This window comes from Lottia gigantea, assembly GCF_000327385.1.
Source record: "Lottia gigantea unplaced genomic scaffold LOTGIsca_39, whole genome shotgun sequence".
Taxonomy (NCBI): Eukaryota; Metazoa; Mollusca; class Gastropoda; family Lottiidae; genus Lottia; species Lottia gigantea.
The window spans coordinates 1,725,744-1,797,832 of NW_008709333.1; the positions used below are offsets into that span (position 1 = coordinate 1,725,744).

General features: G+C 33.5%; 3 protein-coding genes across 3 annotated transcripts; 1 reads left to right on the forward strand and 2 right to left on the reverse strand.

Moving 5' to 3' along the window:
• Positions 1 to 2,588: 2,588 nt before the first annotated feature.
• On the reverse strand, positions 2,589 to 18,579 carry LOTGIDRAFT_163407 (hypothetical protein; the record flags this gene model as incomplete). The annotated part of the gene is made up of 18 exons (XM_009059484.1): positions 2,589 to 2,642; positions 4,251 to 4,316; positions 4,780 to 4,877; positions 5,134 to 5,323; positions 5,665 to 5,845; positions 6,117 to 6,276; positions 6,680 to 6,824; positions 7,088 to 7,174; positions 7,573 to 7,762; positions 8,024 to 8,158; positions 8,405 to 8,546; positions 9,452 to 9,596; positions 9,921 to 10,082; positions 10,435 to 10,577; positions 10,882 to 11,092; positions 11,421 to 11,597; positions 12,000 to 12,197; positions 16,903 to 18,579. 18 exons carry the CDS (start codon positions 18,577 to 18,579, stop codon positions 2,589 to 2,591), a joined length of 4,161 nt encoding a protein of 1,386 aa, XP_009057732.1.
• A 24,996-nt stretch (positions 18,580 to 43,575) lies between these two features.
• On the reverse strand, positions 43,576 to 45,395 carry LOTGIDRAFT_163408 (hypothetical protein; the record flags this gene model as incomplete). The annotated part of the gene is made up of 2 exons (XM_009059485.1): positions 43,576 to 43,626; positions 44,289 to 45,395. 2 exons carry the CDS (start codon positions 45,393 to 45,395, stop codon positions 43,576 to 43,578), a joined length of 1,158 nt encoding a protein of 385 aa, XP_009057733.1.
• An 11,382-nt stretch (positions 45,396 to 56,777) lies between these two features.
• LOTGIDRAFT_67930 (hypothetical protein) lies at positions 56,778 to 57,443 on the forward strand (the record flags this gene model as incomplete). The annotated part of the gene is made up of 2 exons (XM_009059352.1): positions 56,778 to 57,083; positions 57,237 to 57,443. Coding segments are annotated over 2 exons (513 nt in total), but the record flags the coding sequence as incomplete, so codon positions are not given.
• Between the last annotated feature and the right edge of the window lie 14,646 nt (positions 57,444 to 72,089).

Here is a 72,089-nt window from a genome sequence, read left to right on the forward strand (position 1 = left end):
AGATAGCTGAAATTGAGCTCTATCAACTGGTAAAGTAAATATTTAGATTACTATATAGATAGCTGAAATTGAGATCTATCAACTGGTAAAGTAAATATTTAGATGACTATACAGATAGCTGAAATTGAGCTCTATCAGCTGGTAAAGTAAATATTTAGAAGACTATACAGATAGCTGACATTGAGCTCTATCAGCTGGTAAAGTAAACATTTAGATGACTATACAGATAGCTGAAATTGAGCTCTATCAGCTGGTAAAGTAAATATTTAGAAGACTATACAGATAGCTGAAATTGAGCTCTATCAGCTGGTAAAGTAAATATTTAGATGACTATATAGATAGCTGAAATTGAGCTCTATCAGCTGGTAAAGTAAATATTTAGATGACTATACAGATCGCTGAAATTGAGCTCTATCAACTGGTAAAGTAAATATTTAGATGACTATATAGATAGCTGAAATTGAGCTCTATCAACTGGTAAAGTAAATATTTAGATGACTATAAAGATAGCTGAAATTGAGTTCTATCAGCTGGTAAAGTAAATATTTAGATAACTATACAGATAGCTGATATTGAGTTCTATCAACTGGTAAAGTAAATATTTAGATGACTATATAAATAGCTGAAATTGAGCTCTATCAACTGGTAAAGTAAATATTGAGATGACTATACAGATAGCTGAAATTGAGTTCTATCAACTGGTAAAGTAAATATTTAGAAGACCATACAGATAGCTGAAATTGAGCTCTATCAGCTGGTAAAGTAAATATTTAGAAGACTATAAAGATAGCTGAAATTGAGCTCTATCAGTTGGTAAAGTAAATATTTAGATGACTATACAGATAGCTGAAATTGAGCTCTATCAGCTGGTAAAGCAAATATTTGATTTAAGCATTATGGACACAAATTGAAAGGTTTGTATCAAAAACACCATACATAAATGACAAACCTGTGAAAGCTTGGATAATCCAAACGAATTTAAAACAAAAGTCATGAGGACGAAATAACAGTCACGAAAACTTGAGAAAATAAATGAAATGTTAAAGTTAAGAGTAAAATGATGAAAGTAAAGAAGAGAGAAATTGTGAGTCTTAAAAATACATTAACTGTAGATTCTGCATATTTACACTACAACAAAAACTTTACATCAGTTAGCTTAAAGAGGCAAGCTAAGGTGTCAATTTCCACCCATTTATCAAAATTCTAAGAGTTGTAGCCATGAATCACTGATTAATGAGAAACTTGGTGTAAAGAGACAAACTCGGGCGTCAATTTTCTACAATGTGTCATCATTTTATACAGATTTAAAGATTTCTAGTTTAGAACAGACCAAAAACTCCAGCAGGAAATGCTTTTTAGAGGCGAGCTAAGGTGTTAATTTTCATCCAATTATCAGGTTTTGAAAACATTCAAAGATGGTTGGCTGGTTGGTAGATGACAAGTAAACGTTCGCTTCCAGCAGATGCTGATACCGCAAACTAAGTAGTTGTTGGTAGATGACAAGTTAACGTTCTCTTCCAGTGGATGCTGATATCGCAGACTAGGTAGTTGTTGGTAGATGACAAGTTAACGTTCACTTCCAGCTAACTGATATAACAGACTAGGTAGTTGTTGGTAGATGACAAGTTAACGTCTGCTTCCAGCTAACTGATATAACAGACTAGGTAGTTGTTGGTAGATGACAAGTTAACGTCTGCTTCCAGCTAACTGATATCACAGACTAGGTAGTTGTTGGTAGATGACAAGTTAACGTCTGCTTCCAGCTAACTGATATAACAGACTAGGTAGTTGTTGGTAGATGACAAGTTAACGTCTGCTTCCAGCTAACTGATATCACAGACTAGGTAGTTGTTGGTAGATGACAAGTTAACGTTCACTTCCAGCTAACTGATATCGCAGACTAGGTAGTTGTTGGTAGATGACAAGTAAACGTTCGCTTCCAGCAGATGCTGATATCACAGACTAGGTAGTTGTTGGTAGATGACAAGTTAACGTTCTCTTCCAGTGGATGCTGATATCGCAGACTAGGTAGTTGTTGGTAGTCAAATTCAAAGAGCAATGAATTTGGCATTTTCTGATAATTTTCAAAACTTTTAAAAAGTGGCTTAAAGAGGACTATTTATCAAAATTCTAAGAGTTGTAGCCATGAATCTGAATGATGAAAAACTTGGTTTAAAGAGGCAAGCTAAGGTGTTAATTACAACTATCTATCATCAATTGAAAGGTACTGGACGTCAGGTTTGAATGGAATATTTAACTAAAACATTGGCTCCTTAGTTACTAATACTATTTGATACTTTGTATAACAGTAAACTAAAGTTTTGGATACTTCAAGTCAGTCATGACAATATCAATTATTTTCCAAGAAAACAGAAACTAAGAATGCAGAATCAAAGATCAATGCCTCAACCAATCAATCATGTTCTCTTTTCTGTGAACATCTTTGACTTTAACTGTTTATTATTTATTGTTAAATGTAGTAGAGATAGATGATAAGATAGTATGCTACTTTAAATCTATAATTATGCACATATTTTTCAGTAATTAGAAAATAATCAGGTAATCAGATTTTCTGGTCTAATTAGATTCTAGTGTTCTTCTTTACAACTTAAACAATTCATTTTGAAACAAGATCCACAAAACTAAAAAGATAAAATTTGTGATCATGGCCTAAAAATCAGTTTTATATCCTTTGCAAAATAATTTCAATAAATCTTCAGACAATAATCTAGCCTACCTTAGAAAGTATTATAATCTATTAAACACTGTACTAGATTGTTTACAAATAATGGTTCATCAAAAATTAACGGAAATCCAAATAAATTGCACCAGCTTACCTCAGTTAAGTCCCAAGTAGTAAATTATTCTGAACCTGTGTTAGCATTATTTATTATTTACCAGTAAAAGTTAATTAAAAATTAACGAAGGAGTGATGGTGAATATATTAATTAGACATTACTTAATTACAAACTGCAGGTGTTAGAAAGTGAGAAAGGAGTAAAATTTGCATAAAGATCATTTACCTTGATAGTAAGAAACTAAAATAAAGCTTAGCAACTGTGAGACAAGAGACAAGTTCTAAATGAATCATGTGAAGTGAAACAGACTGCAAGGAACAACAACTCTGTATGACAGATTGGCCTTGATCATGAAGTAGGTAAGTAGCAAAATATAAGCCTGTATAGAAATATACATGTAGATTTTCCATCACTAGCTATAGACTGCCATAGTAAATGGATGTTGTTTATCCCAAGACAGAAGTAGGGAATGAGCCTGTTGCATGTATAGTTTAGATCTAACTTATTGGCAAGACAGACAGAACTGACTGACAAAACTAAAATTATTCATCATGATGTCTATACGAGCTATTAAATCTTAAAACCCTAGTTCCCTGGTGTGTTTTCACCCCCTGGGGGTGTGGGACTAGTGTGTCAGGGGTGTGGCCAACTGGTGTAGGAGAAGAATTTATTTTGAATTGAGAGAGAACCTCACATCATCACATGCTGGAGTGTGGATGAAACAAATTTTTGGGGGTGTGAAAGGGCCAGGTGATTGCTCCAGGGGTGTGAAGGCTAAGAAAGGTTGGAACCACTGGTTTAAGACAAGTCAATCTGAAAGCATTTTTTATAAATCCACCAGAAAAAACCTTGAAGAACCCTAGATTTACAAAGCAATGAAAAGATGGAATGTGAAATTTTTCAGAATTTTTGTCCAAGATTAAGAATATTTTCTTGACCTAGTGCCAAATTTGAAACTTGAAAGAAATAATTCCCATCATAATTTCATTCACAGAACAGCTGAAGACAACAGGTAGATACCAACATTGTTTATAGTTCCAGGAACTAGGTCAAGTCTGGAGAGTAAGTAGGTCAACTGATAAATAAACACAATAATGACCAGAAATAACCAACTTATTTCTAATAATAACAAAACTTTTATAGACACAATATATTCATTGATAACTTACAGATCAGAAGTGGAAAGAAATGAAATGGAGTTTTATGTCCTACTTTTCAGCACTTATTGGGCTAATGAAGAAGGGCAATGCCATGCAGTGTGCAATAAGGGAAATTTTGCTAGAATAGCAGTCTTAGTCTACTGACTTTTTTTTCTTCGAGGGATCTTTCATGAGTACAAGCCGGAGCACACAAGACTTCGATTTAATCAATTATGGTATGATGGATGAAGAAAATGATAAAGATAACAATACGAAAGATTAGGATTAAAGTTAGAATAAAACATGGTCTTACCTGACTGAGTCCAATTCTATAATTAAGTTTATCAATATCTAGATGATCCATTAACATCATTACACTCTGTAATACAATATATAATCCACAGTTATTTCATGTCCCTACCTACGTTCACCTGTCTGTTTTCATTAAACAGTTTTCATAACACATTTAAATAAGGTTAAAATATTCAATATATAGAAGATATCAAATGAAGTTTCAGACTATTTTATTAAAATTTATTTTCAACTTATGAGGGATCTTTAACGTGCACAGACTGTAGCACACTGGGCCTCAGTTTATTGTCTCATCTGAACAACTAGACGCTTTTTCCATGTCAGCCCCTTTGATCTGCATCAGTGACATGGGGAAACTGAGTTAAAAAAAATCCGAAGGTATTATTTCAACCTATACCACACTGAACCCTGGAACTTAACAAACAAGCGCCTAACTCACTGAGATTCCTTCTCAGAGGACAAGGCTGGTAAAACTGACTTTCTGGTGAAATCAATAAAATCTGACCGATTCCAATCTATAAATAACTCACCTTCTGTTCATCTGTTGTCTTACCAGGACGTTTATCAGGCTGCAGTAAAACTTCAAATTTCTGTCGAAATTCAGAAAACTGCATATGATCTGGGAATCCTGAATATAAAATGGAAAAATACTTTTCAACTGTCGAGGAATCTTAAGCGTACAAACTCTTTCACAAACTGAGCCTTGATTTATTGTCCCATCAAGTGATAAGTGGCTTTCTCCATTATAGCCACTCTGGCCTTCATCACAGTCAAACAGAAACTGAACTCATATGCAAATTAACCCATTTTCAGACAAATTGCCATGATGATGGACAGTATATCAAAAACATATCAATAGTACCAGATGAACTGAATGAACCTACCTTGTCTGAAGACTCTGACAGCATCCAATAATTCAAAACCACGTAATTGAGATCGAACAAGAGGTACGTTCATTATCTGTTCATCTTTATCACCGTTCTGACGTAATTCACACAGCCCTGCGTTATTCTGAGCTATCATACAATGTAGGAAATGACATTTAGTTTTACGAATTGTTTCTATAATAGAATCCTGAAAAGAAAGGAAGTAAATATTTCATAAGCTACAACAAAACAGGCCAAATTGGTTCTTAAATCTAACGCTTTAAGCTGACTGATTTTGCTATGACGTTCTCTGTTGAAAGTTCAAATAACCTTTTCCCAAGTATATAAACCTAAGGCGGAAAAGTCTCTTTGAGGTTGTAATAACCTCCCAACTTTAGGCAGGTTCTTTATTCTGAGGTTTAAGTCTTACATTTGAGGGACAGGTTTTACTTTAGATATTAGTCAAAACCCATAATAATTCAGTATATACACAGCCAAGTTAAAAATATGCATAATAAAAACTTTTGTTCAAAAAATGTACAGACTTACCACTTGGAATTTGATCTGTAGACAGATGGATTTTTTCTTCAGACCAGCAGTTCCAGACATAAATGTTCGTCTCATACTGCCAACACGACGTAATGAGGCCGACCCGTCCATACCAGCTACTGACCCACTGACCACACCCCCACTTCCTTTTATAGTCGTAAATAACTGACTGATATTATACCTACAAATATACAATATGTACGGACATTGTGAAACGTTCACTATCAATTTAGAGCATGCTGATACAATACGGGGCGTGAGAGCCCTGGGGTTTGAACGAGGGGCCATGACCCTGCCCCAAGATACGAGGCTGGCTTAGGCTTTAGGGAAAGAATTGTCAGTGAGCCCTCTTGTCAATTCTGTTATCCCACTTCGCCCTCTTATTTAATGATTCATTGAACCGCCACAAGTCAATGTGAACATCACAATAGTTAAAAATATAAAAATCTTACTTTTTGGAGTCTTGTAATAAAACGAGTGAATTTCTGGAAACAGGGTTTTCACGACATGATTTTAACCAGCCGGTCGTATCGTACTGTATTGGGCACGTTCCTTGATAATGATTTAATATAAACATAGGACCTTGGGAACCTTTTCGTAATAAACTTTCTCCTGAAATAAAATTAGATGGAGTTTTACATCTTTCTTTTCTGTTCTCATCTGTTTAACACCAATCAGTTTGCAATGAGGGAAATTTTGCCTTCACAACGGCATAAGCCTACTCTCTTTTGATTTCCAAATGTCGAGAGATCTTTAACATGTACAGACTAAAGCATACATATAGTCCCATCCAATTGACTAAACCCTTTCTCTAATGTCGCTGATTTGAGAAAATTGACTTCAAAATTAATGAGGAAATAATTATCTTTTTAAAAATAAATTACAGGAAAACATGACATTAGGTTTTTATTCAGAAATGGTTTATGTATAGAGCTGAAACTAACAAACTCTATAATAAAATGGTAAAGCAAATACTTAGACAACCAAATCTCTTTAATGATTAAAAAAAACTCACGTCTGACTGGATGTTCTCCGTGATGTGAGAAAAATCTCTCCATAAAACTGTCTTCTGTAGCACCAGGAAATATAGCTTCTTCATCTAGTATCCATAGCAACCCTTTCTTCTCAGCATCACGTAGGTCTTGATTAGATGATCGAAGCTAAAATATATATAATATGACTGTACATCAAGATGTCAAAATTTAAAATAATTTTTTGCATTTCAATTTTGGAATTTGAAATCTGAACCCTGAGATGTTGCTGATGAATTATTCCTACTATCTAACCTTAACTCCATATCTTGTGTATAATTTTATCTAGACCAAATGAACTAAGTCCAAGATTTATCAGATTTATAAACTGTCTTTCACATGAGATATAAATAACAAATAACTCAAACATTCATTTATAAAATAAAACATACCAATGATTGTTGTGGTGATTTATCAAACAGTGAAACCATGGCAGCAGGACTGGTTGTTACAAAATCAAAATCACAATCGATATTCTCCTATAAATCATAAAACATTCAATACAAAAACAATATATTAACAAAAAATAGGAAATTACTATATTTATTAGAATCTTCAGAATATCCAACCATACCTGATATTATTTTTAACTTAATAATCTGAATGATTGACAGACAAGAGTATATATTAAAGATCTTGTTATTGTAATCAGGAAATAAACGCCGGGGCCTTCTGTAGCTTTCCAAATGAAAAAGGTTTTTTTTTTGTATTTTTTTTACCAAAACGAAAACAAGAATCAAGTTCTTCCTGAATTATTGAGTTTCTCATTATTCCAAAACAAGAAGACTAACGTTAGCCTCTGACGCCCAGAATTCTCCTGTCTATGTCATTACACAACTTTGAGCAAAAGGGGCTGGATGTTAGAGGCTAGACTGACCTGAGCATAGCGATCTTGTTGTAGTGTAAACGTTAAATCATGGAAGAACAGCTGTAATCTTTCCTGAGTATAATTCTGACATAGATCTTCAAAACTGGCACCAGACCGCCCACACGAGGCAGGATTCTGGAAGCCAGGCGAATCTAACAATATGATGGAATTGGCAGCACGGATGTTAGAAGATAAGGACCTGGAATAGAATGGATGGTGAATTCAATTCAGTCTTTACAGAACCAATTGAGGTGCCAAAAATCAATTTTTCAGAATTTCAGAACCAATTGAGGTGCCAAAAATCAATTTTTCAGAATTTCAAAACCAATTGAGGTGCCAAAAATCAATTTTTCAGAATTGACCAATCACTGACAACTCGAAGGATAGGCATAAAATTTCAAAAAGAAAGATCATGCTCTATGACAATACTTTAGAAGGGAGGTAACTTAAATTAACTTACCTATTAATGATAGAAACCACTGCGTTAAATACGTCAGAATAAAGGCCAATCACAAAGCCCTCTAGAGTTTCGATGGCAGGGGAGACAACTTCACCATTTACCATCGGACTACCTCGATCTACACCGTTAGATAATCTAAAATAAAAATAGGAATTTATGATTTATTTAAGAAAACATGTGTCGATATTTAATCAATTATTCTCAAAATAATGACGTCTCTTTGCTGTGATAGGTCAGCATGAATTTTGTACAAAAAACCTCAGGGGTCTGCAAATCACATTTACACCATATCAATCCAGAGAGCAGTGTGTGGCACAAAGACAGTTGTCAGTAGCCTGATGTTTCTGACTAACAATCACAAATCAAATTCAAATGGTATACCTCATAGATGTACTTCTGGAGAGAGTCGAGTTGCTAGGTGGGTTGAAGATAGATCTAGCTAGGTCTTCTGCTGTAGTTCCTAGTAACGAAGCTGCTTTCTGGGCTGCTGCCGGGCGGGTAAACTGAGCCTTATTATTATTACCTGAAAATATTTCAAAATCATTAAAACAGAACCTTTGTTGTTACTGTTTCATGCTGTGCAATCTTCAGACACCTGGCCACGTATTCTCAAAACGAGCTTAGCGCTAGGATGTCCTAGGTTCTTATCTTCTAACATTGATTCTAGGATATCCTAGGTTCTTATATTCTAACATTGATTCTAGGATATCCTAGGTTCTTATCTTCTAACATTGATTCTAGGATGTCCTAGGTTCTTATCTTCTAACATTGTTTCTAGGATATCCTAGGTTCTTATCTTCTAACATTGATTCTAGGATGTCCTAGGTTCTTATCTTCTAACATTGTTTCTAGGATATCCTAGGTTCTTATCTTCTAACATTGATTCTAGGATGTCCTAGGTTCTTATCTTCTAACATTGATTCTAGGATATCCTAGGTTCTTATCTTCTAACATTGATTCTAGGATATCCTAGGTTCTTATCTTCTAACATTGATTCTAGGACATCCTAGGTTCTTATCTTCTAACATTGATTCTAGGATATCCTAGGTTCTTATCTTCTAACATTGATTCTAGGATATCCTAGGTTCTTATCTTCTAACATTGATTCTAGGAAATCCTAGCGCTAAGATCGTTTCAAGAATACATGCCCCGACCTATTCAGTCTGTGTTCCTACTTCTAGTTTAAAAGTCTATATTTTGATGCAAGTTCAGATTGCTTGTTAGAAGTGTTTTTTTGTAGCATCAATAATTTCAAACAAACAAATTGAAATTGTATTTCATCTTCACATGTCATTCTTGATTATCCTTTCATTACTTTAATCTAAAATAGGGAATCTATACCCCTCTTCCATCCCCCCCTCCTCCTTTTTGTCCCCTAATTCAAAACCAGCTGTCATATGTATCTGTAAGTAATATGTCTATAATTACCTTTACTAGCCCCAGCCACACCGAGATGATAAATAGCAGCTAGAACACTGAATAACGCCTTGATTTCATCTTCCTTCCCACCAACTACAGTTAACGCATTTAACACCTTCGCCCAGTTAGTCGTGGCTTTCTGTCTGTCTTCATTCTAATAATAGAAATAAAACAAGGATGTTAGGGCATTAAAAATCATAACACAGGCAAATCTGCGTATGCTGAATTGTGCCTATATCACTTGGTTAGTGGTCACTATGTTGTATAAATGTCTCTTTAAACGCACTCTTTATGTAATAATTTCAATTGAGGCTATTTCATACAAAAAAATCTAAAAATATCTTAATGGCATTTAAGACCAGAGTGCGTCTATATTTCATATACTTAAACTTTCAAACGTCTTTTTAACATCTTATAGCATTTAATTGTTTGTTAGTTAATTTACTCATTTCCAAATCAATTTTTAATTTGTTCTAACCTTTTGTAATGGAGTCATAAATAGGTTAGGTTCTGTTAAAACTTGAAGTTGAAGTTCATTTCTAAGTTGTGAATCTAACCCAGCTAACATCTCATAGAAAATATTAAACGTTGGTTCTCCTTCTGGTCTACGTACAACTCTCGTTTTCTCCAACATTAATACCTAGAAAACACATATAATAAATAATTTATTAATTATATAGAAACCAGTCGATCAGGAAAATGATTCTATGCATATTATTAGTCAGGTTTTATGCCTATCATTTACTTTGTAAGAGTATGGACAAGCCAAATTTCTCAACAATTTGAAGCTTGTACTATTTCAGCCTCTCTGACCTGTATCACTGACAAGGGGGAAAAAGGCTAAAATCAAGGTTTTTTCTCGATCAAAGTCAGGATTCAACATTGGAATTTTCAGGATAGTGAGGGGTGTGGCTTCCTATTGATGAACAGAGAGAGAGGATTGACAAAACATGCCCTTGTTGTTCATCAGCCAATTAAAAATTGTCTCTTACCTGAAGTGATGCTGATGCTATTTGTCCAGAATGATCGAAATCAATCGTGAACAGACGGGTAAATCTACTGGCACTGGTGTTTAATAATGTTCGACAGTTTCCAAACGCTTCCGTCAAAACTGATATAGCGTTTATCTTATCACCTGTAAAATAATTCCTTATGGTTTTAACGCAAAATAAAGACTTTATTATTATTAATATTTTCACACGGACAACATAAAATGTAAAGGTGGGATAAAAATTAGTTTGTAAGGAGAACCTATTATCTTCATAAAAAAAATGTTCCTGACCCACTTTCTCTTAGCTTCAAAATTTAGTTTTTCATCTTAAAATGTGTTAACGATTTCAATTCAAGTTGAACCTCTAACTTCTGCATTTAACTAAGATCCTTGGTTGATAAGGATATCAAGTTACCTCTAAAGGATTCAAACCTACAGTGCTACTTACCATTCAGTATATTATTGATACTATTAGCTGATATTGTAAGGTATGATAGTATATGATTACAGTTAGCTGTTTTCCCGCTTCCTGATCGACCCATCATGATTATACTTTGATCCCGTCTGGTGGCTAACATTTCCCGGTGAGCTATCTGGGCCATGGAGAAAACATGGGGTGGCATATCTTCCTGTTTACAACCCTTCAACATTTGAATTAACTGAAATTAAAAATATTGAAAATAGAAGATTTGTAATAATTTTAAATCATCTAAAATACAAAACAGTGCTTTTTCTAGTGAATTTTAACATCCAGGCATTATCACTGTAAAATATGTTCCAAAAGACAGTCACAAATTTATACATTTCAAACACTTTCTAAAATCCTCCATAATATGTGATATATAGGGCACTTCTGCCCAACCCCCTCCCCTAAAATCTGTGATTAATATAGCAGTACTTCTGCCCCTTCCCTCCCCCAAAATCTGTGATTAATATAGCAGTACTTCTGCCCCCTCCCTCCCCTAAAATCTGTGATCAAGCTCCTACCTTTTCAGAATATAAAGGTAAACCTTTCATAGGGTTGATAACAATTAACGAAGGTCCAGCGTAGGTGTGAATTAAACTACCAGCAAACCTCTGACGTAACGTATGTAAGGAACTAGATTCATTTAAATATCGTAACGAGGCTAGGTCTTCTGCTCTATCAAACTGTGGAGGGTTCGCCTGAAATAGACCCACAAAGTAAAATTATATGCCATTGGTCATTTTTTTAACAATATGCATTAGGCTATCATGTGTCAAATTGTTGGTTGTTTCAGAGATTTTGAAAACAACAGTGAACAGTGAAAAAACAAAACAACCCTATTTTATGTATATTATATAATATTAAACTGTGCTTTCCTAAAACTGTAATACTAAACATTTGATTTTCATTCTAAAAAGTTCTATAAAAAACTTGAATTAAGCTTTATCAGCTGGGCAAGATGTCATTAAGACAACTATACAGATAGCTGAAATTAAGATCAGCTAGGAAACTATATACTTTTAGAAACATCCATTGACAAACCCAACCTATTCTCTTAAAATTATATCACTTGTATATTTCCTGTTTTTAGTTAACTCTACCTTTTCAATATCATCTTCTTCCACTTCCAAAATATCTCCAGAACTTTCCAAACGGATTCGGACCTTCCCCTCCGGTAAGGGACTGGCAGGGTCGGCTTTAAGTAGAAATGCCCCAGCAAACCCCCCTTTATGTACCAACCAAACTTTCTCAGCGTTGAGCCAGTCTTTTTCATTCTTAAATTCATCTTCTGATTTGGCCTGAAAATATAAATTACAGAAATTTAGATTTGGAAATAAATGTCAATAATCTTTGGTTAGTTTAAACAAAATACAACAACATTTACACCTTGTATCATAAGAAAAATAGTTCAGCTTTTTTTTTTACAAAATATGGTTTTAGATTGGGTATGATTTGAAAAAAAAGGGTTTTAAAACAGTGTAAAATGTTATAGAATGCCTTGTTTTGGTGCAATTGCAAAAACCAAAGACATCTGACTGAAAATAAGAATGGTGCAACTACTAGGAGTGTCCTTCATATACAGTTAATAAAAAAAACTCTTTACAATCCCTTAGTCTTCAGATAGGTCTCACTGTCAGTAAGCACTTGGTGTTGTTACATGATTTTAGTATTCTCCTATAGAAGCACTGGCCAAGTTCTAATAGTGTATTGTTTGAAATATGTTTAATAGGGTGTATAAACTGTCACTTCCTGCCGTGACAGTGACAGTATGACACCTGACATAAACAGTCTGATGATATATATCTAGTTTGTAATAATAATGTTGTTGTGTTTTTGTATTAGATAGTTGTACATTGTTTTATCATCAAGCCTTATATTTCTTTTAAAAATATTACCATCAATTCTTGTCATAAATTTGTTTTTTTCTTAGTTTTAAATACCACAAATTTCTATCACCAGTTTTTTTGGGACTTGTGTTGTATTAGATATTAAGAATTTGTCTTTAATATGTTAATTTCTTTAGCACACAACATCATAAAATCATTAAATGTCTGTCCTTGTGGAATTTTATAGATAAATTATGTGCACATTTTACACATGCATACAAGGGGCATATCTAGAAAAAGCCTGAGGAGGGGGCCAAGGAGGGGGGGAGGGGGCGAGGAAGGGGCTGAGAAAGGAGCCAAGAATGAGACGTAAATTTTCCTGCAGAGCCTATAGCATCTCATCTATTGCCTAATCCTAAGACAAGATATTCTCAATGACATATAAGTGTGTACTGTCAAGTTCATGTATTAATTGTAATATATCTGAGTTGGATGTTGATGGATCTTGTTATTTTGATCCTCAATCTAAACTTTTTCTCCATTTTCTATGATGGGGAGTGTGCACCAGCGTTATAAAAACAGCAATTATTACTTTTTTTTTTTTGAAGTTTTAAATTATAAAGTTTTGTTTTTCTCAATAGCCAATAATATATCAATCAATTTTAGTATTATTAAGTAATTATTGCTTAAAGATCTTCATTTAGTTTCAACTCTAAAACATTATTCTGATTTTAAAACTCTTGTCACCATCAGGTTTCATTTTAATTCTGTTTTATGATTGCTATATATAGATATTTCACAATATACCAAATAATCAGTCTGTACTTTCACTTTAAACCACTATAGTGTCATGTTTACCTACACTCTATATATAATTATTAGGGTTTATCATCCCCTTTCATCTTTTATTGACTGGTCAACATTAACTAGGTCATCTTAACATCTAAATAGGTCAAACTCATCTTATCTTCATCTTGGCAGTCTTTGAAGCAATTTAAACTAAACATGACTAAACCTACAGCCTCCAGGATGTGTCACACTTTGTTATTTAATGCCACTTTTTGAATAGGAGTTTTATAATGTTATTCAGCAAGGCTTAAGGTGACATAAATAAGCAACATTATAAAACCAGATGTACAAGACATATAATTCAGTTTACAAGTTTGAAGTATGGAAAGTCAGCAATATATATCTTATTTCCAATCATACAAGTGAAGAACTATAACATACAATAAAGAGAGATATTAGAATGTTTTTATTACTAATGACAAGTCTAGAAGAGAAACCTATCCTATACCAATTATAGCTATTAAATACTTAACAAAATACTTAATGAAATATAAACAAGTCTGACCAGATATTAAAATAATCTAAATTCTAACTACTACTAAACAATCCCTCAACAATCAGTCAACAATAGTTAAGGAAAGGGTTTCTTGAAATAGTTTCCCTCCCTTCTGGGTCAGACCTTGAAGGCTCATCAGTGAGTGACTTGCAACCCCAACCCTCACTGATCTTCACAGACTCAAACCTAACATACTTCCAATGTCAAAACGTGGCTTCAAATTGAAATTTAGAAGTATTTCTGGTAGCCCTTTTAAATAGTAGGGTTTACTCCACTCTTACTGAGCTTAAGGATCAGGGTGGGGCTCAGCAGCAACTTGACAATCAAATGGTGTGATTAAATCCCTTTCTCCGAGCTGGTAAAATTCTGACATAGTTTTACAAGAGTCAGCAAAATATGAACCCAGTTAGACAATCAGATGAGCTGCTGAATCATTTTTCAATCTTCTTTGGAAAGAGCAAGGAAAAGCCATCCACAAAAGCTCATTTCAGAAAAAAACTTCAACTATTATTTGAAATAATACAGAGCTGAGCTTTAACAGTGAAAATATAAATCAGTGAGTCCTATAATCTCTTTAAATTTTAAAGTTTGAAATGTGGACAAGTGAGTTGTTAGGCTGGAGGGTAAATCAACATCAATTATCATTGTTTGTATTCTACATTGTTCTACATTGTAATACAGTTATAGTGTCACAATATATTATATCATCTTATATTACATTATATAACTTATAATACATCTCTCATTAGATTATAGATTTAGAGTTATTGCCCTTGACTAGGTTAAACTGTTGACACTCGTGTCAGACATGACAGAGGCTATTAGAGCTTTGTTACAAATTTTCACATTTGCTCTTGGCCAGGTAAAACTGTTGACACTTGTGTCAGACATGACAAAGGCTATTGAAGTTTTGGACACTTTTGACCACTTTCCTATCATTTTGATATTTGATAAGTGTAATAGTAGTATATTAGTATTATTAATATGATAGGTTAGAGTTATGGCTCTTGATCAGGTTAAAGATGTTGACATTTGTGTCAAGCATTAAAAAAGATACAGTCTTTGGCAACTTATTTGTTAATTTTTTGTAACATATTCAAATATTGGACAGGCTTTACCAAAGTAGCATTGACAATGAGTTGTTGCTCTTGACAAAGTATAAAATGTCAATTCTTGTGTCAAACATAACAGAGGTACAGACAACTACCAACACCAACATCCTCAATACCAGGGAATGTCAAATGCAGCATTATATTACCACCAAATTTTGAATAAATAGCTAGACATTACTGGCAAATACAGCTATTAAAAACAACAACCCTGACATACAAAATGATTTTTAAACACTGCATTATGTATGTCTAGATCTAACAGTGTAAAAATGTGACATTTAAAATAAAAGTGTATCTGTAGTGAGAAAATGTTAAATAAGAGTTAAGATATGACAGGTAGTTGATAAACATTACAATAACTTGACAACTAATACTTTCTCTTATATTCCCAGAGTATATCAATACACCTCAAATCTTAATATTGACTGATGTCCAAATTCATCGTCCCTTCAACATGTCTGAAGTTATTTCATATTTCTCTCCTTTTTCACCTTATTAGGTAGAGGTTTTATCACCCAATAACTTGACAACTAATACTGTCTCTTATATTCACTGAGTAAATCAATACACCTCAAATCTTAATATTAATATGATAATCAGATAAGCTGAATTGAAAGAATCCAGTTGATTGTAATCTCCTTCCCCCTTCCCCTTACAATCCAGGCCACATATTCTTGAAATGACCATAGTGCTAGGACAGTGGTTCCCAATCTATTTCAGCCTTCACACCCCTGGAGCAATCACCCGGATCTTTCACACCCCCAAAAATTATTTCATCCACATTTCCAGCATGTGATGATGTGAGTTGCTCTCTCACTTCAAAATAAATTCTTCTCCTACACCAGTTGGCCACACCCCTGACACCCTAGTCCTACACCCCCAGGGGGTGAAAACACTCTAGGTTGGGAACCAGGGTGCTACTGCTAGGATGTTCCAGTGTCTGAACTTCTAACACTGTCTTTAAGATATCCTAGCGCTTTAATTGTTACGAAACTGTGTGGCCAGGATAGGCTTGCTTAAAAAATTTCTAGTTACACCCAGAGGTAAAAGTCAAATCGTAAAGTATGTTAATTTAGACTGAGATGTAAGTTTACCTAAAAAATTGACATTTAAACCAGTAAAGATAGCGAGAAGTTGCCGTTACAAACTTACTGATAAGTTGAAGGTTAAGAATCAAAATAAATAGACTGACATTAATTAGTTTGATTTAATTAGAATTTAGTACACAGTCATCTATTTCTTCACAAACTCAACATCTTAAAGGCCATGATTCGCTACTATCGGGAGGTGATTTGAGTCTTGAATATATGTAAATAGTCTTCAGAAGTACTAGAAATGCAAGAAAACTGCCTAATCACATCAAATGTACCTCAAACCTATTTCTACAAGTCATGTATATAGCGGAGTCTCAAGAAAAGATGAGTCGTCATTTTTTACTTTCAAACTTTTACAGACACATATGGATTTGAAGGCTCAAATTCCAGTTTCAAAGACTAAGTATGATTGGTCAAACAGATCCTGAACCTGTTTAAAATAAATGTATGACCAAAATTTATGGGCTAGATTGAAATAGGTAACAAATATAGAACTAGCCTTGTTTTACAATCCACAATGAAGTATTTCTGTAAGCTAACAATGACAGCAGACAATTCCACTACTATCAGGATATTAAAAGACCAAATTCTAAAATGTTTGACCCAAACAAAAAATGGAAACTTACCAAATTTCGTCTGCGAATTGTATCATCACCATCTTGATCTGATTGTTTTAAATTATCCAGTAGATTGTCTAAATCCAGCTCCGTTTCTGGCTGATCAAATTGATAGTGCTCTAGACTAAAACCAGTAGAGTGAGCATCACAGAGCCGAGCAGCTTTCATTTCTGCCCGTCGTAAACACGCGGCACATCCTATACGCAGTTGATCTGGGTGACGTTCAACACTTTCTTTCCGTTTGCGTCCTTTACTATGACGACGCACCTTAACTTCACTGTTCGGAGAATTAATATCACGTTTTTCAACACTTTGTTTCCTAGCAACGGGTTTTTGAGGTAACCATGGTTTATCATAAGATTCACGTTTATGTAAATCCGGAGTGTAAGGTTGTGATGGAATCGGAGACTCCATACTTTTTCGTTTATCTTCCAAACTTGTTTTCCTCGACACTGCTTGTTTAGGTGGCGACACTGTAACAATCCACGGTTTGTCGTAGCTCTCACGTTTATGAAAAGTTGGAACGTAAGGATCTGGCGTTATCCTGCCAGAACTTGATCTCTTCAATCGTCCACCCTTTTCTGAATTAATGCTATCTGAACTTCCACGGAATGTTGTACGAGGGGTTCCATTTCCCATCAAGCTATCACAGCTCCCCCTGTAGGATTGTTTCTGTGATTCGTTACTAAATTGATGATTAAAATCACGTTGTGTTGGCGTCTGACGACCCATGAGGCTTTCATGGCTGGCTTTACGGCTTAACATTTGTTTCTGGTTACTTGACGAATGATCAATATTTTGAAACTCACGTTGAGTTGGTGTTTGTCGTCCTGACAAGTTTTCTTGACTTGTCCGTCTGCTTAATCTATCCCAGAATGCATCAGTAGGAGTTTGACGGCCACCACTTAAATTCTCATGACTAGTTTTACGAGTTAGTCTTTGTTTCATGTCGGAAGGTGAATTAAAACTATCTCGTTTACGAACTCGTTGTTTCTGAGTTTCTTTCACATCCTCATCAACATTCTGTTTAGTTTGACCTAGTTTAGTACTTGTGTCTATTTTCGGCTGATCATCGTGAGAACCTTCAGTTTTAATCTCAGAAGCTGGAGGCTGTTTAGATTCATGTTTTATTGTCACATTATGTTGAGGTAGAATTGTGTTTTGAATAGATAAATTATCTTCAGATCGAGCGATACCGTTTCGAATATTTTCTGCATGTTTATAAAATTCTTGAAGTGCGTCAGAGTTTCTGTCCTTGCGACGTCGTCTTCTCGTTAAGGATGGCGACACTGCATCATTATTTGACGTATCCATGACAGGTGACACAGATTTTAAATTCTCCATTTCTGGTGAAATTGTTTTTACTTCATTATTACTATCCACAAACTGTCGTCTGCTAAATCCACTCACAAAATCTCTACTTTCACTTTCTAATCTGTTGCCATGAGAAACTTTATCACTGTTGCCGCTCCTGGATTCAAAATTTCTGATCTTTTCTCTAGCGCTGGTGGAACTTTTATCACTTTCTCTACCATTTGTGAAATTCATGTCAGAGTTTAAGTTGGAGCCATTTTGAAAATGTCCACCTGGTCCTGACCTCATGTCATTATGATCCAATTGACCCCTAGGGGTCACTCTAACTCCTTTTCTACGCTGGAGTGGTTTGATCTTATCAGTCGACTCCATTAAATTCTCATTCACAGTTTCACGTAGTTAATAATCAGACCAATGATGACAAGCAATGACAGTGAATTGACGTCTGTGACCTGGATGTAAACCTTGGTTACACTTCAGGTATTCATTATCCGTCTGTCAACAACCAACAAATTCTCTTCTTTCATCTTTCTCTCAATTTCTTACTCTAAATCCACTCTTCAATTTCACTGAATAAATTTTCTGACCACTTTAAAAACTTTGTCCAAATTTTCTACAACCACAAAAAAAAACTTTTCCTAAAAAATTTAAAAAATTTCACAGGTGTCACATTAATGAGAATCAAAATACTTTTTTTTTTTCATGCCTTACAAAAAGATTAAACAATCCCATGAATAAAACCACTTCAAAACTGTTTCGTTATTTCAAAGATTTTTACATAAACAAATTAACTTGACAAATTTATTGTCAGAAAAGTCAATCACATAAAAAATTGAACATAATTTGGATATCATACACAAATTTTACAAAATTATCCATCCTTAAAAATTAATCAAAAAAAATTTCAAAATAGGAAAATGACTTAGCACATCGTCTTATTTTTTTATTTTTTACCACAATTATTGTCAACCACAAAATGCCTATCATAATAAATCAACAAATTTACAAAAATCTTGACAAAACCTTCAGGTTCATAAATCAAACACACCTAGAACTGATATAAATGAGATACCATCGAATCAAACTCAAGGTGAGAAAAATTCTAATGCCTGTGCTTACCAAAGTCGGCCCAGTGTCTGCATTCACCACCTAATATACCTTAACAAGTCACTAAATTGCATATTTGACACATGATTGCTATTTTGAAGTAAAGGAAGTACCAGTGAAATAGCTATAATATCTCAACTGGTTCACTGCTCAATATTCACTTTGTTTTTCAATCACTCAGTAATCTAAATTTAAAATATCTCACATAGAATCATCTTCCAATGATGTGAAATTCCAACTATTCCTTCACAGGTGTGTAGAAACCAGCGAAATACGTATCTAAAGAAGATAGCTGTTGTATCATATAACTCTACTGTGGGGCTAAAAAACACCCCAGTTAATCCAGTAATTTGTCTAACTAAATCACCGGCAGAGATAACAACACTGGTTGATGGTTTGTTAGTACAAAATAAAATACAAGTAGAAATATTTAGTCTTTATAGCATGTCCGAGAGTGAGTCAGAATTTTACTCAAAATGACAAATATAAAGTCAAACTTTTTGAATTAAGACTCAGGTTTAAGTGATACTAAGTCACACAAATAAAATATTAGTAGAAATAGTAAAGATATTTGTTTAGTCCAAGGGTGATTCAAATCATGAGCGTTTACTCAAAGTGCCAAAGCAAGTCAAAATTCTGAACAAAATTAAAATTCAAGTCAACTCAACTCACTAAAATTCATTATCCATTGAAAAACATCAAGTCCAATAAGCTCACTTGCTTAATTAATCAGACCTCAAAGCTGAATACATTTCACAATCCATTAACAGACAACTGTTCGTTCACTCCTTTTTACATTCTCAAAACTCCTCAAGCTGAGAAAAATGTCACACCTCAAAAATTTCACAATTGCCTCAAACAGTTATAAGTGTCACAATTTTTTTTTGTAAATAAAAATTTGTAAATTTGATATGTGTGACAAAACACACAGGTAGCGTAAACTCTCGACAGTGAATATCTATAATAAAATATTACTTAATATTAGACACATAATACAGATATCTTACTGAAGATCAAAAGTAAACAACAATGCAATTTACCAAACTTATCAAGGCAAACTGGAGGGTGTAAAATAAAAATCGCACACTTCCTCAAGAATACAAGTTTGTGAGATAAGAAATCGTCAACCATACCTTGTCAATCTCGGTGTCCCACTGACAGTATTGTCTTATTCTACCCTTGGGGCTATACTCTGTGATTTATTACCTTAGTAAACACACCAACCAGTACGCTAGATCTTGATAACATTAAACAATTCAAAATCACTGATTTTCATTTTGATTTTTATCTTAGATAGGTTTTTTCACATAATTTTTATCCTAAATAATTTCTGGAGATTAATTGGTAAATTATGGTCCCTTCAGTGATTTGCAGTTTATACATCACATGGAGAAATCAACATTTACCTGTCCAAATCACAATCAACAAGTGACAACATATCAAAGAGTAGTTATTAACCTTTCAAAATTACAATACATAGGTCAAACAAAATCAACCAGGTAGACATGAAACAAGTCCAATAGCCATCCTGGATCATTCAAGATGACAAAATCAATGAGATAGACCTGAAACAAGTCCAATAGCCATCCTGGATCATTCAAGATGCAAATTCATATTTTCAGAGTTGTTTTGATTGGTCAATTATAATCCGGTAATAATTCTAACCAATGAAATCTATTGAAATGTTTCAGATATGATTATCATAAGCCAGTGTTATTGAAATGCCAGATTAGTCTGAATTAATCCAAAGATTTTCCTAAATCAAGCTGATTTCCGAATCAACCTATTCTTAACCAATCCAGATTATTTCTACGTAAAGATTAAATAGATTGTAATTCAGTAGAACCTTTCCTAAATGATAGTTGATAGTTTGTTAATCCTTTATCTATTAAATCTTAAACTAAATCCTAGCTGATCTATTAAATCTAAAACATATATCCTTAATCCATATGAATTCACAAATAAGGCTTATATTTTATAATTTCCCAAACTTCTTTCTGTCTCCTGTTCAAACAAAAATTTCCTCAATAAATGCCCTCAATATATAAATGAATGCAAAGTTAACATCTAATAGCAAATTACCAAACTTCATCCATCTTTTTCTACCGTGTCACTGCTGTATTAAAATCTCCTAACGATAAAAACAAATAGTCCCCAGTACTTAACCACAGCCACAAAAATACATTGCAAAATCAATGCACAAATTAACAATAACAGATAATAAACCTACAAAATTGTCTGTCTTCATCAACTAAAACTGTCTAAATGTTAAAAATAAAACTGTCTCCAGTCTCCAGTACATGATTACTATAACAATAGGAGTAAACTGACACCTCCATACCAATTGTTAGCTTAACAGATTTAAACTCAAAATAACCCACCAAATATCTCAAATAACCCCCAAAATAACTGAAATATACTTCGGCTTACTAGATTCCTCAAAACTAGGGGAAAGTTGGGTTAGAGATCAACTTCATTGAAAATAACACACAACAGCAAACCTAATTTTAATTTAAAAATATTGCAATTTCAATGCAAGGATCAGATTTGAAGAAAGTCAAAAAACCATCCTGGATCATTGAAGATGACTTTCAAAAATTTTTTATAAACAGATTTTAATGTTCTATAAAATGAAATATTTCCTTGCAGCTGAATGAAGATATGAGCTGTCATACTGTAGACATTTTTAACTTGTCACAAACTACATTCTTTCTGTTGTTTTATTCTTATATTCTATTTTATAACTTTACGATTATTCTCCGACATGTTTTTATTCTTTTAAAACCTAGAAAACTTCCTATTATATCATATTTTCTTTGAATATTATACAAACAATATGACATTTTTCACATAATCTTTAGTTTTTCTTCAGAAACGCCTTAACTTTTTTTCGTCTAAAATTTTTATATCTTATAAATTACAATGTATGTGTGTGACAAATTTTCAGAAATTTCCTCAACATCAACACATAAATATGGTTAACAAAAGTTTTAAAAATTCACAAAAAATTTGCTTATTGTACTCACAAATAATACAATAATTCTTCCACATATGTAAATTTTCAAAATATTTCTTGTTAATCTAAACGTGAACGTGCACATGCATGATAAAGATTATTCTGAGCCTAATTATACATTCCGTGGGTATAAAAAATACATAGTTAAAGGAACACTACCTCTTAGAATGAAAATAAAATTCTCAAACTAACCTGACCAGTGTCATACCTGGTATACAACAGAATCCCTGTATATTAAAAAATATCCATTAAAATAAAATCTTTGAAAAGGCTGAAAAATATCAATAAGTTTTTCAATAATTACCTGTAGTTTTAAGGATAATTACTTAGTTTTATAGATAATTACTTAGTTTTATAGATAATTACTTAGTTTTATAGATAATTACTTAGTTTTATAGATAATTACTTAGTTTTAAGGATAATTACTTAGTTTTATAGATAATTACTTAGTTTTAAGGATAATTACTTAGTTTTATAGATAATTACTTAGTTTTATAGATAATTACTTAGTTTTATAGATAATTACTTAGTTTTAAGGATAATTACTTAGTTTTATAGATAATTACTTAGTTTTAAGGATAATTACTTAGTTTTAAGGATAATTACTTAGTTTTATAGATAATTACTTAGTTTTATAGATAATTACTTAGTTTTATGGATAATTACTTAGTTTTATAGATAATTACTTTGTTTTAAGGATAATTACTATAATTACTTAAATAAGACAATTATATGGATATATACTTCTAGAATATTTATTATTTCAAAATTTCAATGTGGTTCTCACATCATCATCAGGAATATAATAATACTTCTAGAATATTATTACTTCAACATTTCAATGTGGTTCTCACACCGTCATCAGGAATATAATAATACTTCTAGAATATTTATTACTTCAACATTTCAATATGGTTCTCACACCATCATCAGGAATATAATAATACTTCTAGAATATTTATTACTTCAACATTTCAATGTGGTTCTCACACCATCATCAGGAATATAATAATACTTCTAGAATATTATTACTTCAACATTTCAATATGGTTCTCACATCATCATCAGGAATATAATAATACTTCTAGAATATTATTACTTCAACATTTCAATATGGTTCTCACACATCATCTGGAATATAATAATACTTCTAGAATATTTATTACTTCAACATTTCAATATGGTTCTCACACCATCATCAGGAATATAATAATACTTCTAGAATATTTATTACTTCAACATTTCAATATGGTTCTCACACCATCATCAGGAATATAATAATACTTCTAGAATATTATTACTTCAACATTTCAATATGGTTCTCACACCGTCATCAGGAATATATATATCAATATAATTGTCTTATTTATCTATAATTTGTGCTTCTAATATGCCATTGAAGGATTATAATTACTTGTTTTTAAGGATTTATCAGATTATAGAGGGATTCTGTTTTATAGTTATACACCAGGTAAGTCCACTGATGAATATAGAATCATTTTGGCCATGTTAAAAAATTTCAATTTTTGGTCATCCTAAGAGGTAGTATACCTTTAATATTACAGGTGAATACAACAATAGAATAAGTTTTAATCCCTACAATCTCATTATTCATCCTCATGACTTATCTACATATAATATACATTACTGTTTTATTATATATCTATATTGTCTACACTTAATGAATTAATTAATAAAAACTACACTTCATAATTTCTAATGAAATTAAATGCAAGAGAGTTTACAGCCAATTGGGCGTATGAAATGAAATGAATGTAGTTTTATTTCCTACTTTTTTGCACTAACTTGGGCTAATGAAAATGGATGGTGAAAGGCAGGGCGATATGAGTGATATTTCGAGGGATCTTTAACATGCACAGCCAGTAGAACACGAGGTCTCAGTTTATTTCCCCATATGATATCTGAACGACTAGACATTTATTCCATGTCCCTTCGACCTTCATCAATTACAGAGGCAATCCTGTTTGAAACTATGCCAGGATTAGAGCCAACGTCCAAGTCACATAGCCAGTTCCGCTCTCAAATTTCATTCATGTTTTTCTATTCCATTATAGGGGAAATGTTTAGTAATTTGTAAACAATAATCTATTTTTCACTTAGAAACTATAAAATGGTAGTTACTAGTGTCTGACTATCAACTAAACTGATTTGAAGAACATAATAAACTACTTAATATCAAGAGGGTAGGATTTAAACATTGTAAATAAACACTGTTCTCACAACAATAAATATTTCATCTGGTTTGATAACAGTAATATATCTTTAATACTGGTTGATTATACTTCAAATTGTAACAAATATTTTAAATAAAACTACACTTGTCACAAGCTAAATCTTACAAATTTCAAATATGTCTGCCAAGCTAAAACATTTTGGCACAAATATATCATAAAAATGTCTAGATGAAACACTGCTAGAGAAATCATGATTATGTTGTATTGTTTTTCCCTTAAAATCCTTTAAATATACCATATTATACCTAGACTCAAAACTCAAAATACTGAAAACATTAATACACCAAACCAATCTATACTTCATCTGATAACAACTTCTCATATTTAACACTAAGCAGCACTAGGAAAGTTTTCAGTGTTAAAGTCACTTCAAATACCAGACAAAACACTAGTTATTATTAAGCCCCAAAATATTGCTTTTGACTAATCAATATCAATAAAAAATGGATCTGATGGAACAGTACACAGTAATTTCAACTTTTGGTTACCAAATTCACATAATATTCCAAATTAACCAACTGAGATATAATATTCAACAATTAAATAACAAACTGTTCACCTGAATAATTCAATCTTATTCCAACTCTAAGTTTTATTAAAATCACAAGAAATAGAATTAATAAACTACTGATTTCCTTAATATTCCTCTATTAGCAAACTATATATTCTCTTAGAGATTAGGGTGATTGAAGAGTAACCAGTTACTATTCAATATAAGGCACTGGCACAGGGTTAAAGTTATGTTTACAATAATATGAGTAAATATTCACCCACTATAAATCACAATCAAATTCTGTAGTCTTTCTCTACTTAGCACTGCAATCTCATTACAAATTCCTTGGTCTTATAATATATTCCAAATTAACCACAACACCTGTCACCAACTGAGGTATATAATATTCAACAATTAAACAAAAAATAATTCAGTTTAATACATCAATAAACCAGAATAAATTACTGTTACTACTGATATAACACCTGTTATTTCAACCTAGTACTGTCATGTCATTTCACAGGCACCAAATTTCTTAGAATTGCCACCGAAAACATTTTAGTCAGGATGTAAATTAGTCAATGACAAATCTTGGGACCCAAAAATACTAGTATCTTGCCTGTTATCTTCCAGACCCTTGTCTTAAAACATATCTCCTTACTATAAACAATTATTTAATTTATTTCAACTTTTTTCACCTTTTATCAACAATTGTTACAAACTTTTCTCAAAAATTCACAATAATTTGAGTCCATTAATTCTCTATCAGATGTTATAAACCAATGATTATTCTCAAAGTTTCAAATCCAACTTTTTTCCTAAAAATTCACAGAAGCTTAGTCCATTAATTTTGTATAAATACAAACCACACACCACAATTTTCATGAAATGAACAAACATAAACTGTGAAATAAAATGTTAAACAAGTTTTAAACTAACAAAATATAATCCTGTTCAGTTCTGCCCTGATTGTTTTTTATTATTATATATATTATCAAGGGGTAATTAATATTCTAAATACAGATCTCAGATTTATAGGGATTTAAAGGTATACTGTAGTCTAATTTTACAGCTAAGATGTTTTCTCACTCCTGTCAGGTGAGTAGACAATTTTACTCTTACATATTAATCCTACGGTATATTGGAAATCAAACCTTTATTTTCTAAAATTAACTGTCCTGGGCCACCCCTTCCTTAAATATCGTACTATCCATTTCATTGTGAGCATTGTATTTCTCAAAAAAAATTCACATTATTCTAAGATTTTTTGTGGCTCATGGCTCTGGTGAGATGAGCTCTACTCGTTTTATAACTTGACATTTCAAGATCTTCTGTCCTGTAATCAGTGAACAAAAACCATAAACAAGAGTTGAATATTCAGTAATTTTTAGTCTCATCTGAACAAGTATGTTTAAAAAAAAGTACTTGAAATGCCACCAGGAAAACAATATTATGAGACAGTATAACTTGAAGTATTTATTATGTTATAATTTAACTATCAGTTATGATTTATTAGGGGCCTGCCCCTACTGGTCTATTTTCATACTTTCTTATCAACATATTTCATCTAGTATACCATTTTATTGTGAGAAATTTTAAAACAGATCACAGCCTGGACAAAATACATTTATTAAAGTAAAAATTAAAAAAAAGAGATTTTTTCTACAAGAAATAACTTAATTACACAGGATGACACAGTTCGTGTCTACCAGCTGGTCCCAGGCAAAACTCTTGGCATTGATCTTTCCTAGATTATCTGTATCTGTAATCATTTATAGCTTGGTCCACTATAAACTCTCAAATTAAATTAGGTTATAGGTCATTTAACAATTTATTACAAAGTATTACAAGATAGAAGATAAAAAAAAGGTCCAGTTTCATAATCCCATTCAAGACGAGAAAATTTCTAATGTCTGAGCCAGTGTTTCTGAGAGTTACCTCAGTGAAAAGGTTAAACTGGGTTATAGATTTAAAACAATGTATTACATATTGTTACAAGATATAAGATAAAATACTAGAGAGTGTCCAGTTTAATGATCAGTTGTCACCTGTCACTACAGACCACTTCTTACTGGACAATAAATACTGGACATTGTCATCAATATCTGATTGATTGATTTTTTGATTTCTTGATTGATTACACATTGGATTGACACCTCAGATAAATCATTCAGTTGTATTTTATACATTCTTTAAGAGTTTGGTCAAATTGGTGGGAGATTTTTCTGTCCTCACTGCAAAAGTTTATCTTTTCAATATTTTCAAAATAAAAATGGCAAAACTATTTTAAAATCATTTTGACTGTAGAGCTGAGAAAAGTTTTTAAAATTTAATTTTAATCTGAATATCTAATAACTTTTCATACTTGAAATAAATTTTCAGTATGAAATTTGCCATGGACAAAATATGGTACACAAGTAAAATTGACTGCAATATATTTTGAGAAATCTTGTCCCAGGGGGATTATTATGATGAGTATATAACAGTAAAAGATTACAGGTATAATTACAGGTGAGTCTATATTACCTATTAACACCTGAGATATAATATCACTACCTATTGTTACCTGAACAATAGTTTACATGTTAAATATTCTGTATTAGGAATTACACCTTTTCTTATTAATCTTCCTTTAATTAGGGTCTATCAAGAACTATCTTTAAGACATAACCAATAATTAGAGTTCAATAGAAAACCCTGGATCTGTATAATTTACCTTCAGTCTGTATTAGGAATTACTCCACTTTCTTATTAATCTACCTTTCATTAAGGACACCCAGGTCTCCATAGCCACTATTTGGAGCTTCATCTAGACATGACCGGTTAATACAGTTCAATAGAAAGCCCTGATTATATGCTTATTATTACCTATATCGGGTTGGCAATGAAAATGACAACACCTTTTCATGTCTAGATTCTAAAGTATCAAAACTAAGACCATAATATTTTAACCTCATATTTACATAGATATTAAACCAGTGATACAGCCAGGAATCTTTTTCAGAAGGGGGTAATACATAAGCACCAAAGGAGCAATATTATGAGAGGGGCTAGTAGCCATTCCTTGGGAATTTTTTTGGATAATAAGCCTTTAAAACAGTGGCATTTCTGTGGGAGGACCAGGGTAGGCCAGAGATCAGAAAAGATGCTGGGCGACTTTGGCCCCCAACTCGCAATTTTTTTTACCATTTTGTGAAAGAATGACCTGTGACCCCCCTGGAAAATTTTGTGGCCCCTGCTCGTCCCCCTCACCTGATATTACCTAAAAACATCACTGCTCTAAACCTTATTTTCAGCAATCTGAGACAAGACATTTTCTTATGGTACAACTGCACTACTATATTAGATCTTAAGATATCAACAAGAAAGCCTCAGAAACACTGTTTTATTCACTACCTTGACATGTTTCTTGTTTTTACCAGAATATAACAAAACGTTGATTTTGTACTGAAAGGTCGTCAAGGTCAAACCCCTTACATTCCTTTCCCGTGTCAAACAATAGGGAGAAGTGTGTCAAAAATACTTCAAATAATATCCCACTGTTTTTATATTCATATCTACAAGGGTTTTCTGAAAGAAATATTTATGAATGAAAAGGTTTTATATAAGAGAAAATTCCAGCTGATATACAACTGGGTTTGAAAAATAATTTTCATTGATCAAATATGTACATTAATTTCGAATTAATAATTTTGTAAAAGTTAAAAAGAAGTAAGTGGACAATTTGGAGAATATACCAGCATGTAAACCTTCTATATTTAAGGTACACGTTCGCCATCTGTTTGACCAATCATATACCTTAGTCTCAGAAACTAAAATTTATGTGGCATTTGGCTTTAAACTTGATTTTAATTCTCAAAAACTAGCGACTTAAAATAAATCAGAGCCAACTCTCATAAAAAATGAATTTTTTTGTCTGCCCTGAAACTTGCAAATATCCGATCTGTATATCACGTCAGAGGAACAGGCAGAGTCAGATTTGTCAAGCTACATCCTGGTATTTTTTGATTTCTGGTTCTGTTAAGTATATGTATGTTTTCTCATTGTGTTGAAATTCTATGTTTAAAATTTATCTTTGATTATTTAAAGAATATATTAAATGTATTTAAAATAAAATGTTATTGACCAGCCCCTATTTAAGATGATGAGATAAAACAGATTATTTGAGATATTTTAAGTCTTTATATCATTTAGATTATTATCATTTTATTAAGAAAATACCTCAACCATGTACTGTGTTGAATGTTATTGAGTTTCCTTTGAATGATAAAGCTGTATGGTGGCTCATTGCTGCAAAATAACATAGTATATGGTGGCCAATACCATCGTACATTAGTGAATTTCTTGAACACGTTTCAAGTTTCTGTTGAAAAGTATGGTTGCTCATTGCTGCCAAATAAGAAGATGTTTGGTGGCTTAATGCTTCAAAATATAACAGAATTTCTTTAACACGACTAAGTTACCATTAAAAGATACAGGTGTATGGTGGCTCATTGCTGCCAAATAAAAAGATGTATGGTGGCTCATTGCTGCCAAATAACATACATGAATTTCTTGAACACAATTGAGTTTCCATTCAAAGATACAGTTTTATGGTGGCTCATTGCTGCAAAATAACATGGTAATTGGCTAATAGTGGCTTATAACATGGATAAATATTTTTGAATATAATAGAGTTTCCATTGAGAGATTAAAATTATGCTAGATTAAAGCTGAAAAAAAACACAAACACATGTGTATAGTCTGCCATAAACGACTCCATGCTTTACTAAAAATGAAATGGAATTTTACATTCTACAAAATATCATGAGCACCATCACAATTTATTGCATCTTATAATACTATAAAGTCTACCAATTTTTTCAGAATGCCATCCTTTTTCTCAAAAATGTTTCCACCTGTTTATCACAATAAGCCGAGTATATTCTAACCAAACCACCAGTGAGATATTATTATTAAAGTATATGTTTAGGATGAGATTATGTTTCTATATAAATTACTTCTGTATTCATACTAGTTTCTACAATTACATACCCTAGTGTGTTTATTCATACATATCATAAAAATACAAATATATTCATTTCAATCACAGCTGGTTTTCATTTTACTCAATTATTTAGAAATTGTGTTTTTGGTTTAAACAATATTGTATTTATCTTCATAATGTCAAGTTATTACAAACTTCGTACTTATACCTTGACTGCGAGAGCCACCTTTCTTGTATCACATACAATCTTGTATCACATCTTCACAAAGTCAAGATATTACAGACTTCATCTTATAACTTGACTGCGAGAGCCACCTTTCTTGTATCAAGGAAAGCAATGATTTGATTGGATTGTATTATATTAATGGGCTGACAAACACCAACAATAATAGTTCTCACAGGGGTATAAAAGATGGTAAAATCTACATGGTAAAAGCAGAAGTAGATCCATAAAAAGAATGTACCCTAGGGTTTTTTGAGAAAAAGGGATTGCAATATCATTCCAAAAATATTTGAATGATTGTATTACTGTAAGTGAATGATTTGGTTTTGTACCAAAGTTGAAATCTCACATTATGAAGAATGGACAGAAGGGAGATAACACCACTATTTGACCTGAGATTAACTAGACTACAGACCACAGTAATTGACTTACCTTCAGCCAAGTAGGTTTAACAGGTAAAATTGGTTTAAATCCTATAATAGTTGACATTATGTCAGTCTTTAATCCTTAATCCACATAATTCATTAGTACTTCAAATCTAATTCAAACGTCATTTTCTTATCACCTTTTGCAAAAATTTAATCCATTTTGATAAGCAATTTCAAATTTAGACAGAATGAACCAATTTGAGGTACTTCACATTCACATTTCAGGAATCTTCATCCATAAAATTAATCCATTTTGAAAGAAAACTTCGGATTTATTCCATCATAAAAAAGATCCAATAACATTGAAAAAGAGAAATAGAGGAGAAAATCTACACATATCTATCCAAATCACATCCAGAAGTCAAAATCCACAAGACAACACAGGCAAAGAGGTAGATCTAAAACAAGTCAATTTCATTATTGACTTAGCACTCAAAAACTTACTGAAAGAAAACTGTCAGGCACAAAAACCATCAATGTTAGAAAGATTTCTATCAATAAGCTCTTAACCTTATAAAAGGTATTTCCCCTCAGGTTTATAAAATCCTCACATATTGTAGAAATTATATTTTTAGCAGGAATGTTAATAATAACCTTTCAGCATGGAATCAATGTAGACCATCTCTACTGTAAATATATATCAATAACTTTTCTTTCTAAATCTTCTATATATTTTACTACTAGATCTTTCCATTCAACAATAAGGTGCCATGGGTTCAAATCTTCCTCAACAAATTCTGATGCCTGTGTCCGTGCTTTCAAGATTTGGCCCAGAGTCACCATATCTACACCCGAAATATCTACAACTACAAGATAAGTTTGAACCTGATCACAATAATACGTTTCTCAAATTTAAACATAGCCAATGAAATTATCAGAATTCAAACTCTTTCTCCTACTAGACAAGAAAACCAGTTTATATTAGCTGTGATGATAACCCTAATGAGAAATAATGGTGGTCTGGTCCAGTAAATATTCGATAATTTTGTACCTGATAAAGATAATGAAATAATTATTCAATCTATTAGACTGTACTGGCATGGAAATATATAACAATGAACGAACATTTATTAGAAAATATTTTTTATAATTCATTACATGACAGGTTACAGTTCTAGTTATTGGATAAAATCTATCAAGTATTTTATTAGTGATATATTCAGAGAGAAATGATCCATTCATCTGAAAAAATCAATTTTCCTGCCCCATTAATCTTAGTGGAAAAGAAACTAGGAATATTTCTGGTCTTTATCAATGGTAAGGTTTTCTTACGATCATTATATAGCCATTGTTAGTCAAAATTAGAAAGTTCATTGATGAAAGAGATATATATCTATTAATATTTAGTTTATTATTTGATAAGCACATTTTCAGCTATTCCTATAACAAATTAACTAAAGTTTAGCAGAATAATTCAGACTGTCAGTAAGAAAACCAGGTTTAATGTTAGGATATAATGTGTTTCCCACTGCTACAGTAGTCATGTTTCAGGCCAACATGGATAAAACCGAGTGGGTGCAAAAAGTGATATCAATCACTGAAATTGAGCTCTGTCATATTAAAATTTAGATGACATAATCCCTTTAAATTCACTTTCAACTTATGAAAATAAAGTTACAATGTAAACAGTGAATATTTGTTAGATATAAAGTAAGAAAAATATAGTATCAACAGGAATGAATGAAAACTATTCATTAACTTTCTGTTAAAACAGTCATATCACAGCTTGAATACAAGTCCTATCTGATTTTATACAGATAGAGAAAAATAAAACACAACTATTCACATCACCATTCAAATTAAAAAATAGTGAAATCCGAGTATTAGTTTAGCTTATTACAGATAATTCTGTTTCAGCCAGAATCACAGCATGGGTCTAGTAGCTTAATGGTTACTCTCTCATTTGATTGATATAAATGCAAGGCAATATAACCCCCAAAAACATCAGAAGAGGTAAACAAAATCCAAACATGACATCTCACAAATCAGGAGTAAAAAAAGCATCATCACATATTGAACAAAGACCAAAATAACAGACAATTCCTCCTTAAACATCACAAAAAAACAAATCTAAAAGCAGCAAAAAATTGTATAACCTGTTTCTTTCTTCACACCTGTGACTATCACCATAGTAAAACAATGACTGAAATTTCTTTTTAAAGTACAGATGACTCATAAAAGATAGTGAGAAACAGCACAAGAAAGTTAAATTTTATCCATTGTATTTACCACAAAACTTGATATGACTTCACAAGAAAAATAAATGAAACATAATCCATATTTTATAAAAGAAAACTCAGAAAAAGATAACAAAGAACCTTAAAAACTTGAGAATCAGAGAGTTTATCCAAATAATTTTGCCATCTTTAAATCTATGTCTACACATAATATAAATTCTATAATATTGGTCCAATATCAATATAAATTCTATAATATTGGTCCAATATCAATATAAATTCTATAATATTGGTCCAATATCAATATAAATTCTATAATACTGGTCCGATATCAATATAAATTCTATAATACTGGTCCGATATCAATATAAATTCTATAATACTGGTCCAATATCAATATAAATTCTATAATACTGGTCCAATATCAATATAAATTCTATAATACTGGTCTGATATCAATATAAATTCTATAATACTGGTCAGATATCAGTCTAAACCTTCTGGTGGAATCCAGGTATCAGACTAATCTAAATTCTCTCAGAATTGCAGGTAGATTCCAGATGTACTGAGTTCTAAAGGTGGTCATAAGACAAGAGATAAACCAGAGTTTTAAAAACAATGTTAGAAATCACTGTAAAAACCAGCCAACTTTTTCTTTCTGGGTCTCTCTCTAACTCTCATAATCCAAAACTATTATATTTCTTCCGTGTTTCACTTAACTTGGTAAAGCTTGTATTTAAGGGCATGGTTTTAACCAGGTGGAACAAGTTTCAGGCTATAATAAACCATGTAATATAAGAAAGAATGGAATGGTAAAAGTGTATTTAAAGATTAGGTGTATCCTGTATTATAAAATACATTACATTCTTCTGTAATATTAACAGACTGTGAAACTCTGGTATTGTTTACTAGGAGGAAATACAGAAGGAATAGCTTCTGTTTATTATCTGGTTAGAAATATGCTGTAATAAATACCTACATAACTTGAAAAACAAAGGCACAAAGCTGTCAAGTTGAGATGTGTAAGTTTACGTTAATAATAAGAGGAAAATATCAGGTAAAATATAGTCATACTCTGGTGTACGGTACATTGTATTGTTAATCAATTGTTGTGGTCACATATTGAAGATAGTCTCTTATTATAAATGGACATGTAAATAGGATATACTGTATTAATCAAACAATAATTGTTATCCGTAAAGTGTATTATCTATTATAATCAACTATTAAATGTATCTTATAATAATCTGTTACATCAAAAACTTAATGAATTTGAGCTGTATTATCATAATGCTGTGGCAGGTGTTGCTGGTCAGGCAGGTACTCTTCTGGAACACCTGCTGCCATCATCTTTACTGAATTTGAGCTAGAGTCACTGCACATGGTGAGTTTTGCTGGCAAGGCGGGACATGCTCACTCTTTAAAAACATCTGATGCCAAATTGAGACTGGGTTTGTTTACTTAGGCATAGCTTTCAGACACCTGGGGACACCTCTCAGGGACTTCATTACATGAAATCAGTTTCTTTTGTGTTCCAGATCTTCTTACTTTATGATCTGTCAGACTTCTGAAGGTAAACTGAAATATTTCTTTTGTCTTTCAAGGTATCGAGTAAACAGGCAAACTCTTACAATTGAAACTGCTATCGATGCTACTCTTTTCCCTTTTGAGAAAAAAATATCTCTTATTTTAAAGATCGCAATGTTACATCCACCTGGGATATCAAAAACAGCGCCAAATCTTTAATGTTTTATCAGAGTAGAGGAAACTCAGTTAGTTTTAATAACTTGACTGGACAAATTCTATACTAACACAGATATCTCACAAAGACAGTAATAATATCAGCTGTTAGATTTCTCTATAGAAAACAAAACTATTTCCTTTTTTCTTTAGTGCTATCAAATATGACTAATAACATCTTAGAAATGTTCTTCTTGAAGTTATTACAACTCTATCTATATACTATGATATCTCTAGTGTTTTTTTTTATTTTGATTCCATTTCACAGAGATTTGAGCTTGAGCCAATGAGGTATCAAAGATGTCTAACAATTTTGTAGAAAGTGATAGCTCACTATTGTATTTTTCCAGTTGTTATCTTTAAGTGATTCTCAGTAGAATGTATTTCTAAGAAATGTGTTTATTGAAGAAGTAAAATCTCAAATATGATATCTGATGCTTCTTTTTCTATTTCAGCTAGATATTAGTCTTCAAAGATTTCATTAGTTGTTCGGATGGGAAATAAATCAAGGACCAGTGTGCTTCAGGCTGTGCATGTAAAAGATCTCTCGACAGTTGGAAATGGAAAAAGACTAGGCTAATGCAGCTCTGCTGTCCTGGGAAAATTTCTCTCTTTGCACCCTGCATGGTGTTGCCCGTCTTCATAAGCCCACATAGTGCAAAAAAGTAGGACGTAAAATTCCATTCATTCGAAAGATTTCTACTTTTTCTTGTAGAATGAAATGATTTTGTATCAAATACACCCAAAACGGGCATGCAGTTGGTAAAACAAGAAACTTTATTAAATTCTGAAATAAATGTTTTGAAATCGTGAAGCGTACAACAATTAAAAAACTATCAATTCTAAAAATGTACTGAAGATGGCAAAAAGATAGACGTGAACACTGATAATACTAAGAACATTATGAAAGTCAAGTTTCACCACCCAAAAAATATACATTGTTTTCTCTACTACTTTTACAACTTCTAGGCTTTTACTGTTATATCATTAAGGTGGTAAGAGTTGATGCAATTCTCACTATCCAAATTGGTTTTTCTTCTTGACAAATAAACTTAGTTACCTTTGTAAAAATCTGTGAAACGAGAAACAGCTTAATAATAATTGACCAAACTCATTGGAGTTATTTCCCCTTAAATAAATTATATCTTTAATAATCTTGTTGATGTTTTGAAGAATAAAATTAGTGGGTTATTATCTTTATTTGAAGACATCTTGACCCTTAGTTATTTCCTTAAATATCAAATTCAATTATTTTCCTTCTGATCATAACCTAAAACTAAACACCAACAGTTAGTTTCCTTTCAACCTAATCTTCAACCCCATTAAACATATGATGTGATAATCTTAATGTGTGGACTTATTCCCTGACGACAATGTTTACAACATCTCATTTCCTCATTTCTTTTTATATCATTTGTAATATCAATATCAATATTAATATCAATATCATTACCAATATCAATCTTACAAAAGCTGTGATTACATGTGAACGTAAGAGTAACTTATACTAAAACACAAAATCAAATTCAAAACATGATAACATGTGTTTGTACGATGTTTCTGCGAAACTGTCAATGTAAAAACGACAGTGAACAATGTCATAAAGGGGATAATTCTTCCATTTTGGCACCTTGAAACATGTCCATAACCATAAATTAACGCAAAATATCGATCACTAAGACATGCATTGCGCTTACGGAGGTGTTGAGTTCGAGTTGGAGGACACGTGTAAGCTGAAAATTGGATTTGCTAAGAATTTGGATAGGATTTGCACAGGTCCGTTCTTATTGTGTTTCAGTTTGAGATTGATGCCAACCAATGAAAAAAGTATTATTTGGAAGTATGATTGTACAGAGATTAATTTTCAGTCAGAGACATGAGTCATTTTCACAGGAATTTCCTGAGAGAGAATAGTGGTGTCAGTCCATATATTTATAGAACCGAGGACATTCTAAGACAAACTCTTTAATTACTATCTAGGACATTTGAAAAACATAAACATAGTAACACAAAATTTGAAGTTTGGTTTTAAAAGTGAGGTGTTAAACTGAATAATGGCCCTTATTATCCTACAAAATCTAGTTAATATAGGGGGGCAGTTTTTACAGTTTTACGAAAATCCTTTCTACACAGTGTCAACTTTACTCTAGTCTTAATGTCAACAAACAAACTAAAACCTTCGAACATCTCATTCTACCACTTTACAAACTACTATAATCAATATCTTAGCTGTATTCTCATTGGTCCATATTCTTCATAAACACATAAACTAATCACTGATTGGTTAGTTAGCTTCGTTGGCAGTGAACATCTAGGTCAATTCTATCGATATTTGAAGTTGTCACAAAAATGAACTGCAAGTTCGACCTTGATTATAAGCCAATATTTGTTTCCAGATTTTGATAAAACATTTAGACAAAAACCGGCTTTATGAAATACAACAGAAATATTCACAAAAATATTTTTTCGAGATCACTATCGCAATACATTAGATATAAGCAGCCTTTAGGCATAAAGTCATTAAATACTTAATTTTAGTGGAATCCATTATATTGGTGTCCAGGCATCTTCATAATATCATGTTATTATTTCTTTGTCTTATACTTTGACTGCAATAGCAACATTTCTCCTGTTACAGAATACAGCCATTTGAAAATAACTTATTTAGATCATCTTCACAATGTCAAGCTATTACGATTTCTTTGTCTTATACCTTGACTGTAATAATACCACATTTCTTGTATGATGGAAGTCTGTAAAGGCAGTGCTTCGATTGGATTGTATGCTAGTGACTACAGCCAATCAGAAAATCTGTAATCAATAAGCCAAATGGTTTGTGTACAATATATAAGTACAGGATCTCAATATCTATTTAAAAGTTTAAAAAGTGGCCCCTTTTTTCTGTAACTAGAGAGTGACAATGTAAAATATGTTGGTATTGGGTAACTGAAACAGGTTTCATGTTTCTATTTTAGAGTCTAGATAATAAATTAACATCACAATCTACTCCAATATAAATATTTCATATAATCCTACTTATATTTCTAATAATTCATCACATGACCAGACCTAGACATTATATACAAAAATCTTAATACTTTCACACTTACAGAAATAGTTCATGAAGTTTGTGAAGTGGACCACACCCCCTGTTTTATACTAGAATCTGTTCCCAATTCCACAAACTCTGGTACCATATTAACTTCAAGAATTCTGATTGATGACTATTGCCACTTGTATAACCAATCATTGTTCTCAGTGAGTGGGGACCATCTGAGCACCTCAGCTTTAGAGAGTAGGCCTACTAGTTACGGTGGGGAATCATGGGGGACCTCCCCCTTTTTTCTAGGAAGGCGGAGAATGCATCTAACACAATTTTGGCTCAGTAGAATACATTTTTCATGTCTTTTGTTCCTGACATGGCACCATATCCTCACCCCACATAAATACCCATATCCTCACCCCACATAAATACCCATATCCTCACCCCACATAAATACCCATGTCCTCACCCCACATAAATACCCATGTCCTCACCCCACATAAATACACAGCTGTTCTTAGTAGTTCCTTAAATTCAAAATCATCCTAGAGATATAATGTTTCATTAAAATCATAATTTTTCAAAATGCATTTTACGACTATTTTAAAGTTACGATATTTCTAATTTGTCAATATTTATACAAACTTAAACACATCAACGTTTCTCAATGGTCTTATTATTCAACATTTACAATTATCTTGCACATACCAAATTTTTCACAAGCTTCATAATTGTAAGCTAGAGTTAAGTGTCAAACAGTCTTGTTGAATATTTTACTGTGGAAGTTCAAATTTCTTCAATCTAATTTCTGTAACATGTACACACCCTGTTATATTGGGTTGAAATGGAAGGAAATCAGAGTCAACTAACAGTTTAAACCTAGTTTCTAGCTCCATATTCACACAGTTTTATTGATGTTGAAAACTTATACCTATCAGATACAAGTTATTCACAGTAATGTAAAGTTATTAAGATGTTAACATAACAAAATAGATACTTCGCACCCAAAACATAAACTTGGTGTTCAATATAAGTTGCTGATGATACCAGCTGGTAGACAGACTGCTTGAGAACCTTAGCTGTTATCCTTGTTAAAGGGTTTGACCAAGGACCAGTTGGTAGATAATTTCCTCAAAAAATTAAGTTGATATCATGTAAAATCATTGCTAAGAGGTTTATATCCAAGGACCAGCTGGTAGACAGGATTCTCTAGAACCTCAGCTGTTATCCTTGTAAGATCATCGTCAAGAGGTTTGACAAAGAACCAGTTGGTAGACAGGATTCTCTAAATTCTTGTAAGATCATCGTCAAGAGGTTTGACAAAGAACCAGTTTGTAGACAGGATTCTCTAGAACCTCAGTTGTTATTCTTGTAAGATCATCGTTAAGAGGTTTGACAAAGAACCAGTTGGTAGACAGGATTCTCTAGAACCTCAGTTGTTATTCTTGTAAGATCATCGTCAAGAGGTTTGGTCAAGGACCAACTGGTAGAATGATCTTGGAGAACCTAAGTTGTAATCCTTGTAAAATCATCGTCAAGAGGTTTGGTCAAGGACCAACTGGTAGAATGATCTTGGAGAACCTAAGTTGTAATCCTTGTAAAATCATTGCCAAGAGGTTTGGTCAAGGACCAACTGGTAGAATGATCTTGGAGAACCTAAGTTGTAATCCTTGTAAAATCATTGCCAAGAGGTTTGGTCAAGGACCAACTGGTAGAATGATCTTGGAGAACCTAAGTTGTAATCCTTGTAAAATCATTGCCAAGAGGTTTGGTCACAGACCAGCTGGTAGAATGATCTTGGAGAACCTAAGTTGTAATCCTTGTTAAAATCATTGCCAAGAGGTTTGGTCACAGACCAGCTGGTAGAATGATCTTGGAGAACCTAAGTTGTAATCCTTGTTAAAATCATTGCCAAGAGGTTTGGTCACAGACCAGCTGGTAGAATGATCTTGGAGAACCTAAGTTGTAATCCTTGTTAAAATCATTGCCAAGAGGTTTGGTCACAGACCAGCTGGTAGAATGATCTTGGAGAACCTAAGTTGTAATCCTTGTTAAAATCATTGCCAAGAGGTTTGGTCACAGACCAGCTGGTAGAATGATCTTGGAGAACCTAAGTTGTAATCCTTGTAAAATTACCAAGAGGTCTGACCAAAGACCAACTGGAAGACAGGATTCACCAGAACTTAGATAGTTGTCATGTAAAATCATTGTCAAACATTCCAATCAAGGGTTAACAGGTAGACAGGATTAATAATCATGAGAACTATCTTAAGATTATTTTTGTTTTCCTGGCAAACACGTTAATGGGTTACCAATAGGTTTGAAACGATTCACCTAAAATAATTTCTTATGAAATAAAGATTTTTTCGTTTTTTTATCCTATATCTATGACCTAAGAAAAAGATTAAAGATAAAATTTGAAACACCTCAGTCAATCTGTGAGAGAGAATGTGACCTATGACACACCTGTGACAGGTAATAGCTCGTTAATTACAGGTAAAACAGGTAGAAAGGTCAGACTTGAAGAAAGATGAAAGCAAGATGTTTTACATGACTGGTAACAACACCATAACATCTTCTACATCACTCACAGTGATAAAATCATTAATTTTTATTCTTATAATCTTAGTTTAATACTTAAGTTAGACGTAAACTCAGGAATTAAAGAGATTGTAAAGAGGTTTTCTAAACTTTTTATGTGTATCAGGGACACTGATAGCATCAATTTACACCATTCCAATATCATTCCATCATCTGTGATTCTTGTAATTCCACTAAAACTAACATGTTTTATGACATCGCTAGAGGGGTGCTACCAGAAGTTACTATTGATAATGCACTTCACAATCACAGACGTCGAAATGAAAATTAGAATGGTGTAAATTGATGCTATCAGTGTCCCTGATACACATAAAAAGTTTAGAAAACCTCTTTACAATCTCTTTAATCATTCTCATCCATACAGCAATTCTCCACAGTATCTATACACTTCATTAGTATTAATGAGGATCCTGTCTACCAGATGGTTCTCTAGGTTTTTTCTTCCAGCCAATGTTGGTCAATTCTCTTGCCATTAACATCCTGATATTCTGGAGTAAATTGATATTTGGTTTGTCATGTTATTTGTAATCCACCTGAGTAATATTACTATATCATTGTTTGAAAGTTGGTTTAGAGCGTTGGTTCTTAACATGACGCCATTTGTTTGATTACGTCGAGTGAATGGAGGCTGTGGGTTCCAATCTATATCAGTGTGTGAAAGTCCGATGACTTTGAATAAGTCATCTTCACTCATAATTCCAGTCGACCCAGCTGGATTATTCGTGAAAAATCAATGGTAGAAAGGATCCTTAACTGTGAACCTAAGACATCATTGTAAAATATAGTTGGTTATTTCTTTTTCCTTCTTTTCCGACTACATTTGAAGGAAATATCAAGATATGATATTACTCATAGATTACTCATTGTAATAATCTGTATAGTAATCAACCCATGATTCAAATCTTAATAACTATGATATTTTTCCACACCCCTCTTCAAAGTTTTATTTTAGTTGCAAAATTTACCGTGCTAGTTCCAAATGGAGGACAAAATTACTGAATCAGTTTTCAGCCCAAAAAGAGAAAATAGAAAAATATTTATTTCTTTATATAAAACATTCAGCCTATTCATTTTCCTGCAAGACTGAATAAAATTCAAAAGTTACTCTCAACTATTTAGTGAATTCTACTTGATGTGTATAAATTCTACATCAGAAGTTACAAGAGAGGGAGCATGCCCTTCCCTGCTAGCACAATTCCTCCACTTCATCTCTTGCCATATGGCAGTTGGCTAGCTTCAGATTGATGTTATTTCCTAGTCGGAATAGATGCCATAGCCTAATCTCAAATCTCCTTGTTCTTAAGTTTCAGATATCACAGTCAATTCTTTCAGGAGAATGGCCCATGTCATCTCTCAACCCTTACCAACAAGACCACTTGCAACATTGAGATAAATATATAGATGACAGACTATACAAATTTGACTTGATAATATTATGTAGGTGTATATAAATAGTTGACATTCCAACTAATAAAAATACATAACATTAAATGTCAGGATTTTTATAATATCATTGTTTTACTGTCAACACCACATTTTTAAAATATTCTGTCTAATGATAGCTGTTAGCTAGATATGGATAGAAATCAGTACAAGCAAGACAATTCCTTTAATCAAAAATCTTGACCAAAGAATGGCAAAAATCAGGAGTAAAGGTAAAGGTAAAGGTAAAGGTGATATCAGACACTGCTTGCTGCTTCTAGTATAGGGCCTAGATTTTTTAACTTGGTTCCCCCATTCCCCGATAGCAAACCCTGCAGGCAATGCTTCCAATATATCTAGATGTTTCTACCTGGTTTCCCTCGTCAACAATGCAAATCAGAAGAGTTTACATGAAAAACCATTGGAAGCCATAAATCAAGTAACTGTTTGAGCAAAATTATCTATCTTTATGCAGTCATCTCTATGCAGTAGCTAGGGATTACTGGATAGTAAAAATCAGTAATCATTAAAGAACCCCACAATATAACTATAGAGAGATAACATAGGGGTTATTCAACCATTTTAAATATTACAACAGTGAATAGTACAGTAGATATATATAGGTGATATACATTCAAGTATATTGGATCAGCTAGATATAACCTAAACAATCTGTTAATCCTTTGAACGCAATCAACCCCTCTACTGGCTGTATCATGTACATAAAATAAACTAGAGCTTACTCAACTACTCATACAGAAGTAAGTTTGACTAATGTTGAACATATTTTGTATTTGGAATGACAGTCCAATTTTACTTGCCTGTTTTGATAGCATAAATGTAGCAAGTGGTTGCTTAGCAAGATACGCTCACTTTCCTAATACATTTTCAGTATATCTATTTGTCCGACGGACGGACAACGCTATAATGTGGATGTATAAAAAACAATCAAGAACACCTAATGACACTCTAGCGCTTGGTTTGTACACGTGCAGAGTTCATATAAAAACAATCCATACAAGAAAGATAATTCTGTTAATCAAAACTCATTAAAAGTATGGCAAAATCAAGAGTATAGTCATCAGGTGTTTCAAAAGAGTAAGCATAACTATCAATATTTTTTCAATGACTCTTGTGGACAGGATTTCTCTTAAGAATATGAGCTCTATAGAGCTAGACAAGTGATGAAGGGCATGCTTACACTTCCACAAGACCTGTTGCTATCACCCATCACAGATTGAATGAGTTATCAACCTTACATCTTTAGGGAAAGGACAGTACAGGATGGTAGGGTACTTAAATAATTCAAACTAGTTTCTTAAATGAAATAGCAATCGCTTCAAAGAATATTAATTTTTTTTTTACGTCTGTAAGATCCTTTTATTGAAGTGTGGCCACATTTTTCCAAATAAGGGCAAAAGTGTGCATTGTGTACATGAATGAGTTGTAAACTTGGCATCTTTTAGTAGAATCCAAATATATCTAATTAATATAGTTTATTTTGATATTAATTTGTAAATAAATAAACACTATATATTACTATAACAGTCTCTGGGTCAAATAGGTCTTTAGGTCAGCATGAAGTAGACATCAAGTTATTATCAAGTGACCCTTACCTTAGTCTACAAGGGTTCTTATCATATAAAGGGCTAGCCCTTGTTATTCACTTGATTTAAGCTCAATAAATTCATATTTCTACAAAGTCACATGTCAAAATTCAAATTGGTAACGAATAAGTTTTGTTATATATGGCCAATCTAAGAAATAAACATGTTTTGATGTGAAAATGTCTTTGGACAGACTGTTTGGAATATAATCTATTGTTTTTGTATACTGCAGCAAATAAGCATTGAAGTAAACTATCTTTCTTAAGAGCTCAAAATTTCCCAATAACATCTAGATTTAACTCTGTCCTATCCTGCCTTACCTAAAACATAATTAAAGCTAATTTACAGAATATGGTCTGTACAGAATAGCAGATATTTTCTGATGTGACATCTGGATAGTTATTTGTCTCCTTGGTGTGTGTTAGTGTATCTGTAAAATTTTTATAAAATATAAGCTTATTATTATGTGCTGTGTTTCTCCTTCACTAAGATTATTATAATATTTTCATAAGGTGTTAAAAGGATATTACAATAGGTGTTATTGTGTGTTCAACAGCAATTAGGTATAACACCTTACTAACTGGTTTATAACAACTAACCTTATATAAGTAATTACCTGTAATTTTTGGTAATTATCTACAAAGTGTTTACAAAGTAGCAACATTGCCTGTTTTCTTCTTTAATTAATCTTTTTAATGGCCTCCAGATATTTTTATTTTCTTACAAACTTAATGATCTTTCTCTGAGGGCAAATTTAATGTTTTTAAATCTTAATGTCGTTAAGGTAAATGTGATAGATCTTGCAGTTTTTCTTGTTTCACTTTTCATTAAATTTTGTAAAAATAAATTGTGATCGATGTTCTGTTCTAGTAAATAAGATATTTTTCAAATTAGTAATTATGAGTAATAATGAATGCTTCCTTTTAAACTATGTCTAGTAGCATACATATTTGTGTCATGACAATAAAAATAACTGACTCACCAATTTTTGATATCTGATACTACCACTTCTACGTAGAGTTCCACCTTTGACGACCTCATTTTGAACATCGATAGTTCCACCATCTTTACTGGGACGAACACTTAACTCCACCAATTCTGGAATTGGTTGAACACGAAGTTTGAGCACATCCTGGGCTTTCTTGATTAATATTACTATCTCCTCTCGTGTCAGATTTTCTACATTTACTCCATTAACTTCAATGAGTCTGTCACCAGGAATTAAACCAGTTTGATTAGATCTCGGTCCACTAGAGGGTTCTGCAAATGTGACCACTCGTTCTTCTGCTCCGTTTAAAACTGGGATACTGCCCTTCCGTAAGCTGAATCCAAAATCCCCCTCTGGTGTTCTCTTCACTTCAATATCTCTGACTCGAGGTGGTTTGGGTGGGACTATGGCGGGCAGCTCTAGTTTCTTATTGAACGTTTTCTCTTCGAGCTCCAGCGGAAAATCGTCTTGAAATTCTTCCAAGGTGCCATTTGATTGGTTCATATTTGTATTTGTTGGACCTTGTTGAAGTGATGACCTTGTTGTTGGTTTTGGTTTCATTCCGGCTGGAAGTGCCTGACCGACCATAATGCCTGACATTTCTTCATTCAGTCGTGTGTTTTCCTGCAGACGTCTTGAATCGTCTAGATCTGAATGATTAATGGCGGGTCTTCCTTCAGATTTATCCTTCAGAATTCCTCGGGTTTTTGGCTTTGGCAATATCGGGGGAGGTTTAGGAGAACTTAAACTTTGGGACTTTGTTAATGTGGCAGGTTTTTTGTCAGGGTTTTCTTTGGTAGGGCTGGGACGTCCAGAAGATCCACTAGCGCTAAGATTGCTTTCACTACTGTCGCTCTGGGCAACACCATCTCCACGCTGCAGATTGCTATGGTGACCTGCTGATTTAGTTTTATCACGATCACTAAATCGTCTGAACACACTATTTTTCAATTCTTCCAAATGTGACATTTCTTCTGGGGTGATATGTGGCCTTTCTTTCTGCTTGGCTTCCTTTTTTTCTTTCTTTTCTTTTTTGTCTTTTTCTTTTTTATCCTTCTTTTCCTTGTCCTTTTCTTTGTCCTTTTTCCTAAAGCTGAACATTTTGACTGGTCTAGACGAAAACTATTTAAAAACCTTTCTAATTGACTGAACTAGTGAACTAAAAACAAAAGTTCATTTCACACTTAAAACTATTCGAGTTTGTTTACACTTGCCGGACTTCAGTCGTTCAGAAATATGACAAGAAACTATGATGATCACAAGGCATAAAACCAACACAACTAATCTGGATTTGTCATTCAGTACATTCTACACATTTGGCATTCGTGGTTCCTTCTTTGTGCAAATGGCCGATTTCCTAGGTCGACTTCATTCCCCATCACACGATTTTAATTCGATCCATTTAATTTCACTCGGCATCAATGAAAAATGGCGTCTGTAATCCGGGTATCTGATACAGACGTTCACTTCCTGTTTCTCAACTTGACAGAGTTTTCTCCCTTTAATCATTTAATCTAAGAGTAGGGGCGTTTCTCAAAATCAGATAAATCCTTTCATAACCGATTAAATTGACAATGACATGTCTTTCTGTTCAACAACGGGAAATATATCAATGAAAAAGAGTTCCGATGATAAGATTATTTTTAAAAGTTGAGAAAAACAACCCTTACTAGTAGTAGGCTAAAATCAAAAGTATTAAAAAAATTATTTCTACAATATCATTATAAGCGATACAAATTTATATGAATAAAAAGAAATAAAAAGGTTAGCGTAAGAATTTGACCATAAAAATTTTTAAATCTTCGAAAATCGAGGTTTGAAGTTCGGACTAATTGTGGAAATTATTACACAGTATGATTCAACCAAAATTGTCTGTAGTCTTTTGAAATATAGAGTTATTTCCCTTTAGTTGTCCTGTCGCTTGAACGATTGAGCTACAGATTAGATACTGTTCAAGGTGGGTTTATACAGAGCGCGAACGCGAACGCGACCGGCGCGACCGCGAACGCGACTTTTCATCAGTTCAGTCATTCAAATAGAGCGCGAACACGAACGCGGAAAACCGTCGACGGCTTTCAATGCGGATCGCCTCTTTTGTTGTTAAAATTTGGTCATATGGTCATTTTGGAATCATCTCTCCGATTCCCTTCCAAATATCTTTCTTTTTTACTGTCTCTCTGTAAGTTTTTTCAGCTTTGTCAAACAAAACTGGATTCTTTTCAACTTCTGAAATCAAAATTTCCGTTTTATCCATTGTATGTACCCTACAAGCAAATTGGAAAAGCCATGTGCACAAGTTTCTATTTTAGGAAATGATGCAAGGGAGGTGGTACAAGCTGATTGGTTGATAGCAAGAAATCCGCCGCGACTTTCTGAAAAATTCGCTCTTGGGGCAATCTCGGCGGTCGACCGCGCGAACAAATATTTGTTCGCGTTCGCGTTCGCATTCTATTTGAACGGTCCCTCTATAAAATGATGAAACCATTCCATGACGAAAAACCCCGCGTTCGCGTTCGCGTTCGCGCTCTGTATAAATGCACCTTTACAATAGTTAACATGATTTAACCATATTGTTGTCTGTATTCTTCTGAATTATGCACTAATTTCCCTTAACTTGGTTTAAGAGAAAAAGGGTATAAGACCCGTCCCCCCTCTTTCAAATCACTACCCATATAGTAAAGTTAAAAAGAAACGACTGTGTCAAAATTTAAAACTACAAGTAGACCACAAGCCAAACTAACAAAATTTTATTATTTTACAAAATAGGAATTTATAATGTCAAGACTTTGGTTTTCATTCATTCCCATCTTTTCCAAACGATTCAATGCCGACTCTATATTATGTCCAAGAATACATTTTGTTGAAATATGCATTATTTCACTGTAAAAATATAACAATACTGCAAGAATATTCTTACTTATTGCATAGAATACAAGATTTAAGCTCTTTATTTTCAAAATTCCTAGCACCATTCAGACCACTGATACGAGGGGTCGGGAAAAATTGCTGGCTATCTTACTGAGTAGTCACCCTGACTAATTCCTAGTCTTCAGTCACCCCATATCACCCATATTCATATCACCCAATATTCATATCACCATATCTCACCATTCATATCACCCACCCATATTCATATCACCCATATTCACATCACCCACCCATATTCATATCACCCATATTCATATCACTATATTCATATCACCCACCCATATTCATATCACCAAGATTATCTTACTGAGTAGAGTCGCCAAGACTAATTTCTTGTCTCCAGTCACCCCATATCACCATATTTATATCACCACCCATATTCATATCACCATATCTCACCATTCATATCACTATATTCATATCACCCACCCATAATCATATTATATTAGAAGTACTAGAAATGTACGAAAATCGAATAATTCCTTTAAAAATATATCGAACTAGAAATTCACTTTCTATTTCTATATATACATGTCTTTTCTATATATGGTAGGGTCTCAAGAAAAGTCGAGTCGTCATTTTAACTATCAAACGTGGATAATTTTCGATATACATGGATTTGGAGGCTCAAATTTCGACGGTGAGCTGTGAACACTACTACTGATTAGCTTCGCTAAACCGTTTCTGAGACAAAGGTACGGTGGGCAAACGGATGACAAATCTGACCCTTTGAAATTGCAAATATTCAGCACGATTGGTGCAATAAGTTCGAATCCGTGATAAAGTTGTTGCCATTAAATATCATCGATAAATATTTTGAGGTAATATTTTGAATACGAAACACAACAAGAGATTTGTCCAGAAGAAAACAACTATTGGTCTTGTAGCCTACACGTTTTGTGTTTATAGTTCGAGTACTAATGCGTGTGTGACAAATCTACAGCTAGAATCAAACCATTACTTTAACTGAATCAGTGTTTTGGTAAGAGTGTGCAATGAGGGAAATTTTGCCAGGACAGTGGCATTAGCATATTCTTTTTCCAACTGTCGAGGGATCTCTTACGTTCACAACTTGTAGCACAAAATACAAGTCAACTCGTCTACATGTCAACTCGTCCACAAAATTTCATTGGTTAAGTCGTCTACAAAATTTAACATATTTATCTACAACATTTGCCGGGACATCGGTTTATTGTCCCACCCGACTAGTGCTTTGGGTTTGATTCCTTTTAAACCAACAATACATTTCATAGTTTCTCAATTGTTGCTCGAGATTTGAGTCCTTTTAATTCAATGAAAAATCTTCGAATGTATCCTCTAAATTTTGAAAAATAAAAGAATATTTCTAGGCTCATATTAATTATTAATCGACGCACCAGGATGAAATTCATTTAATACAATGACATATTGAATCTTAATTGGTACTGGAGTTCGAATCCAATTTTTCTAAACGATAGATCTCTGATAATAAATGTATATTTCCTCTGAATTAAAAGAAAAATAAGCGATTTTTGTTCATTTCAATCGGTGCTGTCGGTTCGAATCATCTTTATTAAAATGATAAATCTACGATCTATTAATATCTTCTATGATATAAAAGAAAAATACTGGATAATGAAAAATAAAAGATTATTGAAGTGTAATCGATGCAGTAAGATCAATGTAATTTAATCCACTATTTAATCCAATATTATTAATTGCCTAGTATCTCACTCAGTGCTGTGGGTTCGAATCCTATTCAATTAGATAATATTTCTACGTCTGTATTATATCATAAATATTACAAATTTTAATCGGTGTTTTGGGCTCAGTACCTCTAATCCAAAAACAATTTGTTTATTATCTCAATCAGTGCTGTGGGTTAGAATTCTCTTCAACTAGATAATAAATCTGCGAATGTATAAAATTCACTTAAAGAAAGACAAAAGACTTTTTAAATTTTAATCCAAATAATAAATTTGATTTGTGCTGTGGGTTCGACTCCTCTTCAACTTGATGATAAATTTATATCCTCTTAAATACGGAAGAAAATAAACGATTTGTTTACATAATATTTAGTTTATTTTATCACAAAGTTCAACATTTATACACAAAATAAAACATTGTTGTTAAATTCCGTTATATTCACACTTGATCATCGTGAGTTATTAAAAATATATCACAGTATATCAGAAATGCCTGGGCATTATCAACAATATATCACTTTTATTACTGGGCCAATTTGTAATAACTTTTAACACGAATAACACACTTGGTTAAAAATGAAGCGAATTTTAATAAGCGAAAGGATAAAACGTGGACGATGTAATCTGATACATTTGTAGAAAGTAAATAAATAAAATTTGGATGAAATCTTCTCATTGAGACTTGACGCTTTCAACTTAATCAAGTAAACTTCCACTCTACTCTGACTACAGCCGGCTACACGCGATTTCAATATTCTTATTTCTCCTAATTTCCACAACTATCTTTGAAAAATTTATCAAATTATTCCCAATTTATACCAAAATGTGTTCATTTACTTTGAAAAATTTATCCAGTTGTTTTTATATAAAAGTTTTAAATTTAATCACAGGACTATATTGTGCAAGGTGCGTGCGGAAGGATATTAGGAAGTTGTTAGGCTATATTTGTGTGCCGCCATTTGAAATGTATGTGGATGATTGTTGGTGAATTTTGTTAAGTTTTGCTTGGATTTGTGATCTAATTTGGATTATATCGGTTTAACGGATTAGGTATTCGGTTAGCTTAATATCTGAAGTAGCTCATGGAGCTAATCCTGTGTCGATCCTTTCCTTAGCTTTTGCAGGGAATCGATGGAAAGTGGCTCGAAGCACCGCAACCAAAGAATTGGACGTCGCGAAAGGGCCCAACTACAATCTGAGAGTGATTTGTGTAAAATGGGGGACGAAAGGGATGAATCCCCTCCCCGCACAAACAAAGACAAGGGTCGGGGAAAGACCCGGAGAAGACGGAATAGCTCCCCAAATATTTTTGAAGAAGATATTATCGATGGATTTGCCATTATGAGTTTTAAATCGTTTGAAGATCTCGAGGTAGGTTGACTTTATCTTTGTGTACATTGAACTAGTAGTTAGAATAATCAAAATTATCTAGCACCCTCCCACCACTTCATAATAGGTCCTTTCTTGTCAATTTTGAAATGAAAATTTTCCCAGATTTAAAGGATGCCCAGTTGTCTATGTAAATATACAGCATGCCTGATAGTCAGTGGACCTTGATTTTTCTCCTCTCTAAACCCAACAATGGATGAATAGTGTTTATTGATTGGACTTGAGACTGAATGAGTGGTGACTAGCAGAGGGTGCTTGACTGTATTTCCTGCTTTTGGATCTCGTCTGATACCCCCCTCTGTAAGCCCCCTTCTCTCCCCTCTTTTGTTGCGAGACTGACCACAATAATTCAGTGCTTGACTGTATTTTCTGCATAGTTGTGGATCTCAGCTGATACCCCCTCTCTCTACTCCAATCTGCCTGCCCCATTCTCTCTATGCCCCCTGCTCCGTTCTATTGGACATTCACAGGATTACGTCAAAATAATTGTTGCCTCAGCTTCTGGACTGTGTTTCCTGTCTGTGGATCTCAGCTGATACCCCCTCTCCTGCACTTTTCATTCCCTTCCCCCTTCTCTCCTTGCTACCTGCTCTCCACATTTGTTATGAGAGTGACAGAATAGTGCATCAAAGAGGCATTCAGGTGATTAGGCAAAGTAATTCAGTGGTTGCCTCGGCTACCTAACTGCATTTGTCAGGGAAGGGGGACTTTGAATCACCTCTCGCACAGTTATGAAGTGTTTTCTCCCACGTAAGCTATTCCCCCTTTCTTGCCTCCCTGTTTCCCCACACCAGATGTCAGACTGACCATTGGGAATTAAATCCACCTGATTCCTGCCACTTTTTAACTGCAATTCCTGCTCGACAGTTCTGGGCACACTTGACAGAAAGTATACCCCCCTGTTCTTTCCTGCATGTTAGAGTAAACTGACAGAGTGGAAATTGCATCCACCTGACTTGTGTCTAACCCACCTGAGTACATTCCCCACTGGGAAACCAAGTCAGTTGTGTATTCATAGAGGGTAGAAACTACATCCACCTGACCCATTGATTAATAATAATAGTCTCAGTCCCCTGGTGCTTTCACCTGGTTAAGTCTCGGCGCTAAGATATAAGTGCAACCCTTGGTGCTACTAAGACCTCTGCCCCCATACGTCCTTTAGTTTGAAATATTTCAGTCTTGCACTCTCTCTCCTCCAATTCTACCCTTGATATAAAGTGTTAATATAAAATAAAGATCAATTAAATCAGACTAATTAGTAATTAAGTAATGAAATGTGTTAATTAAGTAGTTATTTGTGGGTAATTATCACTTACTACTGTAGTACTTTATTCTAGTTCGTATGGTTTGTTTCTTTCTTCAGTGTATTTTGATCTCAAAAAATTATTTTGAATACTGTTTTTAAGATGTGTTGGTCATCAGCAGAATTGTTTATTTTGATTTCATAGTACTGTCATTGCCTGAGATACAGAGTTGTTTTCAAATAATTTAATAGTGCTTCTAGGTAGGACTACAAATTGATATTAATGATTTTCTCTGGCCTACAATTAGTGAATTTGGTAGCTCAGATTTAAACATATGCAAAATCAAAAGAACACCTTCCTCGATCTTTGGTTTCTATAAAATTCTAATATAGTTTGGAAATGTTCTAGTGAAAAAATTAAGGAGGGCAAACTTTCAATTCTGCTTTTCTGAAAATGGTATGTTATTCAAAGATATTCGAGTGTAGTATTAAAGGAGGCTAATGTTAACCTTTAAAATGACATGTATGATAAGTAACTGTCAGTGATATGGGGTGGTATTAAAGTTAGGAGATATATTATAGAAAAATATAAACATGTTTCTTATTGTTGATATATGACATAGTTGTTGTATTATTATATAAAGTCATACAGTACACTAGATTGTAATTATTATAACATGTAGGTAGGGTATATTAGTATACATAGTGCAATATTGTATCACATATACACCAAATATACCTGATATTGATTCTAAACCTTTGATATATTTAGGTCCATTACATCAATGTATTATGTTCTTATCTAATATTCAGTCCATGGAAACAAACATAGACCCTTATTTTACATGGCTTAAGATTAGTTCTATTTCACCACTCAAACCCATACAATCATAGATCCTTTAATTTGAATATTTCACAATTAGGTCCAATACACCAAACATACCTGATATTGACTCTAAACCTTTAATATATTTAGGTCCATTACATCAATGTATTATGGTCCTGTCTAACATTCAGCCCATGGGGACAAACTAAAACTCTTTATTTTACATGGTCAGAATTAGGTCCAATACACAAAGACATGGTCCTGTCTAACATTCAACCCATGGAGACAAACTTAAACTCTTTATTTTACATGGTCAGAATTAGGTCTAATACACAAGGACATGGTCCTGTCTAACAATCAGTCCATAGGTACAAATATATAGTGCAACATTGTATCACATTGAGTGTTAGGGTATATCATCTGCCATAGTAATAGTCCCTAGCACAAAATAGGAAAATGTCTTTAAGTGAAAATTATATTAGTGTTTGTGTTGGAAACAGACTAATAGAATGAAAAAGAAAGATTGCTGGTCTGAATGTGAACTTGAATCTTATGATAAGCTGTTTAAAGATGTAAAAGAGTTAACTAGGGCTGGGTTTCGATTACCAAATTGACACTACCGATCAATAATCTATTAATAATCAAAATATTTCAATTGAGAAACCCTGTAAATACTAAATTAAAAACATGCCAAACTTTTTAGTTCTATGGGTAATTTTTGTGTTATAGTAGTATATTCTTGCTTTGATCAGTTATTATAGTTTATTGTGGGTATGTTATGTGCTGAAGGGAAACTATGTGGAAGAGATTACTACTTGTGATAAGCGATAATCGAAATTATAAATTCCTGAAGGAGATATAGAAGTGAGGAGTACATATCATAAACACATGACAATATTATCAAATAAACCACACTTCTTTAATACATGGAAAAAGTGTGCTTATTCCATAATATTGTCTGGTGTTTGTGATATAGATTCCTAGCGACAATAATCCATTATTTGATCATTTTACTCAGCCAGAGTGTTAACCCACAACATAATTTTTGGTCCTGTACACTAAGTAAATTTATCTAAGCTAGGTGCTATGGTTGGTTGTTAGTAACAAGTTAATGTCTGTTAACAGATTAAGCCGATATCTGGACACAGAATTTATATCTGTTGTTGGCAGAAGAATGACATTGAGTCATTAATTACAACAAGTTAATTTGTCATGAATTTAGGAGGTCAACATATCTAATATCATATCCTCTTTCTTACATCATTGTTATCTCTTGTTCTTTTAATAGCATTACAAGTATCGGCAGTCCTTATAATTTATTGTTACATCCTATTGTTATCTGTAGATATAAGTTGCTATACACTTGACAGATCTCTCGACAGTTGAATATCAAAAAGAGTAGGCTAATGCCGCTGTCTTGGAAGGAAATCCCATACTACATGGCGTTGCCTATCTTTATTATCTCATAAGATGCAGAAGAGTAGGATGTAAAACTCCCTTCATTTCATTTCTACATCCTTATTATTATCTGTAGTTATATATTAATGTGATACTACGTCTTAGAATTAACATAAAATTTAAGAATTTTAAACTTGGCGAATAAGAGCCTGTAGATATACCTGGTGTCATATATAACTTAACATAATCCTTATATAATCTGATAGATAGTAATTATCCATAAAAATGCAATTAACAATTGAAAAACGCTTAATACCAAGATAAAGCATTTTTCAATAATTAATTATTTTTATGAATTTTCCAATTTTCCAGATTTTTATATGGAATCTGTTTTAACTTTGACACCAATTGAGCTAACTGATGAATATATACTCATATTGACCTTTTCCAGAACTTAAATTTTATGTTCATTCTAAGACGTAGTATCACTTTAAGATTAAATTGATGCCGCTGGAAGAATTTCTCTCATTGCATACTGCAGGGCCTGTCTTTATTATCCCATAAAGTGCAGAAAAGTAGGACGTAAAACTCGTTCACTTGATTTGTAGTTGTTAGTTTAGGTATACCAATTGAAGTATGTAGAGTCTTTGTAATTTATTATGTTACTAACTATTAAAATATCTATATAAGCACTTGAGATATAATACTATAAAACCAATACATCAGTCTTAAAGAGATTGTAAAGAGGTTTACAGAGAGGGGACACTGATAGCATCAATTTGAACAATTCCAATTTTTAATCAGATGTCTTTAGTTCCTGTAATTCCACTTAAACTGAAGACATCACTAAGTGCAAAATAGACTTTACATAAGGCCCTTAGCGAATAGAGACATCATTAAACACTTATTGTAATAAAAGAGCAGGTGAGGGTTAATATTAAAATAATGAGAGGGGGTAGGGTTGGAGCATGGTAAGCATATTAAAATTGATGTTGTAATAAAAAAGGGCCAGGTCAGGGTTGTGAACTATATGAGTAATATTAGATAGTAAAGGTGTAAAAGAAGTTGACTGTATTATGTTATTTTAGGGAAGGTCGTAACATGAGAAGGCTTTTTATACTCCTGAATAATCACAACCTGATGATAAGATTAACATTTTTTAACCTTGGCTTTTATTTCATTTTTAAAATTCATTTTTTTATGTTATTAAATTCTTTTCAATAGGATGTCTCTTTAAGTGGTGAAATTATATTGTTTAATAAGGTTATTTTATAAATCTATTGTAAATAAAGATACCCATATTATATTGATTGTTTAAAAAAGGGAAACATGTCTCTAGATTGTTGTCTGTAGTTTTCAAACCTAAAATAAAGATAGAGATAATGAAATATAATCACAAGCAAGACCATTCCATCAATCAAAATCTCGTCCAAAGAATGACAAAATCGAGAGTAAATGTTGTGCAGTAGTGGACTCCTCTAAAGAGAAGTACTATCAGCATGGTTTGCTTTGAGCGTGACACCTGCCACTACTATATAGGTAATGAGAAACCCATTAAGTTCTACTTCTAACAGCTTTCTGTTATGCAATTTATTTGATCATGTGATTTTTTAAAGTGCTACTCTCAATTCAGTCTGTGTTGATATTAATACACCTTCTCGAAGAAAATTAAATCAATCAAAATGTTACTTCTCCTTTTCCCTGTTGTTATTGAACTGCATCAGAAATTTGATTTGCCTTGAGGAAGTTTCGAACCTCATAGCGCTCTTTTTCTGAGAAGAGCAATTTGATTTGCCTTGAGGAAGTTTTGAACCTCATAGCGTCCTGTTTCCTAGAAGAGAAATTTGATTTGCCTTGGGAATTTTGAACCTCATAGCGCCCTGTTTCTTAAAATAGAAATTTGTTTTGCCTTGAGGAAGTTTTGAACCTCATAGCGTACTATTTCCTAGAAATGGTAGACGACGATGAGTTCCTTCATGTTCTATGACATGTATATCTTGACCTATTTTCTATCCTACAATCGACACATTTCTTAATTAAATTGACAACTTCCTGGTTATTTCCTGAATCTTGATGATTTTCATACCTAATTACTTCTCCTCAACCTTAAATATTACAATTAACAACAGTTTTTGATAACATTCTCAACATTTCAGGACCAACTTTGAGGTTGGCCAGAATTCAGTCTCAGAATGGTATCTTTTTACTTTAAGCAGGCTTCACACTATGCCATTTTGCTATGATGTGGATATTGTGCACAAACTCAAGCTATGACACATTGTCATGTAGTGTGAGATCTGTTTAACAAAAAATTCATCCGTTCTGTTCCTAGAACGGATAACTTATTTCACTTATTATGAATTATAATTTAAACTCTGAAGAAATTTAATAATCAAAACACAGCTGTCTAGCACGATCTTTCTGTTAATGTATAAACTAGGCCCCCCCCCTATTGATAGTTTACCTGTCAACCTACTATTATTGTTTGCCCTGATCACCTGCTCACCTGCACTATGAATACAGATGCACAAATTGATATAGTTTATATAAAAACTTGTATAGCACCTGTCTGTAATGTATAAATAACTGCCTTATTTCATAATAACAATAATATTTTGAATAGCGTAACAATTTTATTTTATATTTTATCAATCCTGTGTTCTTTGTAAGTTTGGGCCATCACTATGAATTTTTGTGATGATTATGAATATCAGAGCTGAAGTTTGTGTAATAGCGTAACATCATATTTTTGTTTTTTTCAATTCTGATGTGTATATGTTTGTAAGTTTGGGCCATCACTATGAATTATGATAATGATGATCAAATTTAGTGTTGTGGACTTTTTGAAGGTACTATCAGGTGCAGACACCACAGGCTTTTGTTTGGTTTTACCTGCCAAGTAAGCAAGTTCATTGAGATTATTCTAGTCTTTATGGTTTGATTTGATTGTAGTCAAACAGTATGTTGAAAGTAAAATGATGTAGTATAATAAAAAAGAAAATTTATGAAATAATGTTGGACACTTTGTACTCAGTTGTTGCATGTGGCGAGCTGTATTCAGTTGTTGCATGTGGCGAGTTGTATTCAGTTGTTGCATGTGGCGAGCTGTATTCAGTTGTTGCATGTGGCGAGCTGTATTCAGTTGTTGCATGTGGCGAGCTATATTCAGTTGTTGCATGTGGCGAGCTGTATTCAGTTGTTGCATGTGGCGAGCTGTATTCAGTTGTTGCATGTGGCGAGCTGTATTCAGTTGTTGCATGTGGCGAGCTGTATTCAGTTGTTGCATGTGGCGAGCTGTATTCAGTTGTTGCATGTGGCAAGTTGTATTCAATAATGTTGGATAAACATTTTGTACTCAGTTGAAGCATGTGGCGAGCTGTATTCAGTTGTTGCATGTGGCGAGCTATATTCAGTTGTTGCATGTGGCGAGCTGTATTCAGTTGTTGCATGTGGCGAGCTGTACTCAGTTGAAGCATGTGGCGAGCTGTATTCAGTTGTTGCATGTGGCGAGCTGTATTCAGTTGTTGCATGTGGCGAGCTGTACTCAGTTGAAGCATGTGGCAAGCTGTATTCAGTTGTTGCATGTGGCGAGCTGTACTCAGTTGAAGCATGTGGCGAGCTGTATTCAGTTGTTGCATGTGGCGAGCTGTATTCAGTTGTTGCATGTGGCAAGCTGTATTCAATAATGTTGGATAAACATTTTGTACTCAGTTGATGCATGTGGCAAAATCTATTCAATTGTTGCATATGGCAAGCTGTATTCAGTTGTTGAGATGTAGTGCTTGAGTTGTTGACTCCTGATGGAAGATCATATGGGATACACATTTACTCCTACTTAGTACAATATGGCCCTTGTCAATGAATGAATGAAGGAAAGATTAAATGAAAGGTGATATGCATGAATGAATGAATGAATTAATAAATGACACAATTGAATGAATGAATGGATCAAATATGCAAGAGTCATTAAAATAGATGAGTTAATGAACGTAATATTGATTAAAGTAACTATGGAATGGAAAGATGAGTTATTAACTGAATATAATGGATGGATGTAAAGAATTATGGACTGACAGACTGAATATTTTTCTTCCGATGTGGCCATGTTGATTTTTTTCTGTTCAACCTTCTACTCTATTAATCATAGTCAAAGCCTGGAGGGAATTTCAACAGTTCCGTCTGCATTATGTAAATGAAATTACTTGTCATGCCACTCATCAGATTCTGCATTCTGCAGACTGTTAAAAATCAAATAAAATGGAGTTTCTTGTCCTACTTTAGCGCCTGATTTGATTAATGAAGAAAGACAATGCCCTGCAGTGTGGAATGAGGGAATTTTCGAGTGACTGTTAGAAATCAAATGAAATGGAGTTTCTTCTCCTAGTTTTCTGCTCCATATTGGATCAATAATGGATGCAGTGTGCAATGAGGGAATTTTCCAGGACTGGAACCTTTTCCACTTCTGGGGTTCAATCCAAGCAAAGGTTGAGTTAATACTTGCGGAATATTTCAACCTGGTTTCTCTTTTTCAGTGATGCAGGTTGGAGGGGTTGACATGGAAAAAGCGTCTAGTCGTTTTGATGGGACAATAAACCGAGGCCCCCTGTGGCTGTGCTACAGGCTTTGCACGTTAAAGATCCCTCGACAGTTGGAAATCGAAAAAGAGTAGGTTAATGCAACTGTCATGGCAAAATTTCCCTCATTGCACACTGCATGGCCTTGCCCTTCTTAATCAGTCAAATCAGGTGTTAAAGAGCAGGATGTATAACTCAGTCCATTCATTTCGTTTGTGACCTTTTCACTAGTTGACCTTCATTTTACTACAAGTTAATACAGAATTGATCAATCAATAGTGCAGCATTTCATCATTATAATTTACTTGATTGATTATGTTTGTCCAAGGATAAAGATAAGGCATTTATAGTGGAAAAGATATGAATCTGATGCCACAGCCTGTGTTTTCGAGAGTTTTCTCTCAGTCAGTTTAATACAGTATGGTATAATACAAGATTAATCAATATTATGAGACTTTCAGCTCCAATGAAGATTTAGAATTAAAGATTCTCCTTGATAACAATGATAGCATTCCATAGCTGGTTCGAGGTTCGAGGAGGGGTGGGGGGTTCTGACTTTTTTCTATGGGGGCGGAGTTGGGTGACACAACTCTTTCAATGCCATTGTTAAGATTTGCTCTTTGAATTGAAAAAAGGTCTTTATGGTTGACCATGGTTGTAAACAGCATGGTAGGCCATTTAACATAATTGTCAAACTATGATCAACCATCTCCATTGTACTATGGTTAACCCTGCTCCTTCTTGGATACCATAGTTGGCAAGTGCACATTGACAGGGTAATATTTGCTCTTTGCATTGAAAAAGGTATCTGATACTGCAGTCTGTGTTTCTGAGAATTTGCTCAGTTTTTGCTCATTTGTTGGAGATTTGAATAATTCCAGCCAGGGCACATGCTTCCGATAGATTGTCCATCAATCAGTCAGTTTGATAAAAGTTGATCAATGATAGTGGAATGCTAGAACAAGAATACAAGAATTTCAGATTGTAAGGAGTAAATATAACAACATGACCTTAGATTGACCTGTAGATTAGATCAATAGGCAATAAATAGACTTGATTAGACCAGTAGTTATTATTCAATCTGTTACATTGTTATTGATTATTGTGTAATTATATGGTCTCTGTCAGGTTATCTTAATGATTTTTTGCTGTGTAGTATATGAGGATCAGTGTCATTAATAGTTAAGTCATTCAGATAGGATCAGAAATTGAGGTCTTGTGCTACAGACTGTCTCTAACAATCTTATGTACAGGGCAAGGGGCAGTGACTTAAATGGTTAGTTTAGTCCTAGAGGCAGTAACAATAAACCAGTGTCTCTTTGTGCACGTTAAAGATCCCTCAACAGATGGAATTTGAAAAAGAGCAGGCTTATGCCGCTGTCCTGGCAAAACATTTCCCTTCTATGGTCTATTAGATTACAGAAAATTATAATTCAGTATTCTGATTGGTTGATTAAAATGACTAGTAACAACAAGAGATTTTTAACGAAATGGTCCCTGAAGTTTTTGTGATATTGACGTCAGACAGCTTCCTGTCTGTAAGAAGATTTCTACTCAATTTAGCCATCTTATGTGATAATTTTCAATCGTAATGGAGTATATTATTATTACAGTGTATTTTATAAATCTCTTTCTGTTTGTGTCTGATCCAATCTCTTAACTTTGTCACAGACATCGTGTTACTGTCATCATTGTTTGATATTGCATAACGAAAACTACAATTGCAACTTTTCTGCACCTACTTTGGCTCCTGTCGAGAGGATGTAAAGGGTTTGGCCAATCTAAAATAGTATGAGAAAACTCCTTTCATTGAAAAGCTAATTAATAATACACAGAACTGTAGGATGTAAAACTCCATTGCAAGTTCATCAGTCAATAATGCACATACTGTAGGGTCATGTGTTTTGTACCACCATATTAACTAAGAGTAAGTAAAGTTCAGAAGAAGAAAAACACATTTAGATTATAAACATCTGTAATGTAGAGTGGTAGAACAGCTGATAGATAGAGGTGTGCAACCAGGAAATTCATTCTATTTTACTGCAAGAGCTTGACTAGAAGTTTTCAATGCTGTAAATGTTCTGTTTTCTTGAAGAAACTCAATTTTTTTTGACTAAGTAACCATAATCTTCTCTAATTTATTGCCTTATAAATCTTTTGACAAATTATAGTTATAAATCTGTTGATATTCATTTAACACAAATTCTTGTTATTGAGGCTAGTGGATAATCTTAAAAAACAAACCCGTAACGAAGTGCAAAATGGGAGAGAATTTTACCTGGCAGTTTTTAGTTATTTTTAAGCCAGTCAGCAGATTCTGTTCCATTTATACTTATACAAAAATAAAGTTAAAAAACAAATGCACATCTCTACAGATGTTTTACTCCTTTTCTTGCAAAAAAAATCTGAAACTTAAAGACACTTTACTGTCACTTCCATGGGAATTTTTCAACTTTTTTTTTATTTTCACCATGAAATCTTGTAGCTTTCTTTCTGTCTTCAAGCGTTTTTCTGTTTTTTGATATTAGATGGAAATATGTCAAATGCCATGCCATTAAAGTTCCAGGAAGCTGACCTTTCATTCTTTAATCTAGTTTCTCCCTGCAAGTGATATAGGTCAGAGGAACTGACATGGAGAAAATCTTCCTGAAATCTTCCTGATGTTTCAGGTGTGACATTAAATAGAGGCCTTGTGTCAGAAGATCTGTACAAATTTTAATACAGAAAAATTTTAGTAGGTCACTTTAAAGGTTATGATATTAGATTATTTTTAAGGAAAACTCCAAAATCTTGGCCTGTTGGGTCACTTTACATCCTCCAGGTAGACTTCCTGTGACTTTTCACTACCAGAAAGATATAGTCTATGTCAAAGGGCCCTGCAAATTTTAGCATCTAAAAAGATTTTGAAGGTCATCTAAAATAAGGTGATAATATTTTTCACGAAAACACAAAAATCTAGTTAATTTTTACTGGAGACTAAAACCACAGGTTAACCTATTCTTACACTGTTTGTTTAACCACTAAAAATAGTCAACAACAATTTGGATTTCCATGTCAACATCACACTACATTGTTAATAAGATATCTGGCAGTGTTTTAGTTTGACCTCTTGAGTTACATTACACCCTTTAGAATGGCTTACTATGTAAATCTATGTAGCATTACTTCTTACTTACATCCTTATTGTAAACATCAATCTACATTCTATGTTATTTGGTATTTTAATGGTTATCCTTTACCCCTGGCCCCTGTTTCTCTAAAAATATCATGAGATGCGACAAAATTTTCCATACTTTCGACAATAATTGGCACTGGTAAGATTTTTTTGAGAAACAGAACCCTGGGTCATTTTATATGTGGCAAGGTTATTTGAAATATCATAATGTTCTAATGAATCTCCATTATAATTCCTTATATAAATCAGTGATTAATCCAGGATTATCCCTTGAGTCTGATTTAAAAAACTCATGCCTTTCCTTACTGACAATAAATACAGCCCCCGTTCATTTTAGTTGTAAAAACACTGAATACATGTTAAAGAGATTGTAAAAAGGTTTTCTGGATTTTGAATGTGTATTGTGGACACTGATAGCATCAATTTACACCACACAATTTTCAATCAGACGTCTGTGACATATTTTGCGATTAGTGATGTCATAAAACACTTAATTTTTATGGAATTGTAGGAACCATGGACGTCAGATTGAAAATTGGAATGGACACTGTTGACCATTTGTACCATTCCTGAAAATCCACTATAACTAAGCGTTTTATAATCTCTCTATAGCAAAGTTCCTTATATGATGCAAGCAAATTTTGCGATGGTCCCGTCGTCATACGCTGAGTTTTATTAGAATTGCAGGAACCAAAAATGTCTGATTAAAAATTGATGCTATATCAGTGTCACCGATACACATAAACAATTTTGAAAAACTCTTTACAATCCCTTTAAGGTTTATAAAAAGTCAGAACATTGCATGACATGTAAATATAAAATCTATGTAATTCTGTATTAAGAACTGGGCCAAAACTTCCAGAAATCAGAAAACTTCAGACAATAATAAAAATATTGACACTGATATTCTTAAAGAAATGATTGTTATGCTTTTATTTTGAATAAACATTTGAATTATAGTGTTTTAAGTGGTCTATTGTTCGTGAGTAGACTGCTCTTACAACTTCTGTTATCCTCTTAAATATTGTTAGAATGAATTGGAATATCAGTTTTAAAATAGTACCGTTAGTATTCTGGAATGTCTTTGCTTTGATTTAAATATCATCACCTTGTAATTTATTAATCATGTTGGTTGATTTGTAGGTTCACTTTCAGTTACTGATATCACAGACTAGGTAGTTGTTGGTAGATGACAAGTCAATGTTCGTTTCCAGCGGATGCTGATATCACAGACTAGGTAGTTGTTGGTAGATGACAAGTTAACGTCTGCTTCCAGCTAACTGATATCACAGACTAGGTAGTTGTTGGTAGATGACAAGTTAACGTCTGCTTCCAGCTAACTGATATCACAGACTAGGTAGTTGTTGGTAGATGACAAGTCAATGTTCGTTTCCAGCGGATGCTGATATCACAGACTAGGTAGTTGTTGGTAGATGACAAGTTAACGTCTGCTTCCAGCTAACTGATATCACAGACTAGGTAGTTGTTGGTAGATGACAAGTTAACGTCTGCTTCCAGCTAACTGATATCACAGACTAGGTAGTTGTTGGTAGATGACAAGTTACCCTTTGCTTTCAGTGGATACTGATATCACAGACTAGGTAGTTGTTGGTAGATGACAAGTTATCGTCCGCTTCCAGCTAACTGATATCACAGACTAGGTAGTTGTTGGTAGATGACAAGTTAACGTCTGCTTCCAGCTAACTGATATCACAGACTAGGTAGTTGTTGGTAGATGACAAGTTAACGTCTGCTTCCAGCTAACTGATATCACAGACTAGGTAGTTGTTGGTAGATGACAAGTTATCGTCCGCTTCCAGCTAACTGATATCACAGACTAGGTAGTTGTTGGTAGATGACAAGTTATCGTCCGCTTCCAGCTAACTGATATCACAGACTAGGTAGTTGTTGGTAGATGACAAGTTAACGTCCGCTTCCAGCTAACTGATATCACAGACTGGGTAGTTGTTGGTAGATGACAAGTTAATGTCTGCTTCCAGCTAACTGATATCACAGACTAGGTAGTTGTTGGTAGATGACAAGTTAACGTCTGCTTCCAGCTAACTGATATCACAGACTAGGTAGTTGTTGGTAGATGACAAGTTACCCTTTGCTTTCAGTGGATACTGATATCACAGACTAGGTAGTTATTGGTAGTTGGATTTTTTTTTTTAAATCAGATTATCTGTAACTATTTTAAGCTGGGTCTCTGGGAATAATAAGTTAGAAGACTTATTCACAGACACCAGACTTTAACATGCCGACTGAGATTAGAACCCACAACCACCATTTGTTACATGTATCCAAACAAATGACGTCAAATTCTGAGCTCCAACTGACTGCTAAAATGCAGCCACTGTCCTGGTAAAATTTCCCTCATTGCACCCTACGTGGCATTGCCCATCTTCATTAGCTCACATGGTGCTAAAAAGTTGGATGTAAAACTTTATTCATTTAATTTTTTTAATCAATGTAGCCTGATAAACTAGTATGTGAGGTCTCTAGTACCAGGAAACAATCACAAGCTGTAATATCATTATCTGATAAACACCTCTGATAGAAACTGTTTATTTTCTAAACAGATTTAAAAATATTACAGGGTTGGTAATATATAACAAAATAATATAAACTATGTAGACTCTCTTAAAGGGTGTGTGATCATTGTGTAGACTCTCTAAAAGGGTGTGTGATCATTGTGTAGACTCTCTAAAAGGGTGTGTGATCAAAGGATTAAAATAACAAGGCAAAGTGGCACTGTGGTTCACTTTAACCAAACAGTTTTGATGAGACAGGAGTTTAAACCACTCAAAACAATCACCTTTCTGGCAAGAAAGGTGGCCTGGACTCATACATTATTTAAGATTTTTGTGTTTGATCATATTTGCAAAACAAAATGTAAAGATGGCTACTTGCAAGCATGTTGTTAAACAGGGATAGTTTAACAGATGATGGTGTATCAGAAAGCTGAGAATGTTCTGCCACGCTAGAAGCACCTTCAGTGTATTATATAGAAATCTTACAGACTTTGTGTTTTTCAGATTTCTCTGTTGCTTTTTGAGGGATGTGAAGTACTGAAACTGTCAGACCTGACTGGCTGATACAGTCAATATGACCAGTTTACTCTATTCAAAATATATATTTCTTCAGAAGTCAGACAAGACTGGCTGATGCAGCCAAGAAATCAACCTAGATCTTAGTTCAAGACCAAGATCTGTAGATTGTCTATTCCAAATATATTTTTAATCAGAAGTCAGACCAGACTGGCTGATACAGACAAGTCAACAACCAAGATTAAGCTTGTCTCTAAATTTAAGACCAACATCTTTAGATTGTCTATCTAGTTAGTAATAACTAGTCTAGACCTTTACTTATCTTTTTGAATAAATTATTTTCCACAGAATAGACCAAGAGTTGAAGAGAGGTTATCTTAAACAATTTCTTGATGTGTCTTCAGATTCAATCTTCAACTCTTCTTGACCCCATTCTGCAATTGTGCAAGTCAACTTTCCCTCTCTATTTCAATATGTATTTAACCATAGAGATCAACTTATCCTTTTGATAAGTGTTTCAGATGCACAATCCTCATCAGGATATCGATGAAATGAAAGTTAACTTTCCATTATCAGACCTAATGTTAACTTGACACTGTTAACATTTAGTAGATAACTAATCATTATCAGGACACTAGGATAGCTAGTTTTGGAAATGGAGTTTAACGTTCCAATATCTATTTGTGCTGCCAATCTTGCTTAGCAGGTGTGATGCGCCTGGCAGAAAATGCTTACTCTTTTTGCAAACTTCTGTAGATCCATGTTTTTGTCTGTTTTTCTGATACTCTGTTGATATGATATATCCCTAGTTACAGTATTTTTGGCAGTAATTGAAATCAGGGCAAACTAGAGTACATCTCGTTAATTACTGTATATAGAGATATTTGCCAAATAATACTCCAGCCAGCCAAGTTCTGTTTTATTTTCAACTATACAGGGACTCCATTTTGTCTCAAAGTTACCACTTTATGCTAGAAAGTAATCAGGTTGTTCTTCAATTCTTATGGAGTTTTGGTCGCTTAGCAAATTAAACGCTTGCTTCTTAATCTTAGATAGAGTTTCACAAACCTAAATATCAAATACACATTATTAGCTGAGTGGACTCCAACAAAGTAATGTTGAGTTAATAGACCCATTCATAGAGTGGTGTTTCAGATATAGTGAGCATGCCTTACACTTTAGTAGTTATTTGGAAGTTTAGATAAAATATTTAGATAGATTAAAGGAGTACCTTCACTATCAGTTCGACCAATCATACCTTAGTTTCAGAAACAGGAATTTCTTTAGCTTACATAATCATTAAGAGTGTTCACAGTTTCTTAAGACTATTAGAGCACAATATACCCAAATCAATCCCTGAAAATACTGACTGTTCCCCTTTAAAGAATGACCTATGTTAACATATTCCTCCTCCTCCAGAGGTTTAGCTAAAATAATTAAACTGCAAAAGTGACTGAAAAGTTTAAAGAAAGATTGATGGGGACCACCTTAAAGTTATAGAAAAACATGACAGCCTTCAATTTTGAACTTGCAATAAAACCCAGGAATTATTTGAAAATCAAATAATGGATGATAATTTTATGATATACCGCCCAGTACTGCTTGTTAGTTTTATAAAACTCGGGAGTAGTATACCATAGAATTGTGATCTGTTATTTAATGTGATCTCTCTCTAACCCGAAATGTCGCTGAAAGATTATCATGTCAAAATCAGTAGATTAAAGGAGATTTGAAATATGTTTATAAAATTGATAAAATAATGTGAAAAACACTAGAACGATCTACTTGAATATTGAATATAAAAACACAACTAGCTCTTGAGAAGATTGGAATTGTTATTCTTTGTTTATCTGCTGATATCAGTGGAAGTTGAGAGGAGTTATTAGAAACAGACTATAGCGTGGTCCAGATATCCAGATGATGCTAGTGTAATGTATGGCCACGAGATTAATGTTTAAAATGAAACATCTAACATTCTTAAGTCTGATTCCAATGAAATTCACAAATAAATTTGTCGTTAAAGTACCTTTTTTTGTGTTTATGTGTTATGGTAGACGTAGGACTATTAAGGGCACTTATTGAAGACAACAAAATTTCTTGAGAATGATTTAAGAATGAATTTAGAAATCTGTCTTTAGAATGTACAGTTATTATGTATTATGGCCAAACTGTTAAAAGTACTTGCCGTGGACACGACACAAGAACATTGTTTCAAAATGAAGCCTTAAATTTTATGTTAACTTTTTAAATAGTTTGGATGTTAAAAAATTAACTGCTGAATTATTTTAGTTAAAACTAACTAGATACGTTACTCACATTGGTTGATATAAAATTTTTGCTCAAATTTAAATTTTATAAAAAAAGGAATGCCCCTTTAACTCTGTATATGTCTTGCTGTGAAATTTTGACACTAATATTGAAATTTCGAATTTTGAAGTATGTTTACAAACTACTTAAATAAATATTAGAATTTGATATTTTTTCCTATGGACAATCTCTGTGTGATATAGGATCAGGTACAATAACCTCTTGTGTTATATTTATGGTGTAATAATTCTCTAAACTCTTGATAATATCATAATTAAACTTCTTATGTGTCATATCAGGACTGTTGATTTGGTTGTATTTACCGGTCAAGGCTGACTAGAGCTCTAGACTGTTGATTTGGTTGTATTTACCGGTCAAGGCTGACTAGAGCTCTAGACTGTTGATTTGGCTCCATTACCAGTCATGTCTGACTAGAGCTTTAGACTGTTGATTTGGTTGTATTTACCGGTCAAGGCTGACTAGAGCTCTAGACTGTTGATTTGGTTGTATTTACCGGTCAAGGCTGACTAGAGCTCTAGACTGTTGATTTGGCTCCATTACCAGTCATGTCTGACTAGAGCTTTAGACTGTTGATTTGGTTGTATTTACCGGTCAAGGCTGACTAGAGCTCTAGACTGTTGATTTGGTTGTATTTACCGGTCAAGGCTGACTAGAGCTCTAGACTGTTGATTTGGTTGTATTTACCGGTCAAGGCTGACTAGAGCTCTAGACTGTTGATTTGGCTCCATTACCAGTCATGTCTGACTAGAGCTTTAGACTGTTGATTTGGCTGTATTTACCAGTCATGTCTGACTAGAGCTCTAGACTGTTGATTTGGCTCCATTACCAGTCATGTCTGACTAGAGCTTTAGACTGTTGATTTGGCTGTATTACCAGTCATGTCTGACTAGAGCTTTAGACTGTTGATTTGGCTGTATTTACCAGTCATGTCTGACTAGAGCTCTAGACTGTTGATTTGACTGTATTTACCAGTCATGTCTGACTAGAGCTCTAGACTGTTGATTTCACTGTATTTACCAGTCATGTCTGACTAGAGCTCTAGACTTGATTTGACTGTATTTACCAGTCATGTCTGACTAGAGCTCTAGACTGTTGATTTGATTGTATTTACCAGTCATGTCTGACTAGAGCTCTAGACTGTTGATTTCACTGTATTTACCAGTCATGTCTGACTAGAGCTCTAGACTGTTGATTTGGCTATATTTACCAGTCATGTCTGACTAGAGCTCTAGACTGTTGATTTGACTGTTTTTACCAGTCATGTCTGACTAGAGCTCTAGACTGTTGATTCGGCTGTATTTACCAGTCATGTCTGACTAGAGCTCTAGACTTGATTTCACTGTATTACCATAATATTTATGTTTTCTCTCGTTATCTTTTCAGGTAAGTCAATTATTATTTGAAGAGTTACTGCTCTTGTTTTTGGATTTAAAGTATGGTTTATTGTCTTTGGTAAAGGTAGGAAATCTTATAAGTGGTAAAATTCTATTTAGTATTTAACAGTATTTAAAGTGAATGCAGGCCCATCACATGGTCTTGAGGGAAGGCTGAGATCTTTAAGAAAAAAAGGAGGGGGGGGGAGGGAAGATGTAAATATTGTAATGACACACTACCTTGTTCATATGAATTGTCTAAATGTTATCAGAATGGTGAAAAAGATATATTTAACACCCCATTGTCTAATTCAAATCTTATGAAAGTGAATAATGATTAGGGTGTTTGTAAGGTAATAAGTTACTATTTAACAGGCGGTACTAGCCCAGGGTTAAACCAGTGTTCACTAATTGTAGAGATAAGGGTGGTTGTAAGGTAACAAGTTACTATTTAACAGAAGGCACTGGCACCGGGTTAAACCAGTGTTCACTAATTGTAATGTATCTTGGCTAGACAGGTATAAAGATAGCCAAGTTGAGTTGATTTATTAAGTAGTTTTTAAATGACCACCCTCACTACTTTATTACTTGTCAAGTTGTTTTACTTGTTAGCCTAGTTATACCCCTTTTTACTGTGGCTCTCACTTAATCCAAAGATTCCAGAGGATTTTTCTCTGCTGCTAATTTCAGATTTCAGTGTACAGGATTTACGAACATTGAATTACTTACACACATATTAGTTATTCAAATTTAAATAATTAAAACTTGCCAGTGCTTTCGTTCCTTCGTCATTAGTACAAAGTTACGACCTTAACTCCATAGCCTCTTAACAAACTGTTGTATTTTGCCTGTGCCACAAAAGGAGCTTGACAACTATACAGATAACTTGAGTCAGTTTTTTCAGTGACAACCCTTGCTAATTTTTTACATTTTGTCAAAACTGTTAATTTTTCAAGTTGTTAATTTTTCAAATTGTTAATTTTTCAAGTTTGCAACTTATTTGCCAGTGGCCCACTTTTCTTATTGTCACGTATTGTGTGTTTTTTTTGGTCCGATTAATACACAACAAGCTTGTTAAAGACCAAGCATGGAGGTTTAGTTGATTTACTGAGTAGCTTCTAAACATCCCACCCTGATATTTTATTACTTTCTGTCAAAATTAGTTAGCTTGTACATGTTCTGTCTGAGTCGGCCATCCCTCCCTCTCAGTTTTTCACAAGTTGATCTAAAGGCATAACAGGAAATAAAATGAATGGAGTTTTATGTCATACTTTTCTGCACTGAATAAGCCATTGCAGTGTACAATGAGGGAAATTTTGCCTTCTCTTTAATCAATTTCCAACTGTCGAATGATTATAACGTGCACAGCCTGTAGCACACAGGGGCATCGGTTTATTGTCCCATCCGCACGACTAGACGCTTTTTTCCATATCGTGGTATATCATGGGAGGTCCAGACGATTTATATCTCTTGGTTAAATCTTGATATGTTAATATTTCCATGCATGTTTAACTTATTCATTTGTTTGTCTGTGTTTCTATCCAATTTGTAGTGGCAAAATGTCCCTCATTGCTCACTACATGGCATTGCCAGCTTCATTAGTACAATCAGTAGCAGAAAATTACTAGAAGGTTGTAAAACTCATTTTGTCTCTATTTACCAGTTGTGTTTCTTTGGCCAATTTGACCTATTGTCAGTCTTTAAGTCCAAAGAGTTCATTATATTTAGTAAGCCAACCAAGAGGGTGTAAATTATATGCTAGTATAAGATAAGATAAGCTAATAAAAGATAGAGTAAGTCAATACTGTTGATTTATAAAGTATGAAACGACCATCTTTTATCCCTCACCGCCCGTCACTCAATCGCGACAAATCTCTTATTAAGAACTCTTCATTGTTAGAGATAACAATAGTCTACTCCATACCCTATCTTTAAGCGGTCAATAAGTTAATTCAATGGCAGTTATTACTATTGATAAAACTCATACATATAAAACAATTACCTTTTCTTTTCACTGTTTATGTTTTGATTTGATCTTTACACTTTCTAGATTGGCTTATTATTTACATTTTTATTAAATTATTAAAAAATCGTTCAAATTACAAAATATTTTTTATTACAGTTTGACTTTATATCACCAATAATTGTCTTGTCTTTGAGGTTGGCTTATTGCTATCTTTATAACCCAACACACTCCCTCTCAGTGGTTCCCAACCCCTGGAGAATTCACCTGGCCCTTTCACACGCCCAAAAATTTGTTTCATCCACATTTCCAGCTTGTGATGATGTGAGGTGCTCTCTCAATTCAAAATAAATTCTTCTCCTACACCAGTTAGCCACACCCCTGACACCCTAGTCCCACACACCATGGGGGGGAAAACACCCCAGATCGGGGCTCTAGATTGACTGTAAACTGTGCTTTACAACCTCTAGGTTGGCTCTACACTCTCTTGGCTGATATTTTCCTATTAACGATTACACCATCCAGGCTAGTTTCTTTCCAATTGGGTCCTTTTGGAACTCTAGTCTAGTAAACTAGTAGACCAGTGGACCAGTGGTTTTGAAAATGATGTCCCTAAATATCTAAAGCGTATATCTATGATTGGATATCAGGCACGTTCTCACATAGTTTGATAGTAATAATTCTCTGAGTACTCCTAGACAATGTTAATTTAGACTGTGTATAGTGTAGTCATCTTATCAGATGTTGTATATATTGTAGTTGGACAGTTTTTATTTTCCACAGCATGTGACTGACTGTGATACATCAAATGTCCCCAAAGAAAAGTGTAAATGTCCCCACCTTGGGACATGTCCCTGTGGTTGAAAACCTATGTAGTAGACATAAAAGTGTAATACGTACATTGGCACTTTGTCTGTTCAATACCAGAAACTTTATATATCTATCGAGGTGTTAAATTTAAAAAAGAAATAAAAGTCTAGGATATCAAACCATCAAGACAATTTATAATTAAATTACAAGTAAATGTCATATTAATTTGTAAAGTAGTGAAAACATTTTAACAATTAAAGTTTCTTAAAAAGTATCCTGAGACGTATTGACAGAAAATGTTAATAAAATTAAGAATTTGTATTTAATAGTTGTGAAGCGAAGACAATATAACAGTAATTTTGAGTATCAGGGCATGCTTCCAGTCTGCTCTATCAGATCTAGAGATATTTATTACTGGACTCAACAGTGACGATGAAAGTTGCTTGCTTTAAGTCCTCATTTAGTTTTCCTGACTAATTAATCTAGAGTACAGAGAGTTGTTATAGGACAGATGGGTTATTTAATTCTGATGCTCTATTGTTGTAACATATGTCAAGAGCAGACGTGTTGCTATGGTATTGATTTTTATCAACCAATCACTGAAGAGTATATTATTATCATCATCAGCTATATTGTTCTATCAGTAATTGACACGTAATGATGATGAACTATGATTATTAAATCGTACAGTACAACATAAGGTGATGAATAATTTTCTTCCTAGATTGATCTAGATATGATTTCCAGGCTTTGGTTACCCCCGCCTAAATTTCGCTTGGCGTGTGTAGGTATTGTGCCAAAACTAATGTAATCTAAGGTCTGAATTTAAAGGGGTCATGAGCTCCAAACGCAATTATTAACTCAGTTACTACGCAAGAGAGTTGCCTTGACAGCTATTTTTATCAACCGGTATTAAGAGTGAGGAAAATCAAAGAAACTCCTAGATGTAAAGCACTGGCCAAGGTCACATTTAAAGAGATCTGACCGACCGAGATAAGAACCCTCGACCATTAATTAATTAATAAATTATGTTGCATGATTCTTAGGTCAAAG